Consider the following 72089-nt stretch of genomic DNA (forward strand, 5'->3'; position numbering starts at 1 on the left):
CAAGATGCTCAAACTAAAGCTTTTTACTGCTAGTCACTTGGTTTTAGTCCACAACAACAAAAATTGATATCAACATGAAAATATTCAATAGACATACATTAATATTAAGAGTATGGTATCTTACCAAAGGAGAGTTTTTTTATAATTTATGGACCATGTCTAAGTGTCCACGCATTTGAATGTTCAGTTGAGACCTAAGGGTCCTTGCAACTGTTAGATACGCATGATGCGGTTTCAGTTATTGACATCATAAAGAAAATGTATGACCCACATAGGTCTTGCAACATTCAAACATTCCTGATACCCCGCAAGTTAGCTAAATACATATATAAACAGGTGCAAAAGAGAATGAAGTGAAATCCGCACTGAGAAGGAAACTAAGTAACCATATAAACAAAGTAATAGCAATCAATTGATAGGGATTACCTAACCTGTAAAATTTGTGATGCTTACAAAGGTTACCCTCATATGGATATTATTCTCAACTGGTGTGACATGTATCAAGTTAACCAACAATTTCCAAGGTATTTCATTCCGTTACCAAATTCACATTTGTAGGGTAACCTGTCAAGAACGGGAAACTAAGTTAACCAACAAATACGACTATGAAGAGGCAAAGGGTCATGCACTTTAGAAAGGAGGGTTACTTGAACATAATGGTTCCAATGAAAGTGACCCAAAGAGCAGCAACCCAAATGGTGGAGAAATGAGAGCTTTTAAGAATACACACGGTGGTAATCTAAGTTGGTCATCTGCAATTAATATTCTAAAACTGTTACGTTACGGAAAAAAATAATAATTATGTGCGTAAATAATAATGTAGGTAGTCACAGCCTAAATACATTTGCAATTCACTCACAAAATTTATATACAACACTCAATAATAAAAGGATAATAAAATGGAAATAGTAAATAGAGTGATTCCAAGTCATTTATATTCTTCACAAATGATTTAATGATGTTGCCACAAAAAAAAAACAATGGGCTAAATTAAAAATTCTTTGTGATGAGATGGATAAGCATGTTGAAAATATTTACTTGGGCCCAACCCGAATTTCAATGGACTAATTTGTTTTGCTGGCCCGTGCTTCACATTGCATTGGTCTAGTACGAGTATTATATTCTTCACAAATGATTTAATGATGTTGCCACAAAAAAAAGAAAAAACAATGGGATAAATTAAAAATTCTTTGTGATGAGATGGATAAGCATGTTGAAAATATTTACTTGGGCCCAACTTGAATTTCAATGGGCTAATTTGTTTTGCCGGCCCGTGCTTCACATTGCATTGGTCTAGTACGTGTATTAACACTTTTTAAATTATGTTAATCTCCTGCCATTCGTGCCTTCTAATACCAATGTCTCCCTCCAATCAAAACTCTTGGCAACTTCTAGAGTGTGGTATCATCCTTTTTCTATTAGTTTTAGTCTCTGGACCAATCATGAATACAACATTCACTTACAAATAAGTATCACATGAGCAAAATTTAGGCATAGTGCAAATAACTTCACAAAAACTATAAATTACTACTACTTAAAAGTTAAAAATGACTAAATTCTTGGAAATAAAGATGCTTATTTAAAATGTAAATGAATGAAATTCTTCATTTGTGATTCACACAAAACTTGGAGATAGCTACCTTTGCCACACTAAAACCCCTGAAGTCTTCATTGGTCAAGTTGACTTCTTGATATATGCGGATGAGTTTCCTAACAGGTTATGTGATTGTAAATGCGGATATCAGTCTTAGAACTATATCGAACCCACTACTTGTATCTAAAATTGACTTGAGAAAAAACTACATATTACATTAACAAATGTGCAAAACAAACGAAAAAAATTAGAAAAAAAAAATCAAAGAAAGTGATGGCACAATTCTATAGTGATGTAAGTTCAAAGCTGTCAATAGATGCAATCGTGTTAAACTATAAAAAAGAACCTCTGGCAAAGAAAAGAAAACCCACAACCAAAAACCCAAGTAGGAAGAAAAAAAAAAAAAAAAACTTGCTTTTACCTCGTGATTATGCCTACCATTATGAAGTTGATTCCCAGTAGATTAATTTTCATGGGATGAGAGAGGAGGAAAGATGATGGGTTTTGGGAAGAGGTACCATGGGTTATAGAATAGTGTTTGTTTGGGTTTTCTACGTGAAGAAGAAAGTCGGGTTTTGTGGAGTCGAGTTAAACTTTCTTTTTTTTCTCCACTTTTTTCGTAATCCCCCTGTGACATATAAGAAACGCTTCATGAGCCATTTAATAACCGATTCACATCGATTGTAATCATCAATTAAAATCTTAGTATACCACTAAGCATGTCAGATCTAATTAAGATATCAACAGTCAAACACATATAGACCACAAAAAAAAAAAGACTACGCGGGTACGAATAAAAAGGTCGTTATTTAGTTGGCTAACAAAAATAAATGAGAATATAAACCAATTACATAAAAGCAAAGGCTATTCACATGGTTTTAAAAATTTCTGGTCCTAAGTTGCTTACAACATTAATGGCAGTGCCGGCTCGTCCTTTATGGAAAAAGGGCAACCGCCTTAGGCCTCACTTTGAAAAAGGCCTTGTAAGTTGCATGGTTTGTTGGAAAATCCCCAAAGTTCACCTTAAAAATAGGCCTTAATTTCTCTTATATCATAAAACCCAAAAGAAATTTCTAAAAATAAGACTCTAACATGTAAATTCCTTTTTGAAAATTAGGCCTCCACACATAATGCTTGGGAAAAAAATTTCCCAAAATTTATAGGCCTCAATTCTTAGTTTCTTACTGTTTATATACCATTTTTCTTTATTAAATTGTTGAGAAAAAAAGACCTCAACATTATGAAATTTGCCTTAGGCCACACTTTGGTAATGGCAACAACAAAGCAACTACTCAAACAAAGAAAACGACAGCGCCAAAACGTAGTACTATTTACTACATTAGTCACTGACATTTTGGGACTAACAAAATTTTCTAGGAATTCTTTTTGTTTTATGACGGTATGCACTGTCTTCATACATAAATCTTGGTGGTGTACTGTAGTATCTATGCATTAAGTATAGTGTAACCGTTGTTCGAGTTAACAAAGTATAAACAAAAATAAATTTATACCTTTTTCTCAACAGAAGTTTGAATCCCACCCAAAGAAGACTAATACTGCTTATTAGGAGTCATGCCTTCCCTTCTTTTCTTCTATAAAATTTATTCTCTTTTATTCTTCCTGATCTATATTATCTTCTCTTCTTATGTATCTACTGCTACTTTATACCTATTCCTTCTCACTTCAGTACTCGTGTTTGGTTGTAAAGACATATTTAATACTCAAATATAATTAATATCCGGATCTTGAAAATAGTTTAATTATTCGAAAACAGATCTAATTTGGAGGTGAAAAAGGTTTTGGGGTTTTTGGGGATTGGGAATTTTTTTTAGGGTCGGCGGAAGAGAAAGGTTTGGTTTTTTAAATTGTGGGGTTTTTTGGGTTTAGCCTTTCTATTTCGAGTGGGAGACTTGGAGGTCTAGTTTTTTTCGCCTAAGTTTTCATAATCCCCTTCCTGACGTGGACAACCCCAATGAGCCCAAAAAGGGATTACTATTATAAAATTCAATCTAGCTACAAAGAAAAAAAATAAAAGATATTTAAATTCACCAAAGCATACCTTGTACGACATTTGCATCTTTTTGCTCTCTCGACAAAAGAGAGAACATGGAATATGACTTGCAATGACTTCCACCGCCTAACAAAGCACTGAAAATCCACAAATAAACAAACTGATTAGTGCAGATCACTTGAGTAGCTAATACAAAGGCGGACAACTATGGCGAGTCGGCATACTCCATTGAGTTCTTAGATACCAATTATATTTGGTGTCATGTGTGTGGTGTGCAAAACTTAATCTAGACACTCAAGGAAGTGAGATGTGGAATAGAGTTTTGTTTGTGCTCATCATCCTCAAAACAATTATTAGTGTGACCATTACTAATACCTTCCTAACAAATTCTTGCAACAGAAGAACCGTAACATGGTGATGTAGAAGATGGAGAAAAGAAAACGTACTTGATAACTTACTGCGAACTTTTCAAAACCGAGGGTAATACTTTGGACTGTTTTTGATCGACATCCAGCAAATTAATCTTGATAGGATGAGATTGGGATGGGAGGGAAGAGGAAGAGTAAGTTTTGTTTGGGTTTTGGAAAAAGGTGCGATGGGTTTTAGCTAGTGGATGTGAATTCTTTTGTAGGTTTTGTTTTTGTTTTTTTCTACCTTGATTTATTGTTTCCATTTTTCTCTCCAATTTTTTTTCTTATTCCCCCTGGTGACATGGAATTTTATATGTGAACTCACCATTTTATATGTTTAAAGAACTCGGGAACGCTCTCGACCCCTACTTTGTTATACAGATTTTGAACTGAAACATCTTCGTATACAAACTAAATAAACTAAAAAGCTGCTTTCAAACATCAATCATAAGAACAAAATGGATTAACTACCTGATCCTTAGTTATGAGATTTGTAATTAACATATATTAGAGGGTTAAAGTTCCGACAGAAGGTAACGGTTAAAATTCCTTAATTGTGTTCACATGTAAATCTCCTTCCCCAAAGTTCATTGTTGCTCCCTGTATGCATCACTCAACCACAAATAGAAAATAAGAAAATTGTGATTTTTCGTTTTACACTCAAATCAAACACACTAAAATTCATTTTTTTTTAAATGGAATTGAATTCAGAACAAAAATGGAATTGAAAGCACTTAGATTTTATTGGTTTTATTTCCAACTGGTCATTCTCTAAAAGAATAGTCACAATGCCTAGTGCCTAGTGAAACTCATAAGAAGAATATGACGTTCAAATGTAAGAAATTAAAATTACTTGCCCAAGATAAGGCATATTACTTGCGTACTATTCCATAGCTCAGAATGTAGAGTATTGAATACCCATTGCTATTCACTCCCATTTCATAAGTCATTAGGCACGGAGGTTTTTTAAGCCACACCCACAGCAAGAATTGAAGCTTGGGAGAGAGAGCGGCAACTTCGGGTTTTGTAGGGGAACAAATAAGATTTGCATAACCATCACAGTCCAACACTAAAACCTCAGAACATAGTCCTCCATAAAAGCAGTAAAAACACAGTCCGACAATGATATGCTCAATCTCTATAGAAACAATTTAAGAAACAGAGGCACTAAAACATCAGAACACAGTCCTCCATAAAAGCAATAAAAACACAGTTCGGCAAGAATTTCAGATGGAAACAAATAATTTAAGGGAAAACAAATTAAATCATGTAAGATTATCTTTTGAAATTCTTACAGTAAGATTTAGGGAAGCTGGTGCCAGAAATTGGGAGCGAGAGTTTTGCAAGAGAGAGCGACAAGTTTTATACTGAGAGTTGAGACTGTTGCATTGAATGTTAGGGGAGTAACGTAAGGAAAAATCCCATGGCTGCTCTAATGGTAGTCATCAAATCCCACCGATTAAAGTTGATTATTTTAGAAATTCTCTCCAAATGAAGGGAGGCCGGAGTTACGGTATTGAAGAGATTGTGAAAGTTGTCTTCAATTAAAGGAATTACGTGTAATAGTAGTACCTTATCCGTTTCTTTGAGAGCTTGGAAGTTGGGAAGGCGGAGAGAGGCGAGTAGAGGAGGCCGAGTGCCATTTCGTGGAGAAATATAGCCCCTGATTATTGGGTTTAGGGCTTTCCATTTTGAGTTGGAGACTTGGAGGCAGTTTTCTCGGGCAGTTTTTTTCTCCTTTTCTCCTGATTTCTCGTAACCCCCCTATGACGTGGATACCCTCAGAGCATTCCAAAAGGGACTGCTATTATATCTCAATTAGTAGAGTATACCATAATTAACATGGACATTTAAATTTGACCAACCTTTTTTCTACCATGAAATACCCTTGATAAAATATTAAAATCAATTATTCAATGCCTTTAAGAAGGACTACTTAGTCATTTCAAAATTTACTACCATCTATACCCTTAAGATTATATAGTAACTTAAGGACGTATGTGTAAATTCAGGTCGGAAATCAACTATACGCCCCTATTCAATTGTTTGCGACTTACCCATCATTGATTGCCCAAAAAATTACCTTTTATGAAATTAAATTCAAGAAACCAACCGTCTCTCTTCCACTTTACGGCTCCCCCTCTTTTGCAAACAGAAAATGAAATAATATCAGCCATCGTTCTCTTTCTTCCAATTGAGTTCTCCCACAAATAATCGAACGTCTCAACCAAGCCTTCAGTCAAGACAATTCAGGTAGGCCTTTTTGTTTCTTAACATCCTTTTTTCTGCTTTAGCTAGAGAGTTGATCAAGATTGTGTTCTATAAACTTTATAAAAAACACGTAATACATATCGCTGTTGACTTATTTATATGTGTTTTGTTTGGAGCAACAGAACTTTAACTAGATGCACAGGAAATTCCATCGCACTGTTGGTGGCTACATGGTTTCTCCAAAGAAAGGTACAAAGCAAATATGAAACTCACACTGACGTCATAGTTAAATCTTAATTCTTAATACTGCACATTTATATTCTTCAAGTGATTATTTGGAGTGAGGGTGTAACTTTTGAATATTCATCAGCTAAGTAAGCCATTTTCGTTATCTGTGAAAGTAATCCAATGTATACAAATATAAGCCAAAGAACGAGTTTGTAGTTCGCTTTCTGCCATTCTATTTAGCCTAATAGAGTAATTTAGATGTGTGAACAATTTCTTTTAAGGTGACACGACTTTTGGCTAGTGATTGGCCAGAGTCCAACAGGCTAAGCACCGCCAGCGCATCTCTGCTTTGCATAAGTCCATACATAGTTACATACACGCAACAAACAACAATGACATCACAACTTTTCAACACCATTTTGTTTTCTCGACACTTAAATGTACAGAATAAAAGGACACTAGGTAGGCAAAAACTGTAGAATATATCCAGTTTAGATTTTGATCGCCCTCAGTTACTCTAGAGAGTTGATCAAGTTGTTGTTGATGTATAGTCCTGATATCGATATAATAGATTGTGTTCTATCTCACCAACAACTAGCTTTTGATCACCGTCATTTACAAGGACAAAAACCTTTGGTAATGGATATTGGTGCTTGGATTTTCTCTTAATGCAAGAAACATGTAAGAGAACATACCGTCAAGAACATAAAGTTTCTCCTTATCTCTGCTTTGTAGAATCCACCGGGAAGACCAAATGGCTACAACGCGACGAATGTTAAGGTTTGCAGTTATGGTCACTTTATGGTGAATTGTGTCCTGAAGGAACAATTCCCATTAGAAGAATAACAGAAGAAGATATATTAAGAGCAAGTTCTGTGCAAAGATTTGGAAGCAAAGTAGGCAAGGCCAGTAAGACGCGATTCATCAAGCAGTGACCATGAGGTTAGTACATAATCTTTCATTAAGGTTTTTACATGAAATTCAACCAAGCTCAATCACCAAATTAAAGTGTACGTACCACTTCAATTAAATTCCTCTTTTCTTAATGGCTGGAATGCTTTTGCTCATCAATTTTTAGTAACTTCCCACCCACAATGAAAGTGTATGTATCTCTTAAAAAATGTTTATATAGTAATCCATTGAATGCAAATGTTCTGACTGAGAAATTGATTAGACAAGTTCCACTATCATATAATGAAATATAAGAAATTAGGCAGTGAAGCTTTAGAAACAAGATAACAGACACAAACATAGTGGAAAAGAGAGTATGGTGATTGCTTATTGAACACAATTTGAAAATCATGTATGTTTCGATTAGCAAGTTACATAATTTGAAATCGGGCATGTTTCTTTTTTCCCCCAAATCTCTCAGTCAAACAAATTTCAAAGTCAATTTCTATTTTATTAGTTCTTATGGTTTTTACCTTCCATCGAATTTGGTCCTATTGCAGGTACGGGATTATCGAAAGGCTTTATCTGACTCAGAGATATTTGTTCTTGATTAAATTTGCCCACCCTCAACTAGGTGAGAGATGCTGGTTTCTATTTCTACATGCACTCAGGATAGCAAAGTTGGTGTTTGAATATCACTAACACTTGCAGAGGTGCCCCGGCAAGCTAGCTCCTATTTTATTTTATGTTTATTGGATTATTGTTCTATTTGGAAGCATATTTACACAGTTAGTCCTTTCTTGCTATCATGTTATTAGTATAAAGGAAGCAATGCTTGATAAAGATAGCTGAATGTTACAACTTATGCATTGATTTTAATATATTGTGACACGAGACTTGATTGTTTATAATTTTTTCTATGTTGTTGTTCATACATTGATGGGTATTTACGCATAAGGTTCAGATTAGCCAGAATTGAATACAGGCCTGAGTGTGGTCATTAGTCATTATTGGTATTCTTTTGATCAATCTTTTGTAGTTTAGATTTTATAACTTTTCATTTTAACAATTTATGTGCCATGATTTCACCATGAAAGAGACTAATTTCACCTGTAGCAGCCGAGTCCACTTTGAATTCTAATATGTGTTGCTCCTGGTTGTTAAACCTTGCTACGATCGCCTGCTATCATTACATTCCCCTTCTTAAAACTTGACACTATTCGAACAAGCCCGCCCCTTAAGAGATGCCCTCTTTTCAAAACTTTCCAACCCCTTCTTCCACTTCCTAAATTTGATGATTTGCTTTCATAATCGTTTTAATTTGATGGTTTTGAATTGCATTTTTTTTTTAATTTCATTTTCATTAACTCATACTTGGGAATGTTGAATATTTTTTGTCTGGTTTGGCAATAGTGGTGACTTACTAAGTCTTCATTTGGGCTTGCATTTGGGTTCAATGCTCATTTTTACTAGTGGTTTCCCAGTGCCTTAACGACTGAAATGGAGCCATGGGTTTGAGAAACATACGAACGCGGCTATTATTATTGTGCGGGATGAGGATGTACACATTTTCCTAATGTGTCAACGAGCATACGTGTAAGATTCTAAATACTCATACATCTGTGTATTATAGCTTGACAATCTTGGAATGAAGCTGTGCTATGTGATTAAGAGAACGACATTGCACTTTAGTTGGATATAATATGATAAACCTTTTAAGAAGACATTGCACTTAAAATAGTCCATATTAGACAACTTTTAATTTAGCTTATCATACTAAAAATGGACATAGCAAATTTAGTTGAACATAACACCTTCAATCCAGGCGGTTTATACTGTATGTGATAATGGGTATATGTTCTGTAAATTTGTTATGTTTTCTTCATTCTGGATGGTATAATTATTTCACTTTCTTTGCTCTTTTGACTTTGATGTTTATAATAGACTATATGATTTGTTTATTAAAGTTGTATGCTTCGATATGCTTAAGTCCTAGCCGATGTTCTATATCACCATTTAGTAACAAACAAGAACAACGTCCTCTTGGTATCATTTATGTTATGTTCATTGGATGGGCTTGGTAAAAAAAAGATCTCTTCGACAACTTTAATCTCATCCTCTATGGTTATCCAACCATGTATGGGGCTTGCAAAGTTCATTACATATTAAATCAGCTGGCATCGATTCTAATACAATTGATTCTATTGTCGTTATGCTGTTAGCCTTTGGACATAGTATGATTTGCTAAATGGAAATTGACACCTTACAATAGCCACGCATTAAATCAGTGCGTGGCTACCATGTTCACAAAGTGATAATTTTGCCTTTTGTGTTCGCGTGTTTTTTCGAATCATAACTGCCATAATCTCAGTGCTGATAAGCTAACAGGATGCTTTTTTAAAATGGCCATGCCTCTGGTGCTTTTGTTTTTGAGCCATTCAGGTGCAAGACAAGCTTACATGTATACTTGGAACAATCATTTTTTAAATATTTATCGAACTCTTTGATCAGTATGCAAACCATAACTGTTTGCGACTTCTATTAGATTTGTTGTTTTTATATATTTATGGTTTTGATTTCGCCTGTCTTGCTTTGTGGCCAACTACACTATGCTTTAGTGGTCCTTTGCCCTTTACCGCACCTTTAACCAAGTAGGTTTTGTGTTTCAGTTTTAATGTTTCTAACATGCCTTGATTAATTACCAAAACAAAGTCTGCAATGATTAGGCAACCAGAAATCCGACAATTCTTCACACCTACCTACGCATATTTGATGTCCCTTCCCATTCTTTATCATGACTGGGCATATACCTAATCTGACACTACGTGACCAACTTCTTAGTTGGAATGATTTAAAACCTAATTCCGTATATGCATGTTTAATTATTTATAACTGCTTTGTTTATAGGCCATTCCATGTTTAATGTGACTTGATACACAATCCCTCTACGGCGTCTCATTTTGCTTGATGTGGTTCAGCCTGTATGGCTTTACTCTACCACTAGAATTATGGTCAAGTGTCATTATGCCCCTCATAGTCATCGACACAATAGTCATGGATAGTTTTTTATTCATCTCGGCCATGATTAGGTTTTTCATTAACATTGTTTAGATCAAAATCACTTACGTTATAAAAAGCATTTTGAGCCTTATAAGGATCATTCCAATACAGTCTTTACATATTCATTGGATGCTGTGATATAAAAAAGGCTTAAATAAAAAAGGATGATCCCAATTCACTTTCAAATTTATACTATAATTATAATTATTAGATTAGTGTTACATAGAAAGGGCCCAAGGTAGGATCAAGTCAAGCAGCCGTCATAGGCAATGCTTCTACAACATCAATAGCCAATTTTCCCCCATTGGGAAGGGTATGGAGCCTTTTGTGCATTTCCACAAGTTTTTTTTTACCTTTTCTCTTTTGTTGTTTGCAGTCAATACAGTTCAGAAGCACTCTGTTGATCTTTTGAGCTGTGTGCATCGCTATAAGGATAAGTTTATCTTCGCCCAATTTGAATTTTAGGTTAGTTGGCTTCACTCTTGAACATCTTCTTCCTTCTTGAAACCGGTATTGTTCGAATAAAAGTCGTCTATTGGGATATTTAGGATCACATTTTGATTATGTTCCTCTTTTCAATCAAATGAAATACATTCTCATATTTACCATCTTTGCATGAATCGCATTTAATCAATTTCGATAACAAATTTGTCAGCGTGCACTTCTGGATAAACATAAACTACATTCCGCAACTTATTTTAGTTTTAGAATTACTTGCGTACCTAACCAAATATGATGATGTTATTTTAATTGTCTGGACCATCAACAACTATATATTTAATTTTTTATTCTTATTAGCCTCATGTGTTTTAAGGTATGTCTAACTTATTTGTGTTTTCTATTCAAATGTGGACTATTATATCTTTTCATTTTGTTTTATTAATCTGTTAAATTTTTGTTGTCTGCGCTGTTTTGTATCTCTACATTTTCGAATCTGTTAAGCTAGGAGTGGATTAGTAACTCCCTAGATATCATTTCTTTCCCTACCTTTGAAAAGTGGTCTGTGCAGCCAACATATTTTCTTCTGCTACCATTTAGACATGGATGCGCATGAGGAGCACCCAAGCTTGAGTTCCCTTAGTGATCGTGACGTACGACAACAACAACAACAAAACCGGCGTAATCGAGAAAGAGAAAGAGTCAGCAATATGAGCTCAGAACATATGGCCCAGCGAAGGGAACGTAGGCGAATCAATTATTATCAACGAATCCGAAACCAAAGAAATGAAGAATTGACTTCTCAGAGAGAGCGCATACGTGTAGCGTGGTGTGCCCCTCAATCGTTTCTTGCTGATGGATCATTAGACTCCAACAATTCGATGCCTCCCGAGTTAATCCAAGGCCGACACCCATCTAGAGATGTTTCACACGTATTGCTTTATGGAGAACGTGATTTGCAACGAAGATGTTTGACTCATATAAGGCAATATGCTCGGAATTGTATTAATGCAATGGCATCTACATCAGAAATTGGTGGCAATGACGGTAACTACCCCTACTAATTACTTATCCTCTTAGATTCACAACCGATTCTTTATCTAGGGAAAATGAATGGACTCTAATCAGGTTTGGGCATCCTTGCTGATGATATTCCTGACGACTATGTTATCAATAATGTTGGCTTGAATGAGGTCGACATCCAGATCAGCAGTGGCAGCGAAGGCGAGCCTTTTGAAGGTTACATGTGGACCTTACTCTTTACCCAATAATAAATTTGTTCTTTTCGTTTATGTATCTTGCAATACAAGGACCTTTATTTATTTTGTAGACACTGACGCTGATCACGGGGATTTCTGTGTTGATGTCATTAATCCATTCAATGGGATTAATACTGTAATTCACTCTGATGATGTCGGGGGGGAACCATGAGGGTTCAAGAGAAGAAGTACTTCCTATACAAGGTTAAACTTTGCCCTTGAATTAAGTGTATCTATTTTATGTCTTTTGGGGTTTTTGGCTGTGATTAATACATTGACTTAGAAGAGTGTCTTGCCTTAGATAATGGTCAGATCGGTCGGAGGAGGGGAGACACGGCTAGAAAAAGGCGGAATCATAATTGTGTACGAAGCTATGACAACTCTTCAGATATTCAGACACATCGTTTACCACAAGCTACGAATTGTCCACGATGCCAAGTGAAACTGTTCGGTCGCGAACCGCCTGGTTTTTGCTGCTCAAATGTGACAATAAGCTTGCCAGCTTTAGCAACACCGACTGAGTTGGTTAATTTATTTACATCTCCATCAACTACTGTTGTAGATTTTAGGAAGAACATACGTGCATATAATCATGTCTTCTCATTTACTTCTATGGGGGTTAAGATAGACGATGATCTAGCTGACGGTAGAGAAAGAATTTACACGTATAATGCCCGGGGATCTATTTATCACCGTATCGGTAGCCTTTTGCCCAATCCTGGTCACAGACCTAGATTTCTTCAAATGTATATATACGATACAGAACATGAGCTTGACAATCGTATGGCTGAAAATGGAGTGTTGGACAGACGGGTATTGGCTATCATTCATAATGTTTTAAAGGAGATTTGTATGTCAAGATTTTTCGCCAAGTTTCCCAGAGGTTGTCATCACCGAATCTTCGTCTGCTTATTAGAGATAACCGAACAGGAGCACATCAATATAGCATGCCTACATCTTCTCAAGTAGCAGCAATCTTAGTTGGTGGTGAGGATCCAAGTAACCTAAATGAAAGGGACATCATAGCTCAAAGAATATCTGGAGAGTTTGAGAATGTTCCCGACACGGCCGACTATTATGATCCATTTTAATACCCTCTTCTACTCCCTTACGGCAGCCCGGGATGGAATTTGCATATGTTCCGTTCTAATAGAAAATGACTCACGAGTCAACAATTTTATTGTTACTTGCTCCAAGTAAGCCTTCAACTTCGATCTATTTAGTGTTTTGTTCTGTATTGGTTTTCCAAAACAATTACATGACCAATGTCTTCTCCCATTGTTAGATTCGACCAAATGATTCACTTCTACTTCTCCATAGTGGCCGTCTTTTGCAACAATACATAGTTGACAATTATGTTAAAATATCAACTCTAAGATTAATGTGGATACGTGATCACCAACAATAAATTAGGGCTGAGCTTTATCAAGGACTGCAAGACTTTTTAAGCTTAGGAGAAATCCATTCAGGTGTGTATTAAGTTTTATAATTTATTACCATTTAACCGGTTAAACATCCTTATATCCATCTTTTAAAAATATTTAGGTAATGTTGGATGCAAAACAATCTTGCCTGCATCTTTTGTTGGATGTCCCCGTGACATGCACCAGCGATATCACGATGCTATGGCATTAGTTCAAAAGTATGGGAGGCCAGATTTGTTTATCACAATGACTTGCAATCCGTCTTGGGAGGAGATCACTGATGAGTTGTTAGAAGGTCAAGTTCCAAATGACAGGCCAGATTTGATAGTAAGGTTCTTTCATGCAAAGCTTGAAGAGTTGAAGAATGATTTGTTTATACTAAAGGAATTCTTGGGAAAGTAGTGGCACACGTTCATGTTATTGAATTCCAGAAAAGAGGAATGCCTCATGCACACATCCTTCTAATTCTTGACGAGAATGACAAGCTAACAACTGCAGACGATTATGACCAAATTGTTAGAGCAGAAATTCCAGATCCAAATATTGAACCAGAGCTATATGAGATTGTTGTCAAACACATAATTCATGGATCGTGTGGTGCTGTGAATCCAACATGTGTTTGCATGAAAGATAAAAAATGTACAAGAAATTTCCCAAAACAATTTGCACCAGTAACTAATCAAGGAATTGATTCCTATGCTACATATATGATGCGAGACAATGGTGCTTTTGCAATTGTCCAGAATCATCGTCGTCGTTACCGTGTCGATAATCGTTGGGTTGTACTTTATAACCCGTGGTTGTTAAAAAAATACAATTGCCATATCAATGTTGAGGTATGCTCGAGCATTAAAAGTGTCAAATATTTGTACAAGTATATCTACAAGGGTTCAGATCGAGTGGCCGTGGAAGTAACATCTATAGACATAGAAGAACAAGATGAAATAAAGCAGTATGTAGATAGACGTTGGATTTGCCCACAGGAAGCCCTTTGGAGAATTTTTGAATTCCCGCTTAGTCAGATATACCCATCTGTGTATTCTTTGCAGGTCCATCTTAAGAATATGCATGAGGTAACCTATGAAGGCAACCAACTCATTGAGGATGTTTTGGCTGATGATAAGAACTCCCGCACAATGTTAATAGAATTTTTTAAACTTAATAGCATTGATGAGGCTGCTCGGCTATATCTTTATCGTGAGATCCCTGGACATTATGTATGGAACAAGACGTCTAATCATTGGAAATAAAGAAATGGACATAATCGTGTCATTGGAAGGCTTTATGCAGTATCCCCTCTTGAAGGTGAGAGGTACTACTTGAGGGTATTGCTTAATCATGTTCGGGGACCAACATCATTTGAGCATCTACGAACGGTCGGATCTAATGTATACCCCACATTCAAAGAGGTGGCTGAAGCATTGGGCCTGCTTGAAAGGGATAATGATGTTCACGAATGTTTGCTTGAAGCATTGAGGATACAAATGCCCTTTTCTCTACGGAAATTATTTGTTACAATCTTGGTCTATTGTAATCCATCTGGAGTTCGTGATTTGTGGAATGAATTCCATAGCTATATGGCCGAAGATTACACCGCGTCGGGTTTGAACTCAACGTATGTGACAGATCGTTTATTACGCAAACTTCAAGTGTTATTGGAACAACATGGTCAAAATATTTCGGGCTACAATTTGCCTGCAATCACCGGTGAACATGTCGACCTAGATGATATATCCAATTTGGTTAGAGAGGAACTATCTATTCCCATTGCTTCAGAAGACATTACTTCTATAAGTAAACTTACTAATGATAAAAAAAATGCTTATGAAAATATTATCAGTTCGGTCCAACAGGGAGAGGGTGGGGTATATTTCGTTGACGGGCCAGGCGGAATAGGCAAAACATACTTATATAAATCCATTCTAGCAAAACTCCGGAGTGAGGGCCAAATTGCTATTGCAACAGCAACTTCAGGAATTGCCGCTATAATGATGTCTGGCGGTCATACAGCCCATTCTAGGTTCAAGATTCCAATACCAATTACATCTACGTCCACTTGCAAAATAAGCAAGAAGGGCAAATTGGCATGTTTGTTACAACAAGCGAGTATACTGATATGGGATGAGGCTACAATGACACATCATTATGCGTTTGAGGCACTGGACAAAACTTTAAAAGACATCACAGGCAGTGAATTGCCTTTTGGAGGGAAGGTTTTCGTTATGGGTGGAGATTTCCGTCAAGTACTCCCTATTGTTTCACGTGGGACAAGAGCACAAACTATTGATGCATGTATTACAAACTCACCCCTTTGGGAGAAAGTGCATGTGATACGTCTTAAGGAAAACATGTGAGCGAAAAATGATCCCGCTTTTGCGGAGTTTCTTATGAGCATAGGCGATGGGACTAGACCATTTATTGATGGGGACATGATTGAACTTCCTAGAGATATTGTCGTGCCGTGGGAGAATGAGCATTCACGTGTGAATCTTATAAATGAGATCTTTCCAAGATTACATGAAAATGCCGGTGACACCGACTACATGATTAAAGGGCAATAATAACTCCTAGGAATGAAACTGTTGAATTAGTGAATGATGAAATAATTGATCAGTTTCCAGGTGAAGAAGTGTCGTATTACTCTTTTGATTCGGTGGGAAATGATTCGCGTGGTTTGTACCCGCAAGAGTACTTAAATTCTATCTGTCCCAGTGGTCTGCCTCCTCACCAGTTGAAACTCAAGCTAGGAGCTCCAGTTATTCTAATGAGAAATTTAGATCCTAAGAATGGCCTATGTAATGGAACACGACTAATATGTAGAGGGTTCGACACACATGTAATTGATGCTGAAATCATTACTGGAAATTTAGCTGGTGCTAGAGTTTTCTTGCCCCGCATTCCATTGCACCCCTCAAGATGCAAGGCTACCTTTTGAGCTGACTAGGAAACAATTTCCTATGAAGCTAAGCTTCGCTCTTACAATAAACAAATCACAAGGTCAAACAATACCAAATGTTGGAGTATATTTACCCGAGCATGTTTTCTCCCACGACCAACTCTATGTTGCTTTATCAAGAGGAGTTTCACAATCTTCGACTAGAGTTTTAGTTAAGAAGGGAACATTAAGGGGTCTCTCTGGAACTTACACTAAAAATGTTGTCTACAACGACATCCTCCGTTCTTGCAGTGCACAGTAGCCGTTGGTGTCTTTTGTTCTTAGCTGCCTAATTATTGCTTCATATATTTGTATGTTATTTTAATCTTCCTTACTTCGTACGTTGATTGTGTCTCTTATGTACACAATATAGAACTACAGTTGCCTCTGCAATTTCCTTGCGTTCTGCACCAGTTAATCCATCGAACGAGGTTTAATGATATGTAATCATTTGGTGTGCAATTTGACAAGTCAATTGCACTATTTTTTTTGTTATAGCAAGGAATTTACATAGGTTTTTTCCAAGATAAAAATTAATTTTTATGTTGTTCCATTAAGTTCATTTCATTGAGAAGATATATGAATTTGTGAAATTATGCCTATACATATCCATTCACAAGTGTAACCAAAGGAATTGATATTGTAATCGCATGTGTTCCCGCAAAGAATATTAACTACTGCCAATTAGGTTTTCCTAATATCACTACATCAAGATTATGTTTGACGGTTTACGCTTCTTGCTGGGAAGTTATTATATAAAACTACGGAGTGGATAATGTGTTCTTACAGGTTTGTGATCATTTCTTTAACTGAATGCAACTTACTTAACTTTGGAGGCAACAAATTTTTCACAAACGCCAAGGGAAGAGGAGGTAATTATAACTACCTTAAATTCTACCGTTTTGCGTTGTACAATCGTTGGTTGCAATGGTATGAGTCGGAGAGCTCACTTACCTTATTATTGAGTCCGGATACCCCGTGTCGTGGTCGTCGAGCCTACTACTACCCTTATTGCTTCCAATATATGTTGAAGCCTATGCCAATTCCTAATTTTTTGAAGCCTTTATCTACTACCAAGTCTTGATCGAATTACAGTACAATGGATGGATTCGTCACCATGAAGGGTACTAAACCTGATACTTATGCTCTGCTGACTGTGAGGTCAACTGGGAATCCCAAAACAAAATATGCTGACGAGCTTACCTGAAACAAAGGCGATTATGAGCACCCTATCGCAAACTAAAAAGCAGAGATGAGTTCTTCGGTCGAAAGGCTCCGAGGATAAAGGTTAGGTGGACGTTTTGCACGAATGGTTTAACTAAGAATAGGGTACTATATGATACGGGCAGATTAACCTAACAACAAAAGCAGGTACTCGTGATAGTCAGTTTTGGTTTTGCTTAGCAGGTCAGGGCACGGGAAGGGATTCCCACAAGGAAGTAGTATCCATTGGGTCAATCATAATCCCATGGGTACCTAGCTATGTGTGGAACACCCAGGGGGCAATGTTCAGAGCAAATAGATGCCACTGGTCCGAGCTTAGGGAAGCGTCCCCGGCATGGGTTACATACAGATCCAGTTGATTATATAAGATATAAGATCCCCGCATCGGTTCACGTCACGCTCTGACGAAAAGAGTGATTGTGTTGTCAGTCCTTTAGCACTGAAAAGCTATACCGGCCCTTCTCCCGGGCTTTTAAGATTTTGAAGTCATCGTGGATGGCACGAGTTGAGGAGTAGAGTAGGGTGGACGTTGAAGGCTCTCTTTCGTAAAATCCCTTTTGGTGAAATAATAGGTTCTCCCCCTCTTTACTTTTATCTCTATGAGGTGTAGTGGAGAAAGCGCTGGTCAGAGAAAGACACCCGCATTAAGAGCCGAAGAATCGCGGATCGCCCTGTGCGAGGCGAGAAAATAGCACCTTGGTCAGTTACATCTGCTAGAGTGTAGGAATCCGATTAGGACGTTGAGTTCTTCCGGTAAGAGCCTATCGGGTCGGGTTTCTTTGATCCTTTGATCTTGGCCCTTTCCTCTATGAGTTTCTCTTCGACCAGGTGAAGTTGCAACGCTCTCTTGGACAGGCCAATGGCCAAGGCTTGCTCTGAGAATACCCGTTGTTAATAAACATTAACATTATCTTGCTCATCCATATTGAGAAGTTTTTACATTTTGAAATCTTCATTTTTGTAATGTTCTGGAATGTTAAGTACCTCAACTGGCAAGGAAGTTTGATAAATCTTCCTTTCCTAGCAGAAACGGGAAGGTTGTGACTTTCTTTGCCCGACAGGACTTTGGGCATTTGATTAGCAAAGGCCAGGTTAGGGTCGGCCCTGACGCCATTCGCAAGCATGGCGGATTTCCTTTATTTTCTATTTGGTGGCGAGCAATTCTTTCTTTCTTTTTAAGGGTGTGGCTCATCTGTATACCTTGCCTGACTCTAAGAGGCCTCCCTATCCCTAACCCAGGGAGTGGGTTGAAAGGACGACAACATTCAATCCTACATGAAACTTGCACGTGTGGCTCAGAGCGTTTAATGAGGCTAGCTCGGACTACGCTAAGAATGAATCTTTTGTGCCGTTCATATGATCATTGTTATGAATTAGAAGCGCATAACGATAACTACATTATGAATCGGAACAAAGAATCGCTTATTTAGCTGAGTATTAGCTGATGAGACTTGGTGGGTACACATGTTCAAAGATGAAATGGAGCATGATGATAACGAGTGTGTGGGAATCCGAAAAGCCATTTACCCCGCATTTGAGCCCCAATGCGGAGAAGTGTTAGACAATTAGTCTTCATTGCATTGAGAATGTACCTAGACTCCTAGAGAGTAGAGACCTGATCGTCCAGTCTTAGGCCTAAATTTGGATTTTCAGTTCTTCCAATGAATACCGTGTCTCCCTTGCTATAATGAGAACTTACCAAGGGACAAGGAAAACTCCATTGATTTTTAGATAAATAACCAAGTTCTGATTGCAGTTGTGATAGGCTTTTCATCTTATGGTCATAAACAGATCAATTTAATTTGCATTTAATAAGTTCCACTTGCCGATTACTTTCGCCGTTCTATGTTCTTTCTTACGCGATCTATTTTTTTGTTTCAACTTTAATTTTGCAGTCATCCGAACCTGGAGTAAAACCATGCTATGTTTAGTCCTCTAAAGTGACATTGCATTTTGATCAGCTTTCCCAGCTGAGCTGATCGTACATGGGTCATGGGGACCTTATACATTTGATAACAATACAAGAAGTTATTGCAGTACACTTTGCTGGTGTTTCAATGTTAGATGGTAATAATGACATCGCGGAACAGTCATAGTGGCAATAAATTAAACGTTAAGTCTTTCTCATTTTGAACTTCATCTAGGAGTCTATTTGATCTGCCGTAGGAGAATTCAATTGGTGATTAGATTGTTCAGTAAGTTGATTCCTAGAATATTGCTCAAGTTGAGTCCTGCATGGATTGGCTATCTGCATATTTGGCTCCTACATGGTCAAACACAATTTGATCTTAGTTCCACAACCATTCAATTCGTGCTCTCCCGTGACTACATACTATGCTTCTCACCATTGATAAAAGGAAAATGATAGAGTCCTACAACTTCTTTTTGTTAGTAACAAGCTCAACATATTATGTGGCGTCAAGGTTGCAACTTTGTTAATATAGCTGTCAGACTACCTCCGATTCTCTGAATGTCAGAACTAAAAGATACGAAAGAACAGTAAAAGAAGAGTATTAACGATTGTAGATGCACCTTACATAACTTGAGCAACAGATTCAGCAACCCATGTAGCATCACCAAAGCAATTTCTTTTTTTCTGATTTGTTTTAGCGCTTTTGATTTTAATTTGTTTCCTGTGATGTTTAATCAAATTATTCATAGGGTCATTGATTAGTTGTTTGGCCTTTTTTCCCCCCTTGATAGTTTGGAGGCTATGATTTACGTACATCTACTTATTTTCAGTGAGGCTGATGGATTCATGTCGATTTTTCATGGGTTTCTAGGACCAGGTGACATTGATGTTGAGCAATGTCAGGTAAGTTACATTTCTTTTTTATTTAGTTTGTTTCGTCCCTGTTGTATCTAACTTGAATTTTTTATGCATTAATTTAAATGAACAACAATAAGAACCAATAAGAACATATGCTATGGAACAAATGCAGCTACCGTCTGAACTTTCAAACATACACATTTCTCTGGAACGGATATGGTCACTTTTACAAATGTAATAGCATTACAACTGGATAACATAAACAAAGCAATTGACTTTACGTTAGCAATATAACCTCGAAGGCAGCCAAGAATACTGAAAGGGATTCAAAAGTAGCTGTGGTCCCTCTTAATTTCATTGGACATTATGTTTCTAAAACCTCAGAATGAATATATTGCAATAACTGAAAAAGTAGCTTAGAGCCAACATTGTTAGGCTCTAACGCACCTTAAACATACTATACGCAGAAAACACATGGAACCATACCATAATATAGGTTCAATGATTTGTTGATTAATGAATTTCTACCTGTTGTTTCAGGGATGATTTTGGCGAGTTTGCCGACTTTTGTTCCAAACTATTCGGTGACAGGGTCAAGAAGTGGGATTCCATAAGTGAACCTTCAATCTTGGCTACTCATGGCTATTTAAATGGAATTAATGCTCCTGCTAGACGTTCACCACCAAATGGAAACTGTACATCAAAGTAACCAAATAGTGGTTCATGTATGGAAGCCACCTTGAATTGATGCTACTTCAGCATGTTTTAAGAGGACTGATGGTGAACAAACATATTGATATACAAAAACACCAGTTCTCCTTATATTTAATAACAATCGACGTGACCTATTCCTCATATGAGAGCCTATATTTCTATTTTGCGATGTGGTCGTGTGATTACATCTCTTCAGTTTTCTTTCTGTTTTTTTAAAGATATTATTATTGCTTATTTTGTTTTATTTTTAACGTCATATTGATTCAGTAGACAATACGTGAGCAAGTTATCATTTCTTGCCAATATCTATATACGTATTTTCAGTTCAATTAGTATATTGGTCCAGTTAGTAGATTCACATTGTAGTATACCAACTACAACGCCTAATGTGTACATTTGAACCACAAGAGAAGAAAAGTAACTAATGTGCACCTCAAAACACAATTGCAGAAACTGATACTATTTTCGCATTAATAAGGCCGTATGAATTTCCCCGTATCACCACACTCAATCATTTTAATCTCAATTAAATCAAGATGATTATTCCAAGGAAAAATTATATAAATCAAATTTAAAACATCTTAATAATTAAAAAAACAAGTTAAGAGCCAATCAAAAAAAAAAAAAGTTAAAAGTGAAACATAGAGAGGTAACAATCATAATGGGCCTGATACACTGTTCATCTTGCCCAGAGCCAACTAAAATTTAATAAGAAAGCGGCAAAAAAGCAGTTTTCACCCTCGAACTTGTCAAGTTTTACCACTTACCCCCCTGAACTTCACTTCAGGCAATTTTAACCCTGGACTTGTAAAACGTATCCAAATTCCATTTTTCCGTTCATTTCCGGCACGAAAAGTGACGTGGAATTATATTGTCCGATGTGGCAAAATAGAATTTGACACGCGTGGCAAAATTAGAAATTCCACGCATAAAATATAATTCCATCGCCACTCCACTCCATGCGCCACTCTTCAGTGCCGGAAATGTACCGAAAATATGAAGGTGGATATGTTTTACAAGTACAGGGTTAAAATTGCCTATATGAACTTTTTGAGGGGGATAAGTGGTAAAACTTGACAAGTTCGAGGGTGAAATATGCCAATTATATATGTTCGAGGGTAAAATTGCATAATGGGCAGTTTTCACTTTTCCCTTTGCCCATTATATATATATATATATATATATATATATATATATATATATATATATATATATATATATATATATATATATATATATATAAAAAAAAAAAAAAAAAAAAAAAAAAAAAATCGTGATTGGGTTCTCCCTCCGCTATTCCTCCTTCTAAAATGCCCGCAATCTATACAACTTCCAAATTACCATTAATGTATATGTTTAATATCAAAAACGTATGCAACACCCTTACAATATTGAACCTCTTAAATTGGTCAAGACCGTTCTACTCCAAGGCTACCTATACTATTGTTTATATACATGTTGTGCTGGAGAGGTTGGGAGCATATCGTTCAATTGATCAAGTAAAATATTTGCATCTTCCAAGTAATCGTTGGAGTTACATACCATGCTATTATTTTCCTCTCAATCATGTTAGTCTTCGCCTTATGTGCAATCAAAACTTTCTTCTATGGCACTATCAAATAATTATATTCTTTTTTCTTATGTAATCTAGATGCTCTTTCTTTGTAAGTGTGTGTTTAAGATTTCGGCTGAATTTCTTTCATTACATTCAATATAGTTGTTTTGTAGGAATACCTCAATGGCAACAAAATGTAATTCCATCACCTTTCCACGCTTTGTACAGGTACAACCAAATTGAAAATAAAAGTTAAATTCGACGACCATGTGTGGAGTCAATCCAATGAATAACAACAATGAGGTCTTAAGTAGAGACTTTCTGCTATTGGATGCTAAGGTAATCAACCGCGTTTGTTTTGCAATCATTCAAAATTTACCACTGATTTTTTCCCCTTCTTGCTAGAGAACCCACATACATGCTAAATTGGAATCGAAGGATTTTAAAGAATTTGACAAATTTGCAAAAGGAGCTTTGTTGGAAGAGGGCAACATCTACGTCATTGAGAGATTTGACGTGGTGTTAGCAACGACCTATCGCCCAGTGGTGCATCCCTTTGTAATAAAATTCAAACCAGAAACATTGATACAGTCAGTTGATGAAGGGGGGGCTGAAATCCAAGATACAACTTCAATTTCATTGAGTATAACACGGTGCCAGAAAAAGCGAAACAGAAAACTCTTTTATCAGCTAATCAATCACAATCTTATGCTTAAATATTCCCTCTCCGTTTTACTTCCCTATTAAATTAAACCGTATCTTAAAGTGAACTAAAAATGATCAAAGATCTAACCTTATATTTATTTAAACAAGTAGATGTGATTTGTGTGTTGAAAAAAGTCGGCAGCACAAAACAAAAATCTGGATCAGTTTTAAAGGAGATAGTACTCATGGATCGGAAGTTAGTAGACCCTTCATATATCAATTTAAACAAACAAACATATTGTTGTAACCTAATCAAGTTTATTCAACCTTTAGGCGTGCTGAAGTGACCATTACTTTATGGGGTGATCTCGGTCGATCGATTCGGATGGCATACTAACACAACATAATGTGATCATTATAGCCACTTCAATCGGGCTGCAAGGGATTATCAAGGTAATAATACATTTACAGTGTTCGCAATTTGAATTGTTATTGAAAAATTAATTACTCTTAAATTCTATTCTAAGCCGATGCACTTTTAATATGTCTTTTGTTGTAGACAAGATTACCCTTTCATCTGTTAGTGGTACAAAGATCTATGTCAACCTAGATATCCATGCTGTCACTGAATACAAGCGCATGTGAGTTTAGCATATTTATCTAACATATTTGCATTCGTTCTTTCATACCGCATTAAAAAAAAGGTTATGAAAATAAAAATAAGTTGATATATAGGACAAAATTGTCACAACATATAACTGTTGTAGATGAACGTAAACTATTTTCGTTTATATAACAAATGAATGTGTTGTAATCAACCACAATAACATTTGGGCCAATTTCCTCTCCCTTTAATTGGTTTGTGTATATGGTTTACTACCATTCCTTGGCTATATATTGTCCTATACACATATCGAGTCATACAGTCATTTTTATTGTTGCCCACTAGCATTGAAGCTGCAAACATATTAGTCGAGCTTGAGGGCCCTGCTGAAAATCTATCTGAAGAAGCACTACTTAGAGACAGGAGAGTTACCATAGGTGAATTGAAGGAAATGGGAAGAGATCAATCATATAAGGTATATGCTAATTTTTTTCTTTCATATATGAATGTGTATACCTTTTGCTCAAAATATACTCCATTCTTTCTTATGTAGGGATCAAGTTATACTTGCAGTGCCATTATAGACAAAGTATACAGTACTAATTGGTACTACAACCATTTACAAAGCGTTGTATGAAAACGATTGCTCAGACTGAACCCAAGACACCCTGTCCAAAATGTAGGGTTGACAACGAAAAAAGGTGAGTTAAATATATGTTTTTTGTTGTTTTATTTCAATCGAGTACAAAATAGGAACTATATGTATATCTACTTCTTGACTATACACATTCTAACATCTAAACAGGTACAAGCTTCGATTTGCTATTAATGATTTCTCGGACATTACCACTTTTGTGGCTTTCAACAAACATGCTGAACACTTGGTTAAGAAGTCAGTTGAAGAATTAGAAATTATCCATAAGGCAAGCTAATTAAAAAACCCCCATGACTTCCGTCTATTTTTAAAATGAAGGTCATTTGTCTAAATTACCCATTCTTATCCAAATAACAGGACCGAGAGCCCAAAGCGGTTCAAACTGAACTAAGGAAACTTGAAGGCCGCTCTTACATTTTCCAAGTGCAAATTGCCGAGTTCAGTGCAAAGGAAGGGTTTGAATCGTTTACCGTTGAGAAAGTTTACCCTAACCAAGCTGTCATCGATTGTCAATTGGATGAGCAGGTAGTTTCATTCGTGTCTTTTTGGTAGGATAACAAATTTGTTTTACTACAATCACATTTAACCATTTTACACAACCTTAGGGAAACCAAGATGCATCTGTGGAGTCAGCTGTTGATGTTGTTGAAGAAGATGATCCATGCAAAGAATTAAACTCCGAGATGCAGCCATCAAAAAAAAATAAAAGAACATAGTTCAAGGTGAATGTACAACACAACACTCTTGGATGTTGTAATTTAAAATTTTATTTATTTTGTTTATTAAAAAAAATCTACATGAAGCATAAAATCAAAAGTCCGTGTGTAACAATGTTTTCACCCTTTCTACATTGCAGGAGACATCCATGGCTTCAGAATCAATACATTGTCATAACTCTACTTCTTTTACTGTGTGTTCTTAACAGGAGGGATTTGGATACTATTTGAGAAGTGTGCCTCTTTATGCCTTTTTTTCTCTGGTGCCTTTGTGTTTCTTTTTTTTTTTTTTTTTTAAGACTATCTGTTTCGTTTTGTGGTTTGGTGCTTCTAGATCTAACTTTGGTTTATTTTTTATATCAGTTATATGTTAATTGTTTTGTTCCATTTTTTTTCCCTTTGTTTTTTTTTTATGTACCATATGCTGCAATTTATCTCTTGCTTTTCCCTTTCGCATACACCAAACATCTATGTATGAATCCTAAGGATTGTAACTACCATACCAAGAGATCTAGAAATGAAGGTATATGTGAAACAGATGGAATCTCTTATGCAACTTTCTAATGTAGGCCAGTTTAATTTAAGTGTTCTACTAGGCATGTAATCACGCCGCTATTAAATTGTTCGCGAGTTACGCCTTCACATTAATATCAATTTATTCCCATTTATACCAGATTTAATTGCTTGCAAACCGGCCCGTCTTTCTTTATCGCCCATTTCTCTCATCTATAGATTAAATTCTTTTTTGCAACAGGTATAGCTTCATGAAATCGTCACAAAGGTAACCTTTTAATGGGGATTGATTTTTTTTTTTTTTATATGAATTGTTGTTGTTTGTTATTTGACCATCAAATAAAATTAGAATGCTTACTAAGCGTACTTTGAGCCGCTAAACGCGTTAAAGGTAAGAAAGAGTTCATACTTGTGGTGTAGAAAATGGATTAGCAAGGAGTAGGATATATGCATTACCGTCATATTACTTTTTCATAATTTATAAATGGTTGGCAAACTTAGTCTAACATTCTCAAGAATGGTAATTTCTTATAGAACAACACTTAACAGATATTTAAAATTATTAGTCTGATATTGATTGGCGTAAATTAATTTGTTCATTGTCTAATAGCCATCGTTGTTTGTCTCGGCTGATACTACAATTTAGGTCAGGTTGCGTACTGCATTTCATATGGTTTGCCTCTCCGTTTTCCGGTGGTTTTATATTCCAGTTTTCTGTTTACCTTTTCTGCAGTTCAGATGGTTTCTCTCTGTAAATCTTTTTTTTTTCTTTTGTTATGAGATGAAGCTGTGAATACTCTTATGTTACTGACAAGGTTGTACTGTTTCACATTGGAAGTTAACAGAAGGTATATAGAGGTTGTGGTTAGGATAATTAGAAACAAGCACGAGAAGTGAACACCTTTCGACCGACTTTTGGTGATCAAGAAAATTCGGGATTAATTTTGATGAGGTTAATGCTTTTGCTGAAATTGATTTAGGCAACCACTTAATCATAATATAATTAGGGATGATGTCAAATCGAAGCCTCTACAACGTCATAAACTTTATTGTATTCTTATTTTCCCTTGGTGGTAGGGATTTGACGGCATGTGCAAGGTATGATTTTGCATAATCAATCTTAACCACAAGTTAATTACCACAACCTCTGATTTTAATATTTTTTTTTTTTTAGGTCAACTATCGAGTTCGGGTTCAAATTTTTTTTTTGGTCCACTCAAGCTTTTCAATCTAGGTATTATTTGTTTTATCAATTTTGTTCTCACCTATACTACTTTGACTTGCTTACCTTTCTTTTTGTGTGCAAGTATCATTATATATTGCATGAGATTTTATTTTTTTTTTTTTCTAAATGCATGATTTATGAAGTCGGTACATGCATGGACTGAATTTCAAGGTTCATATGTGTAATGCATAGGTGTGTATTAGATATTGCGTGTTAATGTGGGTTCAATGGTTTCATATGTTGATGCTATTCAATAACCGATTGGTTTTAATATTGTTGAATTTAAAAAAAAAAAAAAAACCTTTTATCAAGAGTGGTCTCCATGCCGAATAACACATTTTAGCTCACATAAAGGGTTCACATTTAAGATTAGCTTATCAATTTGCAAATCCACAAGGGTTCCACCGGTTTCAACCGAAGTTGTGGGCTTAATATTCCTATGTATTTTATCTGCTATCGTGGGTTAACTTGGTTTAGAGAGGAGGAGTTCATTTGTTACCCCATTAGGAAAAGGTGCGTGATTCACTTTATTCAACTTGATATCTCTGTGATCATCATACTTTCTTTGGCTATCTTGATACCATTTTTCAGTATAATTCTTCCTTCTAGAGCAGTAAATTTATTAAATCAGAATAATTGTTTTGTTAGTCACTTTTTTTTTTTTTTGGATTATTGTCTTTCTTAAATCCTTAATTTTTGGATGTAATTGTGGTTTGGAGCCCATACACATGAATTGAATAATGGTTGTTCACTGTTAAAAGGTTTCTTCCTTCTCTTTTTTCTTCCTTCCATTGACAATTTGTTTGAACTTAATTTTTGAAAATAGGTTTTTGGCTGCTGTAGTGTGTTTACAGTTACTATTCCCTCCAAATGCGAGACCTCATAATGAAGGATAACTTGGAGTGATCTTATGGTGGTCTATTGGTAACGTTACTTGCATAACTTGCTATCACCTTTCAAGGTATAGGTATGGATTCCTTGCTTTTCATGTGAAGTTTGCGATCTCTTTGTCGCTTGAGATGATTAACCTGTTTGCAAAGAGTATGCATTATTACAATGATATCCTTCTTCTAGCATATGTAACCGCCTTATAGACCGTCCTTTTTCGCTTTTCCATATTAAGGTTTTTAATATTAGGCATTGGGGTTGGCTGTCGATCAACTCTATACATGTCAAACCAGTTGAGAGTAATCACCATATGAGGGTACGTATCCTTGGTCCAAGCAGCACAAATTTTATAGGTTTGACAATACTTTTGAATCTATAATTCTTTTCTACCTACAATTATTTGTCAATGTTCATGGTATTGGGGTTTTTATTAATATTTGGTGCTAGGTTTGTTGTCGATCAACAAAGGAACGAAAGGTGGAGTGATTTGAAAGAACAAATTGTTACTGGAAATAAAAGTCCATTTGGTTACTAGAATTGCCCATATTTAACTTGAAACTTTAGATTTAGTACTAAATTTTTCTGATGCATCAATGTTGCTTGAAGTTTTGTGGTTGGTGTGTTGTGTGTGGAATCTTTTCAGTGCAATTATGTAGTACATATATGGATTGGACGTTCATGACAAAAGAAAAAACTATAAGTATGCGAACATATAGTTTACCTTCTAACTCTTCCGTGTCTGTATTTTGAGCTTAATACCATGTTGAACTCGATAGCGTTGGTCGTATATTAGTAGTTGACTATAATAAAAAAAAATAGTAAACTGAAGCTGGGAGGGACTAAATCAATTGTTGGGGCCTGTTTCCCCAAAAAACAAAATTCTGTCCTAGAATCTTTGCCACCATTGTGCAAAAAGCGTCATTTGCCGAATGGACAACATATTGTGTTCGAGTTATCTATCACTATTTTTTATTTCTTTGAAAAAAAAGAATTGAGTCAATTGACATTTACCTTGCAGTTCTAAAGTTTTTAATGCTTAGATGTTAGGCTAGGGTATTGGCATTGGTTGTTTTTAGCTTTTGCTATCCAACCCTTCTAACGTGAGTTGGCATGCAATGCTTACAGTGTTAACATAGGCAGCCATGGTAGTGTATCTTTATAGTTCCTTAATCCCTTTACACTAAAGTTTACATATTATGGTATCCCTTTACACTAAAGTCACTATTATGAATGATTTTTACTGGTTTGAGAAATAGGTTGAAAAGGTTGATTCCTTCTTTTACCTTTTGAACTCCTGCTGAAGGTAGAGCGCTTGGACAAGGCCGGACAGAGTGATATTGCTTCGAGATAATATAATCGTTTTTCGTGCCTTGTGGCCATTCTTGGCAGAGGACATACCAGGTTTGTGTTTTGGACTTATCTATTGTGCTACCAAATATTCTTTAAAATTACACTGCCATCCTTAGCCAAAGATCGATGTGGGTGTGTCAGGTTTGCCTCCGTGGAGCCAGTTATGGTCTACATATCACACTTACGGGGAAACATACCTTATTGCATCGCCCTGATTTGCGAGGAAAATGTTGGTGTCTTATCAATCCGAGTTTTGGGCAGTGTTCCATTTAATGGTACTCCCATAAGTTAGAAAACTCTAATATATATGTTAGCTTATAAGGTGACATATGGGTAGTTTTCTGTTACATCAAATGCTTTCATTGTTTCTTTCTCCAGGTTGGTGAGCCTTCTAAGGGTGTTATCTGTTGTTGGCCTGGAACAAAAAATACTTAGGCATTGCCAACAGATCAGCTCGTTGATTCATTTGTGTTATTCGAAGTGAACACTCTAGCTGAATATTTTCCAGTGGTCTGAAAACTTTATCAGGTTACAAAGTATTGCATTTTGAAAACAATAATTCTTCATGCATAATGATTCACAATCAAAAGTTTCCGAGCATATTAATGTGTTTGTCATTTGATATTTAATTTTAAATTGCAAAGATTTCTAATTAGATACCAACTTGGTGAGCGTGAATTGGACTGGGGGTTGAGGCAAGTATGTTGTTTACCAACCCTATTATCAAAAATGAGATTGTTTAGGAGATCCTGATGACAATAGTCCAATCTTGAAAAACGCTGGACCTGCGTGGGGTGCCAAATAGATCAGTTCCGCGTTACTCTTTAACACTCGCACGCTAACCCAGAAACTGACACCACCGACGATTGGAGAGTAAGTGATGTTATAATACTTAATTTGATTGTTACTTGAGACGTTAAATGCCTATACCTAAATTTCTCAAGCAATCTTAAATGACTTTAGTTGACAGACGTGTATCACACACATGATGCAGCGCTGCCTTGGAGCCCAGCCGTGCACTGCCCCTTCTAAAGTTATCAAGTGATATTGAACAGGAACCAGGCACCAGTTACACCTGACCAATGTGTCCAAAGTTTCAGGATCATTTCCTTTCAACGTCTTCCACAAGTCAAATCAATGCTTAGGACTTGACTCCGATAGAGTTATCACCATGTGTACTACTGTTAATTGTATCATCTAATTTTGTCATGTACGAACTGTAATCACTTTTGCAACTGTGATTGATACTTTACCCAATCAATCAAATTTACTTATTGAATATAAGTTACCAATTCTAGAGCTATGGGCAATGCCAGTTATGTTTTTATCAGGTCTGAATTTCCTTCCAATTTTTAAAGGTTAAACAGCATATATGATGTCCAAACACGATGAGATATGTAGATATTAACCTCATTGGATACTAACATACCATCACAATATGTTGCTATAAAATACAAATGCGGTGCGTTGCCCCAAGAATTCTATTCCACCAAGTATCCTATTAGTATAGGTTCTAAGATGTGTCAGTACTATACAAAGCATATCTTATTTTTGTTAGTGTTTTACTTGGAGATTATTCCATGTGAATTCTCCATATTAGTTGATACATTACTAAAGGTCCTCAAATGCAACAACACTACACAAAGATCCAACCTTTGTTTTAGAGAAGTTTTTTTAGTTATGCAGTTTGAACTAAGGATCCTTACAAGAAATTTCATTAACAGAGTGAGTCGAGATCTTTTATCAGAGTTCTTTGGACAAATAAAAGGGTTAGTCCATCACAAGTTGAATCTATATGTTAATGTGTTGATAGGTTGGATGTTACTATCTAAATCCAACTTTTATATGAACTGCAGGTTTCCAAACATTATGGAGTTGCAACATAGAACTCAACACCACCACTTCTGCCTTCCTAGACTTTGGATTCTTCAGTTACTATACGTTGGACAAACGCACAGAGTCTCACTCTTATTTGTGCGCACTACATGCACAAAGTGTACTACAATTTGTGTACAGCGGAAATATTATGCAATCTTGAAGTTAGGGATGTTAACCCGAGGAGTTTGTAGATGCCTATAGAAGAGAGAAGGTCACTGTTGATGGGATTATTTGACCCGCATGCATATAGTCTAACGTATATTAAACTGGAATACTATGAATTTTTTTATTATATTATATATCCATTTGCATATGAATATTGCAGTAGTTTATTGTTCATATATCCATATTATCTCTTAAAATTATAGCGATAAAAAAAAAAGACGGTGGATGTGTACACAAAAGCAATGATTTTGTTTTAACTGATAAATAAATTATGTTGTTTCAAAATTTGCTCCCATACTAAGAGCTAAGAAGATGGTACAGTTACTAGGCAATTACACGTATCTTATATAAGTTGCATGTTAACATTGAACAAACACGTACTAAGACTTTGATATTTTGACGCCCTGTGGGACCATAACACTATAAGCACTGGAACAGGTATTGTACAAGCAAGGAACACAGCTTTCTCAATATGAAGCGAAACAATTAACGGATACTGTTAGTCCAATAACATTGTGAGAAATATCGACAGTTGAGCCTTTTGTACTCAAGCTTTTAGATTATTCTTTTATCATTTCTCTTTAATTTTTAATCTGGTAAATCGATCTTCAAAACAGGCTAACGCAGATGGCAATGGCACCATAGGCTGGGATGAGTTCATCACAGCAGCAATGCATATAAAACAAAACAGATGGATAAGAGCGTCTCTATACTGCATTCCAATTCCAATACTTTGATCAAGATCATAGTGGGTACGTCGTATTAGAACAATTATTTTAGTCCCATAACATAATTATAACAAAAATGACGAACACTCCTTCGTAACAAAAAAATGTTGAAACTCCAAAATCATGTTAGGTCGTTTAGGAGGCCATGATTTTCTCATTGGTTGTGGAACATTATGCGAAGTGCCAAACAGTATTGACACCAAATAATAACTTAACATAAGAGTTTCACTTATGTCTTGAGCCGCTTGTTTAGCATGTACTCTCTAGAGGAATTTGAAAGTAATTGGGCTGCCAGTGGTTGCAAAATGTTACTTATGTAGCTAACATGATTGTATGAGACGTGGGCGAGATGGTCTTTAGTTGACACTAATGATACATGTTTTGCATCAATATACAAGAGTGAGTGTTGCTAAATTACTTAATTTGATGGTTACTTGAGACGTGCAATGCCTATACCTGAGTTTCTCCCGAAATCTTAAATGGCTTTAGTTAACAGACGTGCAATGGACAAATGATGCAGCGCATCCTTTGAGTCCAGACATGCATTGCCCCTTTTGAAGTTATCAACTGATAGTGAAAAGGAACCATACACCATTTACACCAAACAAATGTGTTCAAAGTTTCAGGATCGTATCCTTTTAAATGTCTAACACAAGCCTGATCAAAACTTAGGACTTGACTCCGATCGAATTATCACCATTCGTACTCCTGTTAATTAAATCACCTAATTTTGTCCCAATCAACTATAAAACACCTTAGTAAATGTGCTTTATACTCTACCCAAACAATCAAATTTACTTATTAAATATGATTTACTAATGCCATGGTTATGGGCAATGCCAATTATGTTTTTATCTGGTCCAAAACATATGATTCTAAATAAACCATTTGGCTTAAAAACAAATATTATTAAATCCCGACTCCTTAAAAAATGGTTCCAATTTTGGGCCTTTAATTATGCCTTAATAGTAGCGACCAACGTATCCAGCACTTTCCTTTCAAATGCTTCGTCTCCAACAATATTTACTTCAATTCAGGCAAACCATTTTAAAAACGGAAACCCTTTGAAGCAAATGTTATTACGTTCTCTACATAACTCCTCACTCACCATTATTCCCCACACAACACTAATAGCCGATCAATGCATATGGTTGTTCATCTTATTTCTCTTTTGCGTTGGTTTTACTCCTATAAATACTGATAAGCACCCAAAACTGTAATATTAAACCCCAGTGATACATATAAATTTGGTTAATTATATGTTTAATAATCATGAAATAAGTATGTTTTCGTACTTTTGCGTCTTCGCGATAAACATGAAAATATTGGTTAAACTGCGTTAAAGCCGCGGGAACGATGTATATATGAATTCTTCCAAATCAGCCATGTGAAGCCCAACAACAAATCCGCGGAAGCATCAAACTTCGGAAGCTCCCACCTCTTGAACCAGGGGACTCGAATCGACAAGTGAGCTGCTCAGACAATCAAGGCGATGAACTCTACGCATAGGCGGAAAGTTGTAAAACTGCCAAAAGACCGGACCGCCACTGGACTGCACGCGGACCCACTATGCAGGCCCACAAGATTTGATGAGTCATCATACAAGTCAAGACAAAGGTGCAAATAATTGGTGCAAAAGTGACACCTTGCATGTAGTTAATAAAGTTAGATGAGATTAGGTGTTAATAGTGAAAAAAGATAGGTGTCACTTTGTTGTGGATTGTGTGGTTAAGAAGGAAGTAAATGTGGTTTGGTGTTTCACGTGGGAGGAAATGAGATTTCTCTCAAATGAAGAAGAAAACAAAACAAGGGGGGACACTCCATTTACTCCCTTGACTTCTTTTCCTTTACCATACATTAATTTAGTTCCTTAGTTTTAGTTTTTATTTTTAGTTTTTAGTTTTGGTAGAAAGCTTGTAATAGTTTTAATGGAGGAAACCTTGTGTTCTTCTAGTTGAAAATAAATCTAAATGCAAGTGAGTTTATATAGATAGTTCTTCTTCTTTTTGTTCTCTCTCTCATTCTACATTCTACACTTGTCATATTTTCCCAAGGAACATGAGCGAAACCTTCCCTTTGTGGGGAGTTAATGATGCTCATGTGAGGGAAACCTTTGTTATTTGATTTTAGTAAGTTGTTAGGAAGAACAACTAGACCTACATCCTATCCCAAAATGGTAGTTGGTGTAGAGTCTAGTTAGGAATCAAGGTGATGAGCTTAGAGATAAGTCATTGCTTTGGTTCTACGTACATGCTAGCATGTTTGATCTTAGAGATGAGTCATATATGTTAGGGATCAAGTTAATTTTTATTAGGACTTGTCTAAGAGTTCTAGGAAGATTAAGATGCACTTACTAAAAATCAAATAATAGAAGTTATCTTCACATGAGAAAAATTAACTCTCCACTTTTGTGTTAGTAAAATTTTATCTTGTCTTAGTTACATGTTTACGTAACTTAAGATTTTCAATTTTTGTGCATTAAAAGAAACCAAGTAGTTAGTATTAATATAATCATAGCTAAACTTACTCACTAGTTTCCTAAAAGAATAAAACCAGTTGTAAGTGGTCTTAGAATTTAGGTTGGTTCGAATCCCTACTCAAAAGCATATGAACACGAAGATCGTGAGTAAGGAAAAAAAAATCTTTGAATTCGCACTTTGTTCAATAAGAGATTCATATCTCTAAGATACGCAAAAGGTGAATATCAAATACCGTCTATTTTATTACATTTCCTACACATTTACTCTCCTTGCTTCTTCATCCTCTCAAACTCGGCAAACAAAGTACATATGTTATGCTTTTGTATTGTGCTCTCCATGGTCATATTTGAATTTTTCTATTTACTTCATAATAAGTTAACTTCTACTAACTAATTCTTTTGCCTTCTTTGGAGATTCCGTTGCAGTCCATGGCGTACAACAACGTACCAATTTCATTCAAGAACTTACTAGATGAGGCGTCTCGGATACTAGGAATGCATTTACCTACTTATGGATTAAATTTCGTCGCCGGCCGGTATGAGTCGTGGGTTGAACTACAACCTACGAAAAGGAGATTTTTTGGATTGCCCACACTATTTAGGGATGATTCGGAACAAGTGCCGGCAAGGTTAGCTGTTAGCTACCTAAAACAAACATTCAAAGTTGAAATAATTGATTTCAATTTTTGTGAATTTCGTGAAACACGTACGCAACTCCAAACTCTTGGAAACCAATTAACTAACCTTCGGAACGAAATAGCCCAAGTTCGCAATAGGAACCTAATACTACAACATCAAGTTCAAAATTTGCAACACCCACTTGCCAATCGGAGGGTCATAGTTATCGTGATGATGAGGAGCACGATAATGTTGGCTCGAATATGAACCCTCATGGACTTCAACTACTTAGATGGCGACCGAGGATTGAAGCTTTTAATTGTTTTTAGCTGTTTTTATCCCGCTTCTTATTGTTTTTTTTAAAGTTTCCAAAAACATCAATTAATTACTTCATCCAAATCTTGCTTTGTATCAAAGTGATTTATGGATATGCTTAGTATTGAATTGAGTAGTTCATCAATGTAAAGAGTGTTTCGGTCCTCTAAGGCCTATCTATGAAGTATCAATTTTATGCATGTGTTTGTCAAAAAAATCTAGCTGTTTGCTATTATATTTCCTTTAGCATTGCAACTTATAACAATGTTTTACATGTTTTCACCCTTATTCTGTGTTCATGGTTATTAGTGTTGGCTATAAATTCAAGACATAATATGTGTTATGTTTTATTTTTTTTCCCCGATCGTCCTGTTATATATCTACTCAATAGCCACTTTATGTTCTTAATTCATGTGATGCCCTCGCTGCAGGTGTAGCTGCATAAAGTTTGTCGAACTGTATTGAATATGGAGTGTTTGTGTTTGTGTTGGGTGAGGGGGGGAAGATTGTATATCATTCAAAAAGCTTAAGCAAAAAAACTTGCGGAATTTCCAATTACAGGAAAATTAGGCGTGATACATCCATATTAGAAACTTACATAGAGAAGCATGATGTTTACTGGACTCAAGACAGTGATATCTATCAACTGCAAAATACCAACTTTGACTCTGCAGACAAGAATTGCACAACAACACTGTCACACCCCGAATTTCGACAGAATTCAGAAAAACATTATTTGTTCCCGACTCTTCGATCTTCGAGGTGTGACGCACTCTCCACTTCCAAAAACCCATAAACAGTTTAAATATGCGGATAATTAAAAAAACCAATAAAAATTTTAACTTAAACAAAAGTCATCTTCATTACAAAAATTAACAAATGAAAATACAAATAACTTTGTCTCCCAACCGAAACTCTATATCACCTCAAAGGAAAACAAAGCCTATCTTGAAATGCGACGCTTAACGCAAACCACAAGCAAAGAACCAATCTTCTTTAATATTAAACTGTCAAAGACTTATCAACTATGTTCATTTAATGAACACGCACCCGATAAGCAAACATGCAAATCGGTTCGGCATTATAAAAATGCCGGTGTGAGTAGCTCTAAAATATAACATATAATTATACATATATATATTATCCATCCATAATTAGTTAGTTCCTCTACCGAAGTGCCTTAACTTTCAACGACTAATACAACATCCTTAAGTACAATAATTTAGGCGTAGTTCCTCCACCGGTTTTTAACTTCCCACTAACCACACAACAAACTATCGCGATAATAAATAAGGCATGTAGTTCCTCCATCAAAGGCGCCCAGGTTCTAACTAAACAAATAACCAACATATTACCATAATTATATTATTTAAGGTTTTAACATTGTGTCCCTAAAATCCGCGTCGTATCTATGTCTTACCTAGTTTCCTGGCTACCACAATCGCTTCCCAACGCCAACATGTACATCCACATGCCTCCCATAATGAACCACTCGCGGCGTAACTACCCCGAAAGCAGGATGCCGCGCACACCGTAACCCTCACACGAAAGCCATTATGTAAGTCGCCACTATTCGGCATAAAAAATATCAGCGTCTCGTTCTATTTTGCGAACGGAATAATCAAGCCACTATTATTCGCTACGTAGGGCCATTCAAACTTTATTGAAATGCCGGAAGGGCAAATCACATTACTTACGCCCAAGAAGGCCATTCAGATTCATTGAAACGCCCGGAAGGGCCAATCAAATTACTTATGCCCGGCGCCATTCGGTTCATTCATCAAAATGCGGAAGGGCCAAATCACATGACTTCGCCCGGGAAGGGCCATTCAGATTCACCAAACGCCAAAAAGGGCCAAATCACATGAGTTGTGGTAGCTAGGTTCTAGGATTTTCGTTTCGTAATTTATTCAAGTCATCCATTTATGACTCATAATAATTCCACTCTATCACGTCGGGTCAAATACCTTATTGCACTATACGCCACAATATTTAGAAATATCTCAATATATCTCATAACCATTTTCATTCTTTTCACGTGCGATATATTATTCAAGACTAAGCCACAATCCAGGTGGGCAAATATCCACAAATACTCTACTAAGATCTCACGATAAAATAATGGAGGGTCTATACATTTATTTCTCCAAAACTATTGCATTTAATATATATATCCCAACATATTATATAATGTTCTGAATATCAACGTCAAATCTTAATTAGATAATGACCACCAAATTTATACAAGCTTCCACGGCATTTTGGCATTTTGATTTGTCCATACAAGTTACAACATAAAATGTAGCACAATTAAACAAATCACAAATCAAATCAAAGCCCAATATATATATATATATATATATGTTTTACACACTACTTCGCGTCAAATCTTAATTAGATAATGACAAAAACAAAGTTATCTGATTTTAAATGATATTTTATTACTATATTTTGTCCATATTCTTAAATATGAAAAAAAGCTGGAAAAAGTCAACGTTCCGTCAATGATCAAAGTCAACGATCAACGGTCAAAATCAACACATCATGGTAGAAGTCAAACCGCTATCATTGTCAAAGTCAACACATCATCAGGTCGTGCGTAAACTCAAGTATCGTTCTATGTTCAATGGGTTCGTAATTACAATAAACGTGGTTCGTAGCTAAGGTCAAAGTCGTGGTTCATGGGCTCATGGCTAAGGTCATAGTTTGGACCTAACCCATTGGCCCAAAACCTTAGAACCCCCCCAAAGTTCTATACATCGCCTAGTGAATCAACGACCCACTTTAAAACATATGGACCAAGCCCAAAACAAAAACATAAAACCGGTCCAAAGAAAGCTAATTGGGTTCGACCCAAGCTAACAGAAAATGAAACTTAAACTGGCCCAAAACCTTAATTGGTTCGGCCCACAAACCACTAAAATGAAACTGGCCCCATAACAAACTAAACTAATCTTGGGCCCAAAGACTAAACTGAAAATGGCCCAACACTTAATCAAAACTGGCCCAACACACTAATGAAACTGGCCCAAGAAATCTAGTTAGTTTTTGGCCCAACCAACTTAATCTAAACCGGCCCAAAACAAAACCAAAATAGCCGGCCCAAAGAAACAACCTAAGTTACGGCCCAAGCCCAATTATGAGGAACAGGTCGTCTTCCTCATCCTTCTTCCTCACAGCACCCTCCACCACCAGCCAGCTCGCGCGCCGGCCACCACCAGCCCTCCAAACTAATGGAAAATAGTTTGGTTTTGAACCCCAAGACAAACCCAACCTTCCAATACCAACAACACCCGATTTCCCCCTCTCTCACCAGCACCAACAGCTCCAATTTCGGCCACCACCGCTCCTCTCTGCAGCCACCACTCCAAACCCAACCGAAAATACCCCAAAACAAAACCCCTACAGCTTAGGTTAACACCAAAAACTCGATTCATAACTCTAACACTCCTTCATCAAACTGGATCGATACCTCGGCCCTCCAGTAACGCCTGTTCCAATCCTCCACCCGCACCCATTAACCCCCTTCAACAACTCCCAACAACACCCCACCCAAACCTCAACAACCAACATCAAAACAATCAACAAAAATAAAAACGATTTCGGAGCTCGCGCCGCCATTAACGACCTGTTCCGAGCTCCAGCATATTCAAAACCAACGTTTCAATTAATTACGTAAATGTAACTATACTAACATCTAACCAAATTCAATAATTCCACCGGATGCGAAAAAAATAACGAAATACAGAAACTGAGCGAGAACTGTCAGTAAAGCTTTTTGTGAAATAGAGTAAAAATATATCTACTCACCTGTATCGCGAACAAGAAATATAGGATAAAACCACGCGAGAACCAATCTCAAGCTAGCTCGCACAATCCCTCCTAAATGCGAGATAAATTCCCAACGCTTTCTAAAGAAACGAGTTTATCTCTGCTTCCATTTTTACTTATTTTATTTTTCTTAGAATCTTATTCTCCGAAACAATCTGAATATATCTTGGGTTTGAAACCCGCCCCAACGCCGATCTCGGGCCAAAATCAGGCCCGCGTATCCCAAATCCAATCCAACCAATTATTAAATAAATTAATTAAATAATTAATTAATTAATAATTACGTATTTTAAATACGGGCGTTACAAACACCTTCAACATTATTAACAGCACAAGACACAACACAGTGCCATTTGAGCCTTCTCCATAGCATATAGCAGGTCTCACTGGCCAATTCAACTTGGTTTTGTAGAAGGAAGGCAGTTGGTGGCAAAGGAACCCCTCATTTCAGCAAACCTTCATGTTGTTTGTGGTATGTTAAAGGAATTGTTATTTTATCTCGGGTCTATACCTACATCTATGTTGTCAAAAATAAATGCATTGACTTCATCGTCTCATTTGCTCTCCCTTTGTTAGTTGAACTGTGATAATGGTATGGCTGAATGTGTTTTGCAAATACTTTGATATTGGTATGGCTGAATGTGTTTAGAAATATTTGCTGAAAGTTGATAAGATGATAGACATTGCTGCAAGTGAACCAATAGTTGTGGTCCTTAAGTTGGGGCAAATGAAACAATTTATAATCATCATATTGAAGAAGATACCACCACTTTGTTTATCTTAATTTAACTGTTTTTTTTAATTCAACTCCATTGCCTTACGGGATCGCGGTGACATTATGCAATACTTTTGATCTAGATCCTCATTAGCGCATTGCTTTTGTTAAATCTTCTTTCCGATAATAGTTAAAGGTTTATCATTTTTTTTTTTCTTCTCCGTCGCTTAGGATTTTTTTTTTCCCTAAAATGAGTGTTTTAAGCTTTATAGGATCGAAGTTATCTTTGGAACTTAAGGATTTCTATCACTATTGCATAGGTTTGTACCTTCGTATTTTTCCTTCTTTTCTTACGATAGTATTCTACATGTAGGATCAGTTCTTGCTTCCGTTAAAACTATGCTTAATTGTTGACTATGATTGTTGTATGATATAATCAGTTAAAACCACGTCCATTCTATTTAGACTACTGTTTTAGTTAGCGAGAATGTAGCTGCATTTTATTTCTGTCATGCAATTCTTATTGATTTTTAAATCCTATAAGGCCATCTCTGTGGAGACTATTTTATCCCTAAGCCTTTCAGCCCCATGCGGATGCTCATTTGGAGCTCTGTAGCTATGTTTTATTTTCTTCCAATCACACATTAGATCAATGTCGTTCCTGTGCTTTTTAAATCTATGTAAATAAACGATGTACATGCTTGGATCGCATCAAAGTTATATCCGTTGCAGCAAAGCAATATCCGATGCATTTGTTTAAAATCTGCTTTTAAAAACTGTTTCACTCGACCTTCCTTTAGTTTACCAGGCGTCTTAGTAACTGCAGCTTGCAAGGACCAGTTCAAGACCTAAGCAAAATACCAAGTCTTGGCTACTTGTAAATTTGTGCGTTTCGCTGGTAACTTCTTCAGTTTCTTATCGTAGAATGAATCAATGGTGAATCTCACCACTTCCACGGGTTGAGATAAGCTGCATTTTAGTAATTGATGATGGGAATGTTTACTTTGGTTATGACATTCAATTTCCAGAGATCTCAGCTGGAACCAGCTCCATGGATCAATACCATCAAATTAGCTTTCTGATGAAATCGCTACCATGTATGTATTGTTATTCAATTTTGTTTGTTATGCTTTGTCTGTCTCCATTTAACATATTTTATATTGTGGAGAACATGTATATCTATGACTTAAGGGAAGTTTTAATCTCCATCTATTCAATCCAGTGATCCTTTCCTTGGTTGTGGAACAACGGAACCCGATTATGTTGTACTATATCACGATGATGTGTCATACAACAACCTCTGAATTTTAAATCCTATCACGGCCATTTCGTGGAGACTATTTTCTCCCTAAGCCTTTCAAATCCCATCACGAATGCTCATTTGGAGCTTTGTAGCTATGTTTTATTGTCTTTCAATCACATGTGACATTAATGTCGTTCCTGCGATTTCGAAATCTATTAATGTATCCCTCTGTTTGTATTCCCTATTTTAGAATCCTCAATTTGTCATTTACTTCTTTACTTCATTGGAATTAATACTTTTGCCACCACGCATGAGGGTTGTAGGTATAGTTGTTAATTTAGCAAAAAAATTAATGTGTAAGTAGGTAGGGAAGTTTTGGTTTAGTCCTTGGGTAGGTCTGTTGTGGTTTACTCCGCTTAGAGATTATGCAAGTACCCAAAATTTCACGATTTTTGTGGAATGGCCTGTTTGCAGATGTGTTACAATCTTGCTAGATCATGCTTGGAAGTAGGGACCATTCCGAAAAGTTGTTCTCTGTAAAAAGTTTTCAACCAGTTTCAATAACGTGCCTCATCTGTGGGGTCTGGAGAAATAGTTTTTCAGAGTTGAGTTATCTGACAGTGATTATCAAAAGATCTAATGCCGTAACTTCTTTGTCGAGAGGGACTACTCGGTCAAACACCTTGCCTAGATATAATGGAAAGACCATAAAGGATCTCACTTTCATCGGCAATTGGTTTGAAATTTGAAAACCGAAAGGGTTACGCACTTTCTGCTTAATCTTTGTCGAACATGCTCAATATCTGTATTTGGATGCGTAGAAGGGCTGTTTGCTTTAAAACTAACCATGCTCTTGGCTTCCTCAGTAAAATGGACAAAACAACCTACTTAACGACATATGTAACACGTACATTGGGAGATGCAAAGGATCCAATAATGATTTGTTAATTTCATCGAAAACTGCTACGTTTCTTCGGTTAGGGACCATGCAGTTATCTATCAACCTTAACACACAAGAGAATGAGATTTATTGAAGGAGCCGATGTATGTGCCATACAAGATTTATTGAATGTCATTGCGTATGGAACGTGGTTATTGAATGTCAACCTTGAGAGATGTGGTAAATATTTCTGCTCCTCCTGGTATGCTTCTATTCAGTCCTACGAGCAGCAACTTCTCATGATTTCAAGTCCATGGATTTCTTTGCGACCAGATCGATACTTATACCATTTATTCTTCTTGGCATTGGTGACAAAACGGATAATGCAAACTCTTCAGACTAATCTTGATGAAAAATCAAAGCAGTATATGGATCCGGCCTTGACTCAATTGTTTCTTATGAACAACATCCACTATATAGTCATATCTGTGAGAAGGTGCGAGGAATTACCGGTTGGCGTTGGAATTAGTAGACTAAGGATATATAATTAACTAGAGATAAAGCTTTTTTTCTTTTCTAGGTCAAAGACAAAGGATTTGTTAGGCGATGATTGGGTGCAAATACATCGTAGGACAGTGCAACAACATGCAAATCAGTATAAAAGAGTCTCATGGGGAAAGGTTTTCTTCTCCACTTTCTTCTTGATTGCTATGTATATCATTTGTCGTATCTCAGTGTGTGCTGCTTAAACTGTTTTTGCTTGATCTCTAAATTTGGTTTAAAATTCCATTCTTTGAACTTCAGACTTTTATAAAACTTTTTTGCTCTGCAAGTCAAACTTGCTCGCAATTCTTTTCTAATTCTATAGATATTTGAGGGGTGAGGTTGAGCATTTGTCTATAGACCGTCTTATTGCACATTAGCTGAATTTGACGAACCTGATCTAGATTCAAAATTAACTGTTAAAGCTTTATTGTGCAACATCACTTTAAGGATTCCTGTGGCGTGGTTCAGTGCGTCAATTATCAAAAAACTTAGCAAGTAGAGATAGTCTATGGGGATCATGAGCAAAAAAAGTTATTATTTGGATATAATTAGTGATGTGAGAGAAGCTATCTTCCTATGGATTTTTGCTTCTTCTTTCCTCTGTTAGTTATTGCCTGTAAACTCTCTAAGGTGGTTATTCCTTCTTAAATGGTTGTTCCTAGAGAGTTGTCGTACTTAGATTAACTTCCTTGAGTTTGCTGTAGTTTCTCTTTTGAAGTTTATAACAGATAAGGAAAGACAATAATGTATTAGATTGGGCTTTCCCTTTTGGGAAGTAGGATGTAGCCTCACTTCGTAACTAGCTTGCGTTCTCTAAGGGGAGTGAAGCGAGGTCCCTCCTCTATCTAGAAGGAGGAGCGTAACGCCTAAGAGTATGATCTACTTTTTTTCTTTTGATAGCTCGATAGTGAAACCTGAGGCAAGTAGCTAACTACATCGAAAAGCATTCCGCCTTCTTCTTCCTCTATCATTATCACAATTGCTTCCCGCAGATCTTTGAAGCCAAGTTGGTTACACCCATACCTCCCGTGCCGATCGGATCCACCTTCCGGGAATCATAATCCTAATACCAAGCGTGAATATAACATGGGAGGAGCGGTAGGCACTTTGAGTGATAGATGTTACAATCGATAAACTTGGTGCAAGATCTTATTGACAAAGAACTTCAAGTTTGAACCACCTAAGAGAAGCCTCGGCGTCCGCTATTGATGCATCCGCGTCATTGAATTTCTTTGTTGTCTTTGACTTACGAACAAGCGAGTCCAAGGCCTTACCTTAGTTCCTTATCTTTAGCTTGAGAGATGGGAATTGAAGGAGAAGCTGTGATCCCGAACTTCTTTTTGCACTGTTCATGACTCTCCGATGAAGGCTTTCGGGCCTAACCACGCTTATTTCCTCGGAGGAAGGACCGTAAGGGATCGACCACACCCGGTTCAATTCTGAGTGAAATCCCCAAAGAACGCGTCCTTACTTAACTTACGGCTCTAGGGGAAGACATTCTTTTCTTTAGGAAATGACCTCAAGCTTTGATTTATATTTATTCTAAAGGCAAAAAAATGCGATTTAGCTGTTGTCGAAAAGGGAAGATAGTTCTTTGATCCGGGCGGTTCTTCCTCAAGTTGAACCACTTCGGTGAGACCCGGGGCTTAGCTCTTTGAAGCGGATGTTGAAGGAATAAGGGCTCAACCATTAATTTAATCGATCTCTTAGTTGAACTAGCCGAGGAAAGATAAGTCGTAAGCCAAAACCGAAAAGGTCTTCCTTTCAAAAGGCCTATTTCATCATGATCGCGGCAACCCACGACCCGGAATATTTCAATCTTAGGCGGAAAATAGATTATTTTCGCATGGCGGATCGAGACCTTCATGTCCGATAGGCCTACGGACTCTTTCGCCGGAATAGACTTGCTTTCACGCCTTTCAGCTCCCCTCTTTCCTTAGATCGGGTTAAGCTTTATCTTTTGCTTCACGCAATTATATTCAATAAATTGAGTCGAAGAAAAAAGCAATTGAATCAGCCGTCATACTTCCTTTTTCCCCACGAGTTCGCTAGCTTCCGTTGTATGGAATGACCGGACGACTTCAGTGAAGAAAGTGGTGACCTACCAAAGGCAAAGAGTTGGGTTCTCTACCGCGCCAAGCAAGCCATTATTGGGCTTTCCCTTTCACCGAGCTACTTGGGAAACTTCCACGAGCCGTTTCTGGTAGGGTAACCTCTGCTTCATGTTCACATCTTTATCCTCGACTCTTTCTTTCCTTGCCTTTTCGCCTCCCTCGAAGTCAAATCTATCCTCTCGGTCTCGAACTCATATGGTCCATTGTCCTCGTCCTTGAAACTATCATCTACGCCTCTGGTTTTGAATGTTTGGAAAGCCATCACTTTCGAGCACAGTTTTGAACCCTATATCCGTCCCTTTCAAGCCATTTTCAAAGTCGGTGATCGGTCTTACACAAATAAGTTAGTCACTCGAATTGGAAACGCGTCTTTATTTAATCATTCAAATTAATGTCGCTAAATCTATCATTTGATAAACATCGCAGTGGTCGACCAAAGGGGGATTCAAACTAAATCAAGTTCGCCTTGGAAGTTGGAACTTCGGTTCTTTGCTTGGCGCTTACGCTTTCGACTTGATCATTCTTGCTTTCTCCTTTCTTTATATCGTACTTCACTTTCCCGCTCTTGGCTCTTTTCTTGAAGTCTACAGACCGGTCGTTATTGAGGGCGGGGGTAAGGGCTATGTTCTTCTTAGCTTGACTCTCCTATTGATCCTCGGCTTTGCCCTTCTGCCTTTATCGTTCGAAAGTGATTCTTTTTCTTTCTCCCGTCCCAACTAGAGTTGGGATTAGGAATAGAGTAAGATAAAGGCCCACCGAGAGTTAGTTGTACTCGGAGGTTCCTTCTCTCTTTCTTCTTTCTTTAGTGGACCAAAGTTCCAGCTATAACCAAACAACCTGTTTTGCTAAGATTTCGTGCCATTCTTCCAATCAAGATGTCGAAAAATCAATCATTCATTGTTGCCCCGGAGAAGCCGATGTTGAAGTTGTGTTCGACAAGCCCAAAGACGTAGATGAGAAAGCCTTGAGAAGTAGGTCCGTGTAGGGTTGGAACTCTCCCTATTCAGTTGCCTACTTCACTTGGAATAGATGGTGACAACCGCCGAGCTATTCACTTATTTATAAAGCGGACAAAAAGAGGTATCAACATCCGCGACATCTATCAATTAAGAGACAAAGAAGAGAAGGGATAGTTGTTGATTCATCTTATATGAAACTCTTCTTACTAATCACTCGTGCCTCGGTATCTGTTCTTTGCTTTTGAATGTTTTCATGGTGGCTCTGATAAAAGCTGTTGGAAGCAAATTTCAAATCTTAGGTTCTTCCATGTTAGTTTTGAAGCAAGATTAAAAATGAAATTCTCTTGGTTGTTTTCACCCATGCATCTTCTACTGCAGATTTTGCAAACTCTTTTCGGTTCGAGGGCATGACTTCGTCAGGGGGTGGTAGTGGAATGGGAGGTGACGGAGGAAGTAGCAGTGGGGTTCCAAGAGCATTGGTTAAGGACAAGTCATAAATATGACGAAAGTGTACCCGATTCGATTATCTTTGGACCTCAACTGGTTTCTCTAGCACCAACAAAAGATGCGTCTATTGTAAGAGGTTTCCCTTCTGCTATTAAAACTCACATGGAGAGCCAACATAACGGGGGATAACTTATTGAAAACAATAACGCATTTGTGAACTCTTAGTCTAAAGTCCCCCATCGGTGGGAAAGAGTTAGCACACCACAACTGGATAGTGGGGCCTCTGCGCTACAGGACCAACCACAGGTATGCACATTTACTCAGCTACTCATCAGTAAATCTCATTCATACTTGAATCTGTAAGTACCTTGCTTTATGCCTTTCTATAACTGTTTTTTATTTACTATACTTCATCTAAATCAATTAGCCTACTGTTAATCGAGAGTTCCTGAAGTTTCATATATTGTCACAACACGTGAGTAGAATCAGGTTTCCCGTTTAATTAGGTGGTCTAATTATTGTGAGTTCAAGACACAACACACGTACGTACACACTCTCCTATAAAAAAAAAATTGTGTGCTTTCTCTCAAAATTTGCTAGCTTCCAAAAAACCCAATTTGAAGATTAATAAAAAATGGCGAAGTAAAATTATGTTTACACTTTTCGGCAATTGCCGGCTACATTCACATACTATTCTAACATATTATCTTGACATACCCAGCCGACCCTCAGATCAAACAAAATCTAATGGCCAGATCTACTTCTAGAAAACCAAACAAATAATTAAAAAAAATAAGAGCAAAAATGACATTTTATTTCGCAAAAGGAAAAGCTTTCTTCTTCTTTGTAGCTTTTAAACTTTTACACCCAAAGAAAACACCAAAGAGCTGAACTTTTGAATGTTTGCTTCGATTGCCTGCTATTTGTTATCCCGAAGAAGAACGTCAGGGTTCGACCATTTAGTCTCATCAAAAGAAACTCCAACTTATTCTTTTGTGGTATAGGTGGGCGGGAGGTTGAAGTCAGGGTGTTTTCTGTTCCTCCCATAGACTATTTTTTGAATCAAAGCAAAGAAGTTGTAATGAATAAAAGAAAAAATCTCGTCTGATTCGGGGTTCCCGGTTTTGAACGTGGAATTCCTTCATAAATTCATTCGTATGGCAGAATCATCTGATACGAAAGAAATGACCAGATGAGTAGTGGACCAGTATCCTTCTTGTCTTCTCGTCCTCTTGCTGAAGCACACCTTCATTGACGACTCCTTCCGTACCTTTGGATAGCACGCTTCGGGCTATATTATTACGATTACGGAAAGTTAAAAGAGATGTGAATTCTTCTATTGCTTCATCACTACTTTTATGACGAAGAAGTACATGCATGCAGGTTTTAAGCATCAATAGAATCCCAAAACGAAGCCAAAGATTGAAAAGCCTAAGAAGAATGAAACAGAAAGTGAAGGGGCCAAAGAAAACACCTCCAAGTCGACTTCTGAGGAGAGTAGCTCCCAAACTGACGACTCATCAGATGACAAAGATAGGACTTTAACAGATAAATCAAACAACCAACGTTCTGTTGACTCATCCAGTGCCGAAGAAGATGAAACTGCATCTCTTGATGAGCTGTGATCATACTGATTCGTTATATGTTAAAAGGTTCTTATCCCCATTTTTCATCAGTGGTGAAAGATAATCGCTGATTGCAAAGGTATAGGAAAGGTGTTGTAGCTTCTTGAAGCAGTAATTTTGATGCGGCATCAAGTTATCTTCTTGCAGGGTTGGCTAAATTATTGAGATATATGCCTTTGGGCTTGCGGCATCCTACACAACTTGAGGATATAGAATAGAGAAACTATATTGATTGGGAAACATGTAACCTGCACTAGTTGGTAAGCATATGTACAATTATGGTTTATCTGTGAAACAGAGTTGTTGTGGCCTCCTACCCTTTCTTAGACTTTCTACTTTCTTTTTCCCCCCCCTCTCTTTAGGGTTCCCCCCTTCTTTATACTTCCTTCGTCCCTTAGTTTGCGCTCTACCCTTCATCTTCTTTTCATCCCTCGGTTCTCCTAAACCCACGTGTCTTCCTTGACTTCGCACACCTGTTCCTCACCTTCTGTGCTATCCCCTCTACTTCGGCCCAAGGCTTGCTGTCTACCCCAGTCCGTGATGACCCATCAGCCCATGGGCTATTCCGAACCTTTGGGCCCTATCATCCCAAATCGGTCCATAACAGTTGCCCCTTCTTGGGAGCGTGGACCATGATGGGCTGCGATGCCAAGAACCCCGAAATACTCTTCAATCTACCGACTCTCGTTGTCATCCTCATTTCTGAATTCCAGATACTGTCCCTCATCTTGTCGAGCTTTAGTCAATATCTCAATCTTCTGTTCAGCTTCATCTAGCCTACGAAGAATAATAATGTGAGCTTTAGTCAGAGAAATGTATTGAGCCCGCAACAACTCAATCTCTCTTCGGAAAGTATCTAGTTCGGAGTGGGGTGCAGCATGTGGTTCTTCTGGGGATGATACTATAGTGGCATCATCACTTTGGGTCCTCTCACTATCATCAGTAGTTGTCTGAGGCATCAATGCCTCATGCTCCTGAGACGGGCTGGCGCTTAATTGTCCTTGCCAAGCTTGGTTGGGTATCTGGCCATCAGCCGAAGTTATGAGCAGACAGATTGCTGGAAAATTGGAGAGGACTAACCCTTTCTGAATAATCATTAGTTAAAACAAAAACAAAACAAAAGGTGTGTGCTTCGCAATTGTTTATCTACAGTTGCCCACTACATTATTGAGTTCATAAAATAAACATACGTACTTCAATTCACAACTAGAACTCAACCCCTCAAGTTTGTGCTGTAACAGTACACTTTAGTCTTTTTTGTCAATCAATTCAGTGTTTTACAAGTTCTTAGTCTGACGCCCTCATAAAAAGACTAGTACATGGTCAATCAAATGAAAACTAACAAACCTATCTAGACTCTGTTGTACTATAGAAGCCAGGTGTCAATTTTTCTTAGTTTGCTTTGAATAACTCTAGGGATCCGAGCCAACTCCCTTACTTCTTCATCCTGACCTTGCTTCTCTCTTCATTCTTTCTCCCACCTCAAACTCCATTAAGCCTCTTCAACCTCTGGCCTTTTTCTGCACCTCCCACCAGTTGGTGAAATCCCTTTGTTTGCCGGCGTGGGAATGAAGTTCCTCCAGCTATTTTAGTTACTTCAAGGTTAGATCAACTCATCTTACTCCTTTTTATTCTTTTCATTGCTCTACTTTTGCTTTATCTATTTCGTTTTTGTCAAAATCTCTCTCTCCAAAACCTCATTCCCCATCCTAGCAGCCATCTTTTTAGTATTGGGCTTTGTAGCTGTTAGCCACCATCTCATTTTTATCCTTTTGTAGTCAATAGGACTGTCCATTAACCAGTTCATGGCCCATCTTTCATCCCTTTCCCTTTCAGGATCAACTCGATCCACTTCAGAACAGTCAGTCCTCGAACCCCCGGCTGCCACTCTTAGACGGCCTGACCTCGAGGCTGTTCGTTCAGCGTTTGAAATCCCTGACAATGTTGGAATCGAGTTTGTGCCAAAGTTAACTCAATTTCCCCACTTAGCCCCTTTTCAAAAGGGATGCCTGGTAGCTACGGTTGGCCAAATCGCGGCCGGCTTGCGCTTTCCTTTAACCGACCTTGATCGCGAAGTGTGCAATTTTTATCGTATATCTCCTAGTCAAGGGACTGGTAACTTCTGGAGAGTCTTGTTCGCGGCCAATTTTTATAACAAACATAATTCTACTAAAATTAGTTGCCGTGACCTATCTTCAAATTTCTACCTGAAGAGAACCACCAAAGCTAAGGGTGTCGGCTATCATTATTTCTGCTCTCGTTCTGGTAGGAAGTCGTTTATTCTAAATCTCCCTGGCTCTGATAAAGACTGGGAATTATTTCCTTTATATTTGTCTGGCAACTGGAAGTCTGCGGAAGCTGAACCTCGTGTTCGTTTGAATTATTCCAAATTCCGTTTTGGGGGTGAGTTATAGCTATACTCCCTTTATTATTCATAATCTACCCATGTCTTAGTTTGTTGTTCTTAATTCCGCGGGTTGTTGGTACGCGGACTCCAAAGGCGGACCAAAGGGGATATCTTCATTGCTACAAACGATAAGAGATCTAGGGGAGTGATCAATATCCATTTCTCGGTTTGTCCAGCAGATCATGGATATCCTATTCTCTCCGGACGATAGTCTATATTGCATTAGGGAGCACAAGCACCCCCTCTACCGCCTTCCATTCCAAATCTGCGCTTCTGCCGGTGTGAGATCCCGCTGAGTATACCACTAAGAGCCGTCAAGCTCCACCCCACAAGAAAAGAATAGCGGATAGTGTTTCATGTTCTCCCAATCGCTTTATCGGACGATGAACCCCTTTTGTTCGAGAATTTTGCGCGCTTACGGAGTGGGAAGAACACCCGCCATAGATCCACATCCGCCTCGGACTAAGACCATGAAGTTTGCCCCCAGCTAAGCTTTTCCCGGTGTCAACCAGACTCGGATAGTGATGATCAAGGGGTCGTCGCGGCCCCAAATTTGGCTAAAAGGCCTCGAACTCAGGCTCCTCTTTTTGCTCTCTTCGATTCTTCTCGCGGAAGCACGCCTCCCCTTCGGCCCGCTAAAAGGAGAAAGACTCTACAGATAACCGTGGTGGCTATAAGGCTAAAGTTGTCGATGATGCCCACCCTCTTTCTTCGCAAATTTTGCCTACTCGCCCTCTTACTTGCAGATTCAGTTTTTTACGGAGACCGATGTAGCTTCCGCTATGTTTCACGGGGCTCACCTCCCAGCTGATTTGGCTTATGCTACTGATGGTCTCACCGCGGACCACTGCACTTCTCTATATCAAAGCCTAGAACGTGTAAGTGTCCTTTTATATTTCTGGCGAGTTAGTTGCATTCCATTCTAGTTTTAGTGTGAGATTAATTCAATTTTATTAATTTCTCACCCCGATGGATAGATTAGATTACCACATTTCCTGAATCCCTGTAAGCTAGACTTAGTTTGGGAGGGTTTATGAACTCTCAATAATATGAGGTGAAATTCCAATAACTAGAATTACATATAACTTCACTCTACCATCATCCAGCATCTTGATTTAATTACGTTGTTCATTGCACTATCCAAGGATTAAGGGTCTTCATGAGTAAACTTTTAAGGTTTTGGTATGGACTAATGAACCATATAATTTCATATTCATACCCTATATGTCGATAAGTTTACATGGCGGAATTGACTTGTCTGACTTTAGAATTTAGGAATCAGCTAACATTTGTTCGGCCACTAGTTGCAGTGAATATGCTTGATAAAAGACTTGAAGTAGTGATGTTTGTTATAAACAATTAAGTATTCTTTCCTACTAGGCTAGCTGGACAATCCCAAACTCTATGGTCTCACTCATATATCCATGTTAAAAGAGTTCAGTGTGCTCCTTCTATGGCTGGATTTTGCCCTTTCCTCCATCAGTACCATAGTACCACCGATGCTTATGGGGTAAACATTCTTTTGATTAAAAGTACCATTTGTCACACGCTATATCGTATGTGCTCAATTCACGAACACTTTTCTTTTAATCTGAAAACTATTTTTGATGTATTTTAACTCCCCTAACATTTCCATGTGATTCTTAATCCTACCCTGCTTGTTGAATAACCCAATGTATGGTTTCACAAAACCCCCTGTCACTCAGTCCTCCCATCAGATGTTGTTGGTGAACTGGTGATGGTTAAAGTTTGTATTGGGCATCGCTGACACTAAGGTATGCAAGGAACTGTCTTTTAAGTGAAAGAATCTTACCACTGCAAACACAAGCACATCTGCGATTGTTGGATGGTATTTTCTTTGACTAGCCTCTGCGCCATTTGGCAGTGCTGAAATTCTGTAGTGTTTCTTTGTTAAGATTTTGAGCTTGCGATTCATGCACTGTCGCCATTCCTAATATGACAACTAGGCTATCGTCGGTTCTAACCTCTTTCTTTTCCTTATACATTCGCATGGTTCCTCGCTTTTGCTACTTATGTTAAATTTGCCCTGCAGGTGCATCTCTCGATTCTCTCCACCTTGTTCGTGTTTTCAACTTCTACGCCAGCCGTGGTCGGCGATGAAGAGACAACTCTCTACGGCTTGATGGTAAGTCTGGCCTTCACGCCAAATGTGACCAGCTCCTTGTTGAAAGGGATGCTGCTCGACTCGAGATCGAGACCCTACGTACTGAAAAAGAAAATCTTTTGAAGTCTCAAGATAAAGCCTTGAAGAAGTGCCTAAAAGATAGAGAGGTTGAACTTCAAGTCGTATTCTAAGGAAATTACTCGTGGTCTGCGAAGAGTACCGGAAGAAGTTGAGGGAGCACACCGCTTTTAGCAGTTAAGCAGTCCGCAAAGAATTAACAGTCCGAAAAGTCGGGCCCTAGCACCAAGATCCTCTCCTATGGATTCTACTCCGCCATCCCTTATTGTTACCGAACTTCCTCCCAACCCTTTCGTGATCCCTCAAGAGACGACTGATAACGCATTTGCGGACTTGTCCGCCGCAATAGATGTCGTTCCCGAACCTTTGACCGCAGTCAATACTATCCAGGAACCCTTGTCCGTGATGGCGGTATGCGAAGATGACCCCTTGTCCGTGATGGAGGCATGTGAAGCTAACCATTGTCCGCGGATGGAGACATGCGCGATCCGACTCACCGCCCTGCGGATGCTTATTTTGAATTTTGAATTTCACTTAGATTGTCTAATTTTGGCCATCGTGTATTTCCTGGTATTCCAGGCACGCCAGTCTCTTTTGCCTGTTTAAGTTTCCCCTTTTGAACATCTTTAAATGTCTAAGTCTCTTGTTTGCTTATACTTATTTCCCCGCTATGCCCCCTAGTTTTTGTGCGATTTCTATATGTATGAAATCGGTGAAAACTATGTTACCCACAATTCGTTATTTCTTGCTTTGCTTAATATTATGCTCATCGTGAAGCCCCTTCGATGCACCTAACACTTCGGATGTTCTTGTATCCAAGTGAATCTGATTAAGATGTAGTTATTAGAGATTGGAGCTAAAGAAAATACAACGGAATCCATACTGTGAACCTGTTCTGTTTCGTGATTCATGTCCATTTTATAACTTTAACGTTATATCGCGCTTCTTTTACCCATACATTGCAAAACTACCTCTTTGACACATTTTGCATTCCAACTCTTCATGGACTCGTACTATTTGTTTGTATTCTTACACCAATGCCGAGTCCGGGGACAACTAATATCTGCCCCCAGTTATGTTTTGGACCGGTTTGCCATACCATGTCCGGGACAACTAATATCTGCCCCAGTTTTGTTTTGGACTGGTTTGCCACACATGTCCGGACAACTAATATCTGCCCTAGCTTTTGTTTTGACTGGTTTTGCCACACCGTGTCCGGGACAACTAATATCCTGCTTGATTTTTGTTTTGGACTGGTTTGCCACACCGTGTCCGGGACAACTAATATCTGCCCCAGTTTTGTTTTGGACTGGTTTGCTACACCGTGTCCGGGACAACTAATATCTGCCCCAGTCTTGTTTTGGACTGGTCCACAGACCGAAGTCCGGACAACTAATATCTGCCCCCCAGATTATGATAACCGATTTACAATACCCTAATATCATTTTTCTTATATCTCCTTTGCAATACACCATAACACCTTTCCGATAATCAACATTTAACATCCTATATATATATATATATATCGATGTATCTAGATACTATATACATGTCCGTGTCGCGGACTTTCTTTCAAGGAGGTACTACCATCCATTACATATAAAACTTTTTAGTAACCTTATGTTCCACAATTTGTCTATCTCGGTCCATTGGGATACTTTTAGCTTGTAAGTTCCATTAGGACCTATACCAATGACGGGTATGGCCCTCCCAATTCGGTCCTAACTTCCCATCCGTTGACTCCTTGGTATTCCCCATTACTCTTCGCGGCACCATGTCCCCCTCGCTATGAACTTTTCGCTCCTTGTGCGTTTGTTGTATCTTTTACGGATCCTTCTATGATAGTTTATCAATTTCATTCGAAAGCTACCGCCCTGACTTCTTCCGCCAACACCGGATCTTTTCAATGATAGCTTCATTAAGACCTGACTCCACCGCTTTCAATTTGGTGGTCGAGGCGATCATTTCGTGGTATAACCGCCTCCCATACCATATGATAGCACGAACGGTGATTCCTCCGTTGAACTCCGCGGTGTTGTCCTATCGCCAAAGTACACCGCCGATGTGTCGTCCAGCCCATTGTCCTTTCCTATCTTCCATTTATGCGTTTCAAATTGTCCAAGATACATTTGTTAGAAGCTTCGCTTGTCCATTACCTTCCGGGTTTCCGGGTGTTGAAAACCTTGTTTGATTCCGTAAGATTGAAGAAAAGCTTTGACTTTAGATCCGCATGAACCGGCTACCATTATCAGCTATAACCTTATATGGTAGGCCGGACCCGCACACAATGTTTTCCCATAGAAACTTTATCACATGCCGCTCCTTAACTTGTTGTAGGGCCACGCTTCAACCCATTTTGTAAAATAGTCGTGGCGACCAACATGAAACGCCTTTTCCCTCGTGCCATAGGCATTGGTCCGACAACATCCATTCCCACATTGCGAAAAGGCCACGGACTGAAAATGTTATGTAGAGGCTCTGGCGGAGTGAAAATTAGTTTCGCATGCATTTGACACTTGACGACTTCCGGGAGTATGTCGTAGAATCTCTTTTCATATGTGGCCAATAGTACCCTTTGACTTAAAAGACGGTCTTGTGGTTCTTCCCCGCGGAGTGACTACCACACTCTCCTTCGTGAAACTCCGCCAAAACCGTTGGCTTGCTTTGGGTTAAGGCATCGGCTAAACGGTCCTCCGAGTTTTTCTATACAAATCCCCATCCACCATAGTGTATCTCCTAGCGGTTTGTTCCAGTCTCCTTTTTCTTTCGGTCTTCTTTTCTCTTCCTTCCAAGAAGCCTTTCATTTCCTCCGACCCGATCCTTAGGCTCTACATCATCCTCAGACACACGCCACTTCATGCCAAGTTCTCGGATGTTTCCTGTATTGAACATTAATTGTTCTCGCCTTACGTCCCTTCTATCATTCTTTGCGACATAAGCCCGATCCGCATCCATGTCCGTTTCTTCTCCTCGTTCAAATGCACAAACTTGATTGATCGGAACCTCGCTGCCGCCATGTTCAACTCATGTAAATATTTAACCATCCTCGGACATCTAGCCGTGAACCCTCCATTGACTTGGCAAACTACCAAATTCGAATCAGTATAGATCGTTAACTCGTGACTCCGCCTTCTCGCCAACTCCAATCCCCGCTAATATCGCCTCAGATATTCGTTTCATTGTTAGATGCATTGAATCCAAGTTTTATAGAAAGTTCTAACCTTGTGTTCTCTCGGAGTAACCAAAGCACCACGCCAACTCCACTCCCAAAAGATCGGCGGATGATCCATCCGCGGAACACCCTCCAGCCATTCTTTTTGTTCCATGGGTCGTTTTTGTCTGCGGCCTCTATGGCTTCAGCTTCGATTTCCATGTCCGCACCCCACGTTGGATCCTCCACGGGGAATTCTGCTAGAAAGTCTCGCCATTTGCTGAGCTTTCTCCAGCGGTCCGAACTTGGTATTCTATCTCATATGGACCCAACAAAACAGCCCACTTGAGCATTCTCCCTGATTTTTCTGCTTTCAGAACCTGCTTTAAAGGCAAATTAGTCATGACAATAACCGAATGAGATTCAAAATAAGGTTTTAGTTTTAGTGCGGAGAATACTAGCGCCAAAGCAAATCTCTCTATCCTGCTGTATCTTGTCTCTGCATCTAACAATGTTTTACTTTGAAAGTATACCGGATACTCTACTCCGTTCTCTAGACGAACCAACACAGAGCTGATTGCAAAATCCGACACCGCGAGGTACAAATATAGCTTTTCACCTGGGCATGGCCTCGAAAGTATTGGTGCTTGTCCCATATACTTCTTAAGTTCTTGGAAGGCTCGTTCACATTCCTCTGTCCATTCAAAGTCGGGCCGTCTTCTTAAGCAAATCGATACAAAGGCTTGCATTTGTCAGACGATTTTAAAATGAATCTGTTCAACGCTGTTATTCTTCCTGCCAATACCTGCACATCTTTCTTAGTCCGCGGTGATGGCATATTGTCCAAAGATCTAATCTGTTCTGGATTGGCTTCCGATTCCCCTCGAGTAACTATATAGCCCAAAAATTTCCCGGATGACACCCTAAATGTGTGCATTTTTCCTGGATTCAACTTCATTCTCAGCTTCCTCAATATCCCAAAAGTTTCCTCCGGACCTTTCATGTGTTCTTCCTCCGTCATGCTTTTTTCCACCATATCGCCGATGTAAACTTCCATCCTTTTCCTAATCTTGTCCGAACATTTTTTCCCCAACCTCTGAAATGTTGCACCGTGATTCTTAAGACCAAAGGGCATCCGAGTATAACAATAAGTCCCTCCATTAACGACAAATCCGGTCTTAATCTGATCTGGTTCATACATCTCCACTTGGTTGTACCCCATGGAAGCGTCAAGAAATGAGAATATTTTGAACCCGGCTGTTCGGTCCACCAGCTCGTTCACCTTGGGCATCGGATAACTGTCTTTTGGGCATTCTCTGTTAACATCTGTGAAGTCCACACACATGCGCACCTTGCCATTCTTCTTTGGTACTGCCACAATATTAGAGAGCCAAGTGGGGTACACATTGTCTTTTATGATTCCTGCCCTTAGTAATTTTCCAATCTCTTCTTTGATACTATCTTCATACTGTGGGCGCACACTTCGTGGCCTCTGTTTCACTGGCCTTGCATCTTCATTCATGTTCAACCGATGACATGCAATCTTCGGGTCTATTCCGGATATCTCCTCCACAGACCAAGCAAACACATCCTTATTCCTGCTCAAAAATTCTATCAGCTCTTTTTTCCATGTCTCTGGTAACAACGATCCTACACCCGTTAGTTTCTCCTCCTCCGTTTCTCCCAAGTTAACCATTTCTACCTCTTCCATTGTCTTGGACTCTGTCCGCGGTATAGGTGTGTCCGCGGACAGTCCTATCTGTAATTGCTATGCTTTCCTTGGGTGTTTTGGACCTTCCGATCGTGTACTTCCTTTCAACATATCTTTTACTGTGGCAAAATGACTTGACTGTGCCGCAAACTGATCTCCCCTGATCTCATACGTCCCATTTGACGAAGGAAACCTTACGACCTGATAATAAGTGGATGGGACGGCTTTCATCGCATGAATCCATTTGCGTCCCAAAATCATATTATACTGGGACGCGGAGTCTACTACCACGAACGTGGTTATGACTGTGACTGGGCCTGCAGATACGGGCAATTCTACTCCCATTAAAACCAAACAAATTATTTCTAGCTGGTTTCAAGGCCGATGTCTCTATATGCATTTCGCCTAGGCGCGACGGAACAATAAATCTACCGAACTACCACATTCAATTAAAATTCTTTTAGTAAGATAGTTACCTACTACCAGAGTTACCACCAATGCATCATCATGAGGAAGGTTGACCCTCTCTCTATCCTCCTCCGCGGAACGCTTATGTTGTTGTAGCCGGACGTTTCTCTGCGGTATAGCTCTTGGCATCAAGTTTACCTCGCACACCTTTCTGTAAATCGAATCGGTCCGCCTTTACCTTGTCCTTTGACCATTCCGAAGTCGGTATTTCACCGCTATAAATGACATTGATAGTTCCCATAATTCTGCAATCTTCGGGTATCTTCTTACCCTTTCTCTCGTTGTCCGCGACAAACTCCCTCAAGTGACCTTCATCAATCATCTTCTGCACCAACCACCTCAAAGCATAACATTCGTTGGTGCCGTGGTTCCATGAATCGATGATCTTTGGCAATAAGGCTTGTCCGCTCTCTCCTCCTGGGTAATTCAGCGGTGGTATGTAATCCGTCGATCTCTTATAACCCTAAAGATTTCCTCCAAAGGCTTGTTCAACCGTATATATCTTTTTCCTGATATGGTTTTCTCGACCTTTCTTCCCTCCGTTCTCTTTCCCTAGCCGTTCCGCCTTTGTATCCCTTTCCTTGTAGTCCACTTTGCCTCTCCTTTCATCATATTTCTCCAATCAGACCGACCCGCTTTTCCCCTTTTTTAGTAGACCGCGGTATATAATCCTCACACCTTATATACTTCTCCAATCTAGGATACAGTTCCGCCAAGTTAGATATCACTTCTTCATTTTTTACTATGGACATGTGTACTTTACTTCCTTGGCGAACTCCATTCCTAAAAGCTATCAACTGCAGTCTTCTCATCTAAATTCTCCACTTTCATGGCCTCCGTTGAACCGGACACAAATTTCCTTAATGATTCTCCGCCTTCTTGTTTCACATAAAACAAATAGCGGACACGTCTACCGCTCTTTTCTTTTGATGAATGTAATGAGTGACCGAATGCCTTTTCTAGTTCATCAACTTCTCTATACTTCCAAATTGGCAACCGATAAAACCAATCGGAAGCTCCATCTTTCAAACTTCGCCCGGAAAAAGCATACACCATAAACCATTAAACTTATCCTCTTGCCATAAAGCTAATCTGTTGGCGAAAATGTTGTATGTGATGCACCGGGTCTCCCTTTCCATCAAATCTATCGAATCACGGGTTGTGTGAACCGCCTTGGTACCTCCGTTGACCTCCACCACCGCCAACGGGTTGTGGACCGCCCGCTATTACCTGGTTTGCCGTTCCTCTGCTTTCTCTCTGTCACAGACCGGTCGGATGGCTTCCCTTTTTCCTTTCAAACATGTGTTGAACTTGTCGTAATGTGACTCCATCTGCTATTCCACCGCCTTCCATTTGTGGATCTAGCTCTACTCCCTTCTCTACTCCATCTAACGGCTGCACAGGTTCCCCATCTGAGCTTTCTTCATCAGACTCATCTTCTATGATGTTTTCCTCTCTTCTTGTTTCTTCCGCTTCCCTCTCTCTTCTAAACTTTTCATTCGCTTCCCTCAGCCTATCCATCTCTACCTCCATCTCTCTCATTCTCTCCACCGCCGTCAGATCTGTTTCTCCTCCTACCTCTACTTGGTTGTCCACTCCTATACCATTTGCTTCCCCGACCTCCGTTTCTGTCTCCGCTCTCGCTTTTCTTTTCAACGGTGCCATCTCTTCTCCTAGAACCGTGGTTTTTAACCGGTGTGGTCGTCAGTTCAGTCCCCTCGGACGGCGCCAATTGTTGTGGCCTCCTACCCTTTCTTAGACTTTCTACTTTCTTTTTCCCCCCCCTCTCTTTAGGGTTCCCCCCTTCTTTATACTTCCTTCGTCCCTTAGTTTGCGCTCTACCCTTCATCTTCTTTTCATCCCTCGGTTCTCCTAAACCCACGTGTCTTCCTTGACTTCGCACACCTGTTCCTCACCTTCTGTGCTATCCCCTCTACTTCGGCCCAAGGCTTGCTGTCTACCCCAGTCCGTGATGACCCATCAGCCCATGGGCTATTCCGAACCTTTGGGCCCTATCATCCCAAATCGGTCCATAACAAGAGTTTTGTTCTTTTTTCATCTTGTTTTTCTTAACCACATAAAGTTAACACCAGTTTGTTTCATTACAAGTCAATACCTACATACTTGCAAATTTGTTATTGAAGATCGAGTGAACCATTGATAGTACTATAGTAGTTCCGAAGGTAAACTGAAAAAACACAAACTTTTTATAACTATTCAAGTAGTGTTCTGGAAATATATTTGTATAAACTGTGATTACAACTTATAATATTACTAGACTCAAGTTCTTGCCCCCCCCCCCCCCTCTTTTTTTTCTCTCTCTCCCTCTCTCTTATATATCTCCTCTTCTCCTTCCACGTACCGCAGCGGTTATCTTGCGGTTCTGGTTCCGCTCTCCCTCTCTCCACGTTTCGCAGCAGTTCCAGAGCGGTTGGCATACCGCGGATATGATCCTGTGCAACCTGTCTTCCCACGCTATACCGCATCCGGTCCCTTTGTCACCACTAACCTCCTAGGTCATGTGTACGTCCTATACAATATTTGCCACATAAATTAACAAACTGCTAAGTACAAAATTTATAGAAAGCTTCTGGGAACATAGACCAGGCAACAAACATAATCAAGAATCATATACCAATCCACTATAAAACCATGCAGACGGGTAGGGATGAAATAAAAGAAAGCCCCTGCCAATTTCAAAACCTCAACTGCTTCCACATTAAAAGCTTCTCTCCAAAACATACAAAACTACAATAACAGACACTAGACACTGAGTGACTATAAAACCCAAGCAAGCTTAGTATCGTTTTCCTAGGATAATGCCAATAATCACAGATGCCAAAGCGATTCCAAAGATGAACTTAAAGTTCATGGCAGAAGAACCCTTTGAAGTCGGAGCATGGATCACTGAAGTTGAAGAAGTTGGAGTGGATGTTGCTTCTGATGACCTTTTCTTATGCTTCCTTTTTGATGGAATCGAGACGCTCAATCCGATATCTCTGGATTTCACCTCTACTCCTTCATTCTGCTCAACCTGAAAATGGATGAAAATACTTGCAATCAGGAACACACTATCGATCTTTGATTAAAAACAAACAAAACCTTCACAAAAATTCATAATTAGTTTCATATTACTGTTTTTCGTAGTCGTGATGGAAACAAACAAAGTTCGACATGGTAAACTTGCCTGTTCCTGGGAGATGTTACTAGCCAACTTTAACTTGTTCTCTAGTTCCTCAATCTTCTTCTCTAGTTCAGCAGTCCAACTAGATTTTTTTCTTCAAGTAATCTAACTCTGCATGGATTACGGCTAGTTTCTTGGTTTCTTCATCCTGTGAGAGTTATGAACAGGAGAGAACAAATGAGTATGAAATTGTTTTTGAAATGCACATTCTGCAAGAACTCACAAGATAGCTACTTGTGAAATCCGGAGATGCATGCTTAAGGGAGCAGCGACTTAAACCAAAACAGAGAATTGTAAAAATGTATATGTTTAATCAAATCATGCAATGACTTGGGTTTTCAAATGTGTAGGTAGCTAGTGTAGGTTTAATGGTGAACAAGCAATAGTCCTGAATATTGAACTGACCTTTTCTATAGATTTTGCATCAGCAAGATGCAATTTCTGTTCAAGTTCCCCGGGCCCCGGAGAGATGCAGAAAGAACGGTCAATTTTGGAAAGGAGCCTTAAGACAGCTGGGGCCAATCGATCACGCCTTTTAGCTCAGTAGAAGAAGACGGAGGATAGATTCTCAACGGGTAAAACCTTGATTCAGGGATTTCCTTCCAGTATGCTAGTTCAGGAGCTGCCGATCCGAGACGGTAATGCCATGTATCTGAAAAATCGGGATATCGGGCGTCGAAATAGGAGTTGTAGCGACCCAATTTATGATGGCCGACGGTCCGGCGGGTGATGGATCCAGAAAGAAGACATGCATTGGGGTGAGAAGCATTCTATTAGGGCCGCGGACATAGGAGTCAAGTACGAAGGCTGAGAATCGAGGACTGACAGTGTAGAGCTGCGACTTGAAGGGATAGCTGACCTGGAATTGTACCATCAGGACACGTGCCCAGCAGGAGCACGGGAAAAACCCTAGGGTCGTACGGGAACCCTCCACGCGGCAATCAATGGACCGAGAGATGGAGAGATAGGTGGATGGCCTAAGAGAGAGATGAGGGATTATAAATAGAACAGGAGAGAAGGAGAGGAGGGGAGGAGGGGAGGTCACAACAAGAGTTCCACCTGATAGGAGTGAGACCGGCCCCCTTGTTAGAACTTCTTCTTCAGGATAACAAATAGCAAGCAATCGAAGCAAACACTCAAAAGTTCTTCTCTTTGGTGTCTTTTTTTGTGTGTAAAAGCGTAAAAGCTACAAAGAAGAATAAAGCTTTTCCTTATGCGAAATAAAATGTCATTTTTGCTCTTATTTTTTTTTTTAATTATTTGTTTGGTTTTCTAGAAGTAGATCTGGCTATTCGATTTTGTTTGATCGGAGGGTCGGCTGGGTATGTCAAGATAGTATATATGTTAGAATAGTATGTCAACGTAGCCGGCCGATATTTTATATATATATATATATATAGTTGTTTTTATCTTATTGAATGATTAGATCTTTTATTTGGATGTGATTGAGCAACCTATGCATGACAGTAAATACATGATTGTAGCATGCTTAAGTCCCTAGACTGAACTCTAGAACCTCCAACATATTCCCTGTTTATTTTGTTTTTGGGTGCATATAACATATATGTATAACACTATCAATACCTTGATCCAACTTGAATTGGTTACACCTAATTAAACAAGTCTGTCACATTTATGTTTGTTGCAATTTGGTTAAGTAAGCTCTTAGTCATATGTTGTTTTAAACATGTTTCACTTCTACTTTTGCTCTAATATATATATTTATTTATTTTCGTTATATCATGCACAAAGGCGCAATATCTAGCATATATGCTATGTCAATCATTTAATAATATAGCCAACAATGTCGTATTTGTGCAAAATCAAGTGAAAAATCCACTGCGTGGGTGTCAAAACTTTATGATAATTGGAAGCGCCGATGGCATTGGCATTCAACAATTTGAAACCTCATAAGACGACCAACTGATTTTGTCGGCTTTTATTGAAATGAGGAACTCACTATGATCTCTTGGGGGTTAATCAGCAAGTATGTTGACACTTGAATCTGAAAGGTGATGGATATTGCAAATTGTTGAAGAAAGAACACGCTTTAAGTTTTTTGTGCTGGAGATGTTCTTTTACTGTTAGTGCGAGATCTGGTGTAAACTTAAAGCCACTTCCACTAATATTGATATTAGTAGTCTGAAGCCTTCTGTTTTATTTAGCGTTGTGGTTATTTGATTCCTCGGATGTAGTGGAAGCTTATATGGGACGCTTACCTTGCACAATCTGTTACCTTTACCAACATCAGACTCTTTTGACATGTCGGGAATTAGTTTTTCTAAAAAATCTTTGAGTTTTTTATTGTACTTGTTTAATAATCTCTCAATCTTACAGAGTGCACAATTTTGAATTTCCTCATCAGTGAGTGTCAGTTCATCGTTTTTGAGTCTATTTCTTTCGTCGAAGAGAATGTCCTCAGAAAGTAATTTCCAATTTTTGTTCCATAGTTCCAAAGGATCGGTTATCTCGCAGTACATCAAAAGAGTGACGAACATTTGTCTCAATGTTTTTGGTAATGCTGAAATTGTTGTTTCTTTGATTGCTTCATGCCATTCACCATCGTCTTCCAACAGTCCTAGTGCAAGGCATGCTGACTTGTAGGTAGGATGCATTTTTCCATTTACTGTTCTTATCTCTTTAAAGTTCCTTGGACCCTTCACCGTGCTAAGAAATAGACGAAGATAAAATCGTTCACCTGTTGTCGGTGGGGTATAGTATATCCTGCCTATAGTTCTTCCTGATTTCCTTCTTGTCCATTTCTTGTCATTGTTTGCATCCCAGACCCATTTTGTAGGAAATTCAGCATATGTCAATTGTCTTGCATCTTCGTTCGCCGCATTTGTCTTCATCCACTCGGTGAACTAAGTGTCGTGCACTCCACTCCTATTTGCCACATCATGTATATAATAACTGTCCTGGTATATGGTATATGATAGGTTATTGGTTTTCCAAGTGGAATGAAAGATGTTCGACTGCCGGGTTTCGATATTGAATGTGAAAACCGAGAATTCTCCAAGCTGCCTCATATGTTGATAGATAACGACAGTCTTGATATTGTTTGACCTCGTCAACTTCACGTATGACCTGTTCTCCATTTGATTCGCCATTTTGGATGTTCTCCTCAATAACAAATGTTGCTCTGTCACCACCTTTGTGTACATATTTGAACAAATACTTAACAGACCTTCCTTGGTTGCAGAATTCGACATTTATGTGTGCTTGGTATTTGACGATCAAATCTCTATTGTACGGAACAACCCAACTGTTATCAACTTTTTTCCCTTTCTTTGTAATAGCGAATTTGGAATCATTTCTTCATATGTAAGCAGCAAATCCTTTTTCATTTATGGTTGTTTCGTTGCAAAATCTCTTTGGGAATTTTCTAGTGCATTTATTTTCATCCATGCAAGGAGATTTTTCATTTTCTGTGTCACATGGACCGTGTATCATGTATTGGACTACAGCTTGAAATCCCAATGGATCATCGACTTCATCAGGCAGCTCGACAGAGATGATTTTTTGGATGTCTGATGGAGTTTTCAATTTGTCGTGGAGGAACAACAATATATGAGCATGTGGTAGTTCCTTTTTTTGAAATTCAATTGTGTAAACAGCTGCAAAGAGGAAATCAGTTAGATTAAATACACAAAAAGGTAATAAGGACAGAGAAACAAAAGTCTCTATTGACTTAGAGGCTAAAGTTCGAAGTTCAGAGTCCAAATGAAAATAAATAATTAGCCACTTTGGCTGATGTTAATATTAATTAATATATAGTTAATTAGAATTGAATAAATTAGATTCGTCAGTGAGACAGAAGGAGAGACATCTAGAAAATACCTGCCATAACCTTTCTGAAGTGTTGACCTCGACATAAATCGTCCATGAGTTGATCTAGCTTGATCTTAAATGCCCAAGCTACAATTAATGGGTCATCTTGTGGTTTTAGCCCCACTAAGGTGGTGAATTCTTCTATCTCTGGCCATTTAGAATTACAGGTAAATGTGATGAAAAGATCTGGTGATCCTACATATCTACAAATAGCAATTGCGTCTTGATAGCTTTGAACCATATGTCTTGGACCTCCTGTAAATGAAGAAGGTAGAACTAATCTTTTTCCAACTGAAGATGGTGTTGTGTCCCCGACAACAACTGCATCTTGGAGACCTTGGTACAATTCTGATCTGATCTTTTTCTGGTTAACACGTATCCAACGTAGACGGAGCTCCACCACGCTTGTTTCTGCATCAACTACTAATTGGCTCAAAAGACGTCCACCTCTCATCAGTGTCTGTCCTTCATTTTTTCTATGTTGAAGCCTGTAAGCATAGAATTCTCTAATGCTTATTGTATTGCGTTTTGTCAACTTACTTCCACGTACATTATTTTTTTAAATCTACAAATGGAAACCGTCTTCTCCAAATGGAAAAAGAATAGGATATTGCATAGCCATAAAGCTTGGTTGTAACTCATTCATCCATTTTAAGCCTTCTGATCTTTTCTCGACAATTACATCTCTACCGTTATTATTTTCATGTCCGTCTCTGACAATTAATACAGCAACTTCTGCTGCCTCTGGTATGTTGTACTGCCTTGCATCCTTGTTTCGTGTTCCAATGATTCTCAAGCGCACGTGGATCAAATCAGACTCTCGGAATCTTTCTCTTGTTGTTCTGAAAGATTTTATTAGATTATTCTCAACATTGAACATTTTTATCAATCCGTCAACAATTTCTTTATCTATGTTTTTTGGATCTTCTTTTTCTTTTCTTTTCAAAAAATCCACTCGGTTTTGAACTTCGTTTTCTATGTCATGTATATATAATTGAGCAAATCTTGGCTTCTGGCTTGGCATTGGCAGTAAAGAACCTATTTTATGATGATTCTGTCCGGTCAATTTGAAAACATAGGGTCCACGACCTTTTTTGTTTATATCCTTGTCTATTTTTCCGCCCATAGACGTCATAACAAACATCGTATTGTATGACCGTATGTTTTCTCTGAATTTTCTTGATCTAGGTCCCCCATTGTAGTCCATGAGCTGCTTTAGAAAACTCGGAGGTTCTCTTAGTAATGGCAATTTTACCTTCCCTTGTTGGCAACAGATGGTAAACTTTGGATTCTTGGGTCTCTTATATTTTGTGTTCCTCTCCTCATACCAAAGTATATCACCACAGTGAAAGCAGACACTTGAAGGTCCTCCGAAATTCCACGGCGTAGAGAATTTTCCTGAAAATGAAAATACACACATGTTAATAATATAAATTAATTTAGTAAAACAATAATACAATTAGAACTTACTATTGGTGACAACTTTGTCTTGATTGTTCTGTTGATCCGTAAACATCTCGTCTGCTAAAATGTCATCGTCTATAGCATTAATAAGGTGTTAACAAATGATTTTGTGATATACACTAAGAAATGCATTAATAAGGTATTACCAATTGTATCATAATCAATTTCCATATGATCATCGCTTGCCAAGGTTGTGGCATTTGTGTATACAGTCGAAACCTCTTGTGACCTTTATGTGTTGCAAGAGCCAATATCTGGACATATAGAAGAGAAAAGTAAGAATCCTAAAAGTTCTATTTCATAAATATATTATCATATTTTCAATATTGTACCTGATTGATATTGAGGAAGATTTGCATATTAAGTTTGCTGGAATAGTGATCGTGAGATTGGATGTGATGGGTGGACATTATATCCAATTGCTGCACACATAATGATGTAAGTAACTTCTCGTAAACGTATGTAAATATATATAAATATGATTTTTTTTACCTGGTGAATGTTGAACATAAGGAAAGTACTGGTATTGTGAATGTAAAATCATAGGTGATGATTGTTGCTATTGTACTGAAAAGATAATGGATACGAATGAAAGAATCCATGTGCTTGTGCTGTTGAATGTTGAACATAAGGAAAGTACTGGTATTGTGAATGTGAAATCACAGGGGATGATTGCACGTTGCTATTGTATTGAAAAGATAATGGATATGAAGCAAAGTACCCATGTGCTTGTGCTGTTGAGATAAAGATATATTAGTTCATGTGCTTGTGCTTGTGCTGTTGAGATAAATGAATGTGATAAGAATTACCAAATGCTAGACCGGCGGGTGAGTTTTGTCTTGGTGTGTTATGCATTCTTCTTCTGTGTGTATAGTTTCCCTTTGCTCTCAACTTAAACATTCTTTCTATGCGTGCTTGTTTTGCCTTCAGTTTTTTGGAGACATCCATTTAGTTCTGCACCGGAAAATATATTAGTCATCAATAAAATAAATATATACAAAGTAATATAACATGCTTTCTGCAGGATGGCTGGCTCCTTGTGCTACTATGAATGTGGTAAGGTCTGCAACATAACCTTTACTTGCAGCAAAACAGAAACATGAGTAATAAAAAAAAATTAAGTGTACAGAGTAACTCACCTCATAAAACCAATGCAACATTTAGAGTAATAAATGGTGGACATTATTCAAGTTTTAGGCCAATAAGCATTACCAGTTCGATATGTTTTTATTGAATATTTATTTGCAAATTAGACATTATGTCATCAATAGTTTTCGGTCATTTTCTTTGCTAACACCCTATTTTTTTATGTGTAGGTTCTGGCAATAACCAAGGGTCTACATGATGTTCACAGTTTAGAGAAGGAGGCTGCTGCAGTACACACTGATGTAGGTTCTGGCAATAACCGAGGGTCTACATGATGTTCACAGTTTAGGGAAGGAGGCTGCTGCAATACACACTGCTCTTATGACTGATCTCTCAAAGGTTCCCTTTTTTTCACCTTTTTTTTTTAAAGCTGAATCTTCTCTACTTTATTCTATATATTTATTTTAAATTTTTGGCTTATTAGCTTTATGACTCAGTTTCTAGTCAATGAGTTGCAGTTTCAATCATCAACACTATGATCTTGGTCTTCTCTTTATGTAGGCAAATACTTTCAGGTGGACTCGAAGATGCGGATATTTTATAAAAAGGAGATCACCTTCTCTGTTTCTACCCATATACTCATAGTGTTTGTCTTAGTGGATGCAGTTACTAAGATCATCAGAGAGAGCCAACAATTTCTTCTTATTGCACAACATTTGAGAAATCGCTTTCATTAATGGTGACGGGAATCTATGCTAATAATTGGTAAGACAAAAGAAAGGATTTTTGGAATGAATTAGCTAACTTTGCTGATGGGTTAACTTTACCTTGGCTAGTTTTTGGGGATTTTCATTGTGTCAGGTTTGGCTCTGAGAAGAGAGGTCTTCGAGCCTCCACTAACTTCGAAGCCTACCTCAGTGAGGCAGCCTTTAAGGAAGGCTAGAAGGGAGTACTGTTTAGCAAAAGTAGCAACTAAAAAGCGTCGGTTAAACTTTTAATTTTGGAATCGTAGCTACGGATAGATCAGTAGATAAGATAGTTTATTTTTTCACAGGTAAGTCTGTTCCATTATTTATTTTCAGGTTTAACAAAAGAATTGAGTTGAAAGAGGAGAAAGAGTAAACCCTCCTTTCAGGGCTTGGTATCAACCATGTGGTAAGGTCTGCAACATAAGCTTTACTTGCAGCAAAACAGAAACATAAGTAGAGTAATACAAAAAAAATTAAGTGTACAAAGTAACTCACCTCATAAAACCAATGCAACATTTAGAGTATTGAATGGTGGACATTATTCTAGTTTTAGACCAATAAGCATTACCAGTTCGATATGTTTTTATTGAATATTTATTTGCAAATTGGACATTATGTCATCAATAGTTTTCGGTCATTTTCTTTGCTAACACCCTATTTTTTTATGTGTAGGTTCTGGCAATAACCGAAGGTCTACATGATGTTCATAGTTTATGGAAGGAGGCTACTGCAGTACACATTGTTGTAGGTTCTGGCAATAACCGAATGTCTACATGATGTTCATAGTTTAGGGAAGGAGGTTGCTGCAGTACACACTGCTCTATTTGATCGAGATAACATACTTGCCAAATTCCGATACTTGTTCTTGTAGGCAAAGGCCACAACGATGGAATTAATGGAAAGAGTTGGGGCTTTATCTAGACAAACTAAGAAATATCAAACTAAAGCTGAAGGTCTTAGGGCCGAGAAACGCAAGGATGAAGAAATTGTCCACGACTACATGGTTTATCTTATGTATCCTTTTGTTTTTGGATACCCTGGAATGCTTCAAAGAATCCATGGTAGGCACTAGAAAAAGAAAAAGAAAAAACAGTTTGGACTCTGGACCATTAGCATAACAAACTGCTTGTCTTATTTCCCCTCTAAAAATGATAATATCCGATTGTTTTTAGCACAACCAGCTCATCTTCCTTTAGTGGAATTAAGTGTAACCAATTAAGTCTAATCAGCTTCTTTTCGGTTCATATGATCTTGTTAATTGTATGCAATCTTTATTACGATTATGAATTTTGGGGTTTCATCAACATTCTTGTCAGAAACGCTTTTTGTTGTAGGTCTTGGGTAGTTGGGTGTACTAGAGGAAAGTTTGAAGAGACTACAAAGAACAAAAACATCAAGGAGAGATAAATTTTCGAAAAGAAGAAAGGAAAATTCGAAGCTAGCTAGGCACTGCCAAGATTTTTATCTATTTCGCATTCATCTCAGTTCTCAGCTATGATTTTTTTATTCTGTTTCCTAAACACAACAATAAGAACCTTAAAATACACATTGCAATTTGCGCTTTTACATGATGTAAAGAACTTAACTATCCTCTTATAGATTCTGATTCATGTTATGCATTTGTATGCGAGATGGTTCATGGGTGACAAAGAAATCGGAGATCGGGTAGATGGTTAATGGGTGATCAACTTCGAAACGGATTTATTTGTAGTTCGATGAAGTATGACGCTTTGCTTTATCCGCTTTGACCGTGTATTTCTTCCTTCTCTCGGGGTGTGCGATATATATTGTAGCTTTTATTGTAGTGTTGGGTCTAGAGCCGATAGTTCGATAAAGTTGATAAGTAGTCCGGGAATAAAACAAAAATAGGTGTTTAACTTGGTGTGGGTTGAAGTTATTCTATCTATTCTTTGTTGTATTCTCTTACGACTTCTGACGAGAGTCTATGTAAGTTATTCTATCTATTGCTGTTGTATCCCATTTATTTTGTATGACCATTTGAAGAAAATCCTAATGACCATAAGTAGAGTTTAAAGAAATATAACGTTTAGCTACAGAGCTTAAAGATGCTCACAATAGTAACGATGAACTTGTCATGGAGAAAATCCTTTTAGAAGAAGAGTGCATAAACAATATATTCAAGGGAACTCGATGGGAATTCACTAAGAATCCAGGACCATTCAATGTCAAAGAGCATGTTCTGATAACTACAGACTCTGGATTTTCATATTCAGTTCATAACTATGATTCTTTCTGGTGATTCTGGTGATTGCAATTTGGTGTTTAAGGATAGACATTGATTTTTTTTTTTTTTTTTTGCTAAGATGCTTAGTGTTACTGTATAGAATAAATAGATAATGAGGAAAAGAGAAAAAGAGAAAAAGAAGTGAACCTTTCAATGAATCAGCAGGAAGAACGTTGAAGATAAAGATGAGCAGAAGATGAGCAGGATGATGAGTAGGAAAAATTATTGTTAATATATAGAATATGACCGACACAATTCGATTGCTAATAGAATTTGTTCTAATATATTTAATAGATTGCGATGTTATCTATGAATTGAGTTCGCTATTGTCTCGTGAAAACTCTATTGTCTTCTGAAAACTCTACAGAGTTTTAATGGAAAGATGAGTCTACGTAGGAAAAGTCTACAGAGTTTTAGTGGAGAGATGAGTCTATGTGGGAGAGCTCTGTTATAAGAAATTGCCACCTAGGATTGTGATTGCCACCTCAGCTGGACTCTGCTTTAATATAGAGAGAGGTGATAGTAGATCTCAAGACTATTCTCATTCGTGAAATAAAAGACAATTCTCACGTTTGTGTCACATAACCATGCCAACAAGATTTATTCTCACTTGTAAAATAAATGATAACAATTCTAAATTTATAGCAATTAATACTTTTGTTTTGTTTGGTAAACAACAACAAAACTTACAATTATCTATCAAAAGAGGTGTTTTTTCTTGGTTACCAGTAGTACATCGATTCATGAGTGTGAAAACAAATGATATATATCAATCAATGCAATAAATTTTAGATATTATGTTACGAATATTCACAATAAATTTTAGATATTATGTTACGAATATTCAAACATGAACTGCACTTTATACGTGACGTAAGCTAGGGGTGGGAATTTGGCCCTAACGACCCTAACCCGGCCCTGACCGACCCGACCCTAAGCCCTATAAAGCCCTCACAACTAAAGCCCTCATAGAGTTTAGGGCCGGGCCGGGCCGGCCCTAATGCTTTCTAGGGCAGGGCTAGGGCTAAGATTCTAAAACATAGGCCCGACCCTAACCAAGCCCTAACCAAGCCCTAACCGGCCCTGTTTCATACTTTCACTATAAATACACATACCATAATTGTCCAACTCTTTGTTAAATATTTTCAATTAAAATAACATTGTCGCTTTCAAATTTATCACTTACACCCAAGGATACTTCCAATAACTTGTTTTATATAACAAAACTTGTCAACTTAGCGACCTACGAACAACGAGCACTAAATTTAATAAAAATAAGACTTTATTCCTTTAATCATCAAGTCGTCAAAGTCCATAACTTATTATTCTCAATTTCTTTTCTCACTTATTTCTTATAAATTATATTTTTATTCACATCCAAGCCAAGTCTAAAAACTAAAGGTTTCCTTCCACACCATTAAAACAAAATCTGAGCGGACATTTGTAACATAGAAAACCAAAAACACCCTTTGTCGGGAAAAATGACATTTATAATCTCAAACCTTTCTCCATCACTTGTTCAAAAGCCAATATTTTCATTTCCATATACAAGCTTTTAATCACTTTTAAATTAGAAGAAAGGTAATATTATATTTGTTTGAATCTATTATAGAAATAATTTATGATATTACAAATAGTTTAACAACTTCCAATGACCATTAACCAAAAAACTATTATGTTTTTCTTTATATCTATTACTTCTTCCTTTAAAATGATAATATAATTAT

At 38.0% G+C, this 72089-nt stretch overlaps 1 protein-coding gene and 1 long non-coding RNA gene across 2 annotated transcripts; one reads left to right on the forward strand and one right to left on the reverse strand.

Annotated features, from left to right (window-relative positions):
* Nucleotides 1–11445: 11445 nt before the first annotated feature.
* Nucleotides 11446–24014, forward strand: LOC147508832 (uncharacterized). Its single transcript, XM_086597640.1, is given in 14 exon segments — nucleotides 11446–11890; nucleotides 11972–12082; nucleotides 12174–12238; nucleotides 12499–12952; nucleotides 13648–13895; nucleotides 13898–14723; nucleotides 14817–15818; nucleotides 15924–16055; nucleotides 16148–16399; nucleotides 19647–19752; nucleotides 20428–20500; nucleotides 20628–20689; nucleotides 20996–21150; nucleotides 23929–24014. Coding segments are annotated over 14 exon segments (4017 nt in total).
* Nucleotides 24015–60415: 36401 nt separating this feature from the next.
* Nucleotides 60416–61341, reverse strand: LOC147508833 (uncharacterized). Its single transcript, XR_015216449.1, has 2 exons — nucleotides 60991–61341; nucleotides 60416–60837 (listed from the first exon to the last, which is right to left on the reverse strand). It is a non-coding gene; the product is annotated as an uncharacterized LOC147508833 (long non-coding RNA).
* Between the last annotated feature and the right edge of the window lie 10748 nt (nucleotides 61342–72089).

The sequence above is a fragment of the Coptis chinensis genome, chromosome 3 (genome assembly GCF_015680905.1).
Source record: "Coptis chinensis isolate HL-2020 chromosome 3, ASM1568090v1, whole genome shotgun sequence".
NCBI lineage: Eukaryota > Viridiplantae > Streptophyta > Magnoliopsida > Ranunculales > Ranunculaceae > Coptis > Coptis chinensis.